This window comes from Carassius auratus, chromosome 9 (assembly GCF_003368295.1).
Source record: "Carassius auratus strain Wakin chromosome 9, ASM336829v1, whole genome shotgun sequence".
Lineage (NCBI taxonomy): Eukaryota > Metazoa > Chordata > Actinopteri > Cypriniformes > Cyprinidae > Carassius > Carassius auratus.
The window spans coordinates 30,673,019-30,733,966 of NC_039251.1; the positions used below are offsets into that span (position 1 = coordinate 30,673,019).

The 60,948-nt window shown below is 37.8% G+C and overlaps 3 protein-coding genes and 2 long non-coding RNA genes across 9 annotated transcripts; 3 read left to right on the top strand and 2 right to left on the bottom strand.

Annotated features, from left to right (window-relative positions):
* Nucleotides 1-2,793: 2,793 nt before the first annotated feature.
* On the top strand, nt 2,794-7,693 carry vgll3 (vestigial-like family member 3). Of its 3 annotated transcripts, none has more exons than XM_026272485.1 (4): nt 2,794-3,115; nt 4,208-4,538; nt 5,479-5,955; nt 7,129-7,693. In XM_026272485.1, the coding sequence occupies exons 1-4, from the start codon at nt 3,005-3,007 to the stop codon at nt 7,167-7,169; spliced, it is 960 nt and encodes a 319-aa protein (XP_026128270.1). In that variant the 5' UTR covers nt 2,794-3,004; the 3' UTR covers nt 7,170-7,693. The 3 variants fall into 3 exon arrangements, with proteins under 3 accessions (XP_026128270.1, XP_026128269.1, XP_026128268.1); XM_026272484.1 differs by having other exon boundaries at nt 4,211-4,538; nt 5,476-5,955; XM_026272483.1 differs by having other exon boundaries at nt 2,795-3,115; nt 5,476-5,955.
* Nucleotides 7,694-32,171: 24,478 nt separating this feature from the next.
* Nucleotides 32,172-36,966, top strand: LOC113109015 (uncharacterized). The gene is made up of 4 exons (XR_003292838.1): nt 32,172-32,331; nt 36,053-36,207; nt 36,326-36,401; nt 36,650-36,966. It is a non-coding gene; the product is annotated as an uncharacterized LOC113109015 (long non-coding RNA).
* Nucleotides 32,584-34,003, bottom strand: LOC113109016 (uncharacterized). The gene is made up of 2 exons (XR_003292839.1): nt 33,146-34,003; nt 32,584-32,732 (listed from the first exon to the last, which is right to left on the bottom strand). It is a non-coding gene; the product is annotated as an uncharacterized LOC113109016 (long non-coding RNA).
* A 502-nt stretch (nt 36,967-37,468) lies between the features above and the next one.
* On the bottom strand, nt 37,469-60,734 carry gtf2f2b (general transcription factor IIF, polypeptide 2b). Of its 3 annotated transcripts, none has more exons than XM_026272488.1 (8): nt 59,040-59,223; nt 58,297-58,370; nt 58,190-58,208; nt 57,884-58,025; nt 44,239-44,320; nt 44,063-44,162; nt 43,808-43,951; nt 37,469-38,482 (listed from the first exon to the last, which is right to left on the bottom strand). In XM_026272488.1, exons 1-8 carry the CDS (start codon nt 59,106-59,108, stop codon nt 38,348-38,350), a joined length of 765 nt encoding a protein of 254 aa, XP_026128273.1. In that variant the 5' UTR covers nt 59,109-59,223; the 3' UTR covers nt 37,469-38,347. The 3 variants fall into 3 exon arrangements, with proteins under 3 accessions (XP_026128273.1, XP_026128274.1, XP_026128275.1); XM_026272489.1 differs by lacking the exon at nt 59,040-59,223 and adding an exon at nt 58,469-58,523; XM_026272490.1 differs by lacking the exon at nt 59,040-59,223 and adding an exon at nt 60,668-60,734 and having other exon boundaries at nt 58,190-58,370.
* On the top strand, nt 49,870-51,686 carry kctd4 (potassium channel tetramerization domain containing 4). The gene has a single exon (XM_026272487.1). It carries the CDS (start codon nt 50,233-50,235, stop codon nt 51,007-51,009), a length of 777 nt encoding a protein of 258 aa, XP_026128272.1. The 5' UTR covers nt 49,870-50,232; the 3' UTR covers nt 51,010-51,686.
* Nucleotides 60,735-60,948: the final 214 nt, after the last annotated feature.

Genomic DNA, 60,948 nt, shown 5'->3' on the forward strand with positions numbered 1-60,948 from the left:
GCACAGTTTGTGTATTTTTAGCTTCAATCCTATACAAATGTGAAAATTATGATAAATATTGCAGGGGCACATGAGCAGTAGATGTTGGTTTTAAGTTCTGTGTAAAATCCTTTTTAAACCAATCCTATTTTACTGAGAAAAATATGTCTAAATCTGAAAAAAAAAAAAAGTATATTCCAAGTTGAGGTGGAAAATTATGTGCTCAATGATGTGGGGTATTTAGAAAATGAATTACATGTAAAAAAAAAACAAAAAAAAAAAAAACAATTCCAAGTTGAAATGTTAAAAAAAATCCTATTATATTAAATTATATTACAAACAGACTGTGAGAGTGTCAGGTGAAATTCAGATCAATGGGTGTCGATCTTATCTTTAGTGTCCAACAGATTTTAATAATGTGAGTTGATCTCCATCTTCAATTGTCAGTACAGTAACGCAACACTAACAAAGTTGCTGTGTTACTCTAATTTGCATTTAATTGAGGGTTAATGCCACTCAACCTCTGGACAGAAGTCTTGTCCGCAGGCAAATTCTCACATGCAAAGGTCTCGTCTGGAGTGATTGTATTTAGATTGCATAATGCATCAACCTGTATGTCTTTTGTGCCACACCTGTGACAACTTCCAGCAGTGCGGATTGTAAAGACCACTTGATCGTGGGAGCAATGATGAATACAGCTGAAACACTGCAGCATTCCCATTTCAGTTGAACAAATTTTTTATTTTTTTATTTTATTTTATTTCTCTCATTCATGCACACCAGACTTTTTATGTAGATCACTGTTTTTTCAGAGTGGATTTATAAAATGAAGTGTGCAACAACTGCCCCCTACAGTACTTATTGTTAGAGGTAAAAACCTCTTTCCATCAACCTGTAACCTTTGCTTCCATCTAGAATTAACAAATCATGAACTTTGTTATAATTTCTATTGACACTCTGTGGTGCCTTGGCACTGGAAGTGATATGAAAGCAAAAAAGGAACCCCCCCCCCCCCTCTTTTTTTTTAATGATCACACTTTATTTTATTGTACTTTAATTTCCGTTGTTCGCAAGTAAAATGACTCCACCACATGGGGGATTTATTAAAATGTGTGTCAGTGGAATTTGAGCCTTTGAAGCAATCCTTTGTTAGCTGTGAGGCAGAGAGAGAGAACTAATTCACTACTATAGCTCTTCTGTGTTTCCTGCTCAAACACTTATGAAAAAAGATTATGAACATGATAAGAATTATCATAAGAGTTATATTAGAGTATATATATAAAGTGGAATGTGAGATTCATGCAGTTAGGCCTGTAGGGTTAACTTGGATCGACAGGAGAAGTCTTCGTTGCTCTCTACTGAATGTATGTGTGTGTCTCTGTGTGTGTGTGTCCTGATGTGGCTGTAAGTCCCTACCCAGACTGTGCCCTAGATAAACTTAGTATCACAACACCACTGAATTATTCGCATCTCTTTCTGCATTCTGTCTAACCATCAGAGTGAATAAACCATTGTCATTACAAGTTCAGCCCTGTCTACACGAGCAGATGAGATCAAACAACAACTGGGAACAGAGCTAGGCAGGGCAAATTATTAATATAATGAACCATCTTGTATTTTCTAAATGGCTCCCCATCTCATTAGGTTGCTTTGTTACAATGAATAAGTTCTCTGCTGCTGCTCTCCTGTTCTGTAGTTGACTAGTCTTGATGCAAGGTTTTTATATTTATATATATATATATATATATATTGATTATTGGTACATATCATGATAATAAAATGTTGATAAAATGATCAAAATGTTGATCCATTACTTTATAATAGATCATGAATATAATCTATTCTTCTCTTGCTATGTTTGCAAATGGAAAATGGGTCATGGGTCATTCTAACTTTATCCACCTGCCCTTCATTTCCAACTTCTCTCTCTCTGTAATATGAAATATTCAGTTTATTAATAATAGAAATAAAGACCAGTGTTGTATATATCCTGTCTATTTTAAAGACTTGAGGTTTTGTCCTCATGTGTTAATCTGGTTCCCAAGTTTGTTACTAAATTAACAAACTCTAACTGTAAACAATTAATTATTGAAAAGTGGATATATGTAGATTTAAAAAAACTCTCAACTACTTTTCTAGCTTTTATCAGCATTTAATAAAAATGTAATAATTTAACATAAATTGTTATACATAATATTATTAATTTTACTTTTAAATAAAACACAATGCAGGTTATTAAAACAAAACAAAAAATGAATAAAGAAAGAAAAAGATGAATTCTTTGTCTGAGAGAATGTTTAAATGTCTAATGTTAAATCTGAAAGACAATCCCCCAGTAAATTGTGGTTTGGACGCTCAGTTGGTCTACAGCAGGTGGCAGCACGTGCCTAATGCAAACCTATCTAAAACATTGCTAATTATGAGGACAAGACGTAAAATCAAAACCACAATTATTACAATTTACCCTCAAGCGCTTAACATATTACCATTACCGACTAATATATACCACATTATCAAAGGCCATAAGTGAACATAAATTAAGTTTAGGAATGCAAAGCAATAATGAAAAACAAATGCGTAGCTAATGCCCATAACAACCTCAGCTAAGTATCTGTTAAGTATTATTTAAGAGTTAGCTTTGAGCGTTTACAAGATAATAACTCTTTATCCAGCGACTTGTCTTTTACTAGTGTGGTTTGTGAATATTTTTCTCAGTTTATTCAGCGAAGCCCTGGTTCCACCAATCAGATCGCAGCGCTCCAAACTTCCCACCAATCAGAGCAGCTGCTGTAACTTCCTCCAGCAGCTCGCGCCTGTCGCTCTGTTTTGATGCGCTGTCCGTCTGTAGGTGGTGAAGCCTCGATGGGGACACTTTTGTTTTTATGCTAATATTCTCTTTCACAAACCGCGGAGCTTTTGTCAACGCTCAGGTTTATATTGGGGGGGAATGATGACAACATGTATCTGTGGCTGAGGAAGCTGCCGTGTTCCTGAAGAACCTCTTTAGATCGTGTAATCCTCTGCCATGAGTTGTTTGGATGTTATGTATCATCAGAGTTATGGAGCTCATCACTACTTGCCCACGACATCAGCAGCAGCAGCGGCTTACAAAGCGGCATATTACCAGCAGCAGCAGGTATGTCACAACTCATGAAGAGTTAAAAAAAGTTCTGCTTCAGATATTTATATATGCGGGCAGGACGGTATAGTTCATTTATTTTAATGAGGATAGCAGAATAAAGTAAACTGTGACATATTACACCCAAACTTTCTTCATACAGTGGACTACCAGTAAATATATATATATATATATATATATATATATATATATATTGGGATAAAAATGTATTCACTTTGATCCAACCATGTTTTGCTTAAGTGTTATTTCTTTATATGCTAATGCAACATTTTACACCATAGACTGAACAAAATTAAGCATTGCTCGGCTAACATTTCTATCAAAGTTATCTGATATGATCAAGATGAATTTGTTTACCTCTGTCATACTTTATTGCCATTTTTAAGTTATAGCAAATAAACTGTGAAAATGTGAGAAATGTTGAAGGCATCTGAATAAAATATGGTTCGACTGTATATATATATATATATATATATATATATATATATATATATATATATATATATATATATATATACACATATATATTTAATAAAGCTGAAGTTGCAGTCAAGAAATATTTAGACCCTGTTCAAAAACATCTCAGAGTCAAGATTTAGTTCATGAAGCTTTTTATAAAAAATTTTAACATTTTAGGGTTACATTTTATTTTAAGCTGCCCCTGTTACAGTGTAATTATACATTTAAGTACTGAGCAATAATAATTAACTACTATTAACTTGTCTTAAGATTACTTGCATGTCATTTTTGCATCATTTATTGTTATTTTTATAATAGTAAGACTCTAACTATACTTACTATAATAGTAAGACTGTCTCCCGGCTGATTTATTATCTAAATACTACTGTTATGAAATAAAACCGCATGACATTCGATATAGAATTCCTCAAATTCCATGCAGTGAATTACAGCTGAATGTGTTTAAACAGTCTCTCGTACGAAAATCTTCACGGGCGTAAATCAGCGTGCCACTAATGTGCCAAGAGTGGGCACCGGGCCATCGATTCAGTCTATTTTTGTGGAAGACCAGGTGGTGAATGTGTGCTATTAACCCCTGAGCAGTTATTCTTCACTATCTGTGTCTTTCAGCAGAAGAAGTTCAGTGCCTACGGCAGGATGCAGGATTCAGAGGAGTTTCCCTCGGACTGTGGCCAGAGGAAGCAGTCTGGAGCGCTGAAGCCCCGTCCTGAGCCCGAGCGTCCACGAGAGGAGGAGCAGAGCGCTGGAGAAGAGGAGCGCTGCAAGGAGACGCAGCCCGCCGAGGCCAAGTACTTGAGTGCCAGGTGTGTGGTCTTCACCTATTTCCGTGGAGACATCGGGGATGTGGTGGACGAGCATTTCTCACGTGCACTGAGTCAGGCCAGCGCCTTCAGCAATGATGCCAAGACCGGCAGACTTCACTCCGGAGGACCATGGAGAGGTAGAAGACAGCGTTTCATGGGGATCTACAATATTTGTAATCCTAAAATCCAATAATAGTGCTTATAGATAAATGTAGTTATTCATTGAATTGAAACGAAGCATCGTTACGTTCAAAATCTGTGGGTCAAATTGACAATTTAATGAATCCAGTCACTCTAAATGTAAAAGTATATTTAACATTTTTGTGCATTTTATAAACAGTGGTGTAACTGTTTGTAAACATTTTAAGTTGAAAAATGTGCTTACCTGAAGCTCAAAGAGTGAGATCATCCCAAAGCAAAAATTATGGGTCTGATTCCCATCAAAACTGGGCACCAAAACATCACAGCAGTGTCAATTTCTTCAGATGAACGCATCTTCCAAATGCCTAAATGTAACTAGCCTTATAGGGAAGTTGGGAAACTATCATAACAAAATACATACCATTTTTATCTGCATTTAACCATGACATTTGCAGGTCAAACTGATCCAAAAACAAACTTCATAATCATAATAGAAATTTTGTATGCATGTTTCACCACACCTCAGGTCTTGGTCTTGGCCTCTGATTGGTCAATATAGCTTCACTGCTTATTTAAACACATCCTGTGTGTGATTTTTGTCAAAATCAGGACTTTATATTAAAAATGTATATAAAACTATATTAAAAAGTTTGTATTTTTACATTTTGAATAACTTTTTCTTGGTATGACAGGGGTGAATGTGATTTCACCAAGTGCAAAATGATCCTAGAACAACATTTCAATCAACCAATCAGAATTGAGGGAATTGAACTTCCCTCTGGTTTTAGGGATAACTTATGGGTAGGGATAGGGTTAGGTCTATATATTTGGGCAATAATGTTGATCCAGGATCATACGGTGACCGTATGCCAGGATTCTACAAAACTATTTAAATCAGATATCCTGATATTTAGGAACTTTGGTGTGTTTCAGAAGGAAACTCCCACTCTGAGGGTCATCCGTCGTCCCTGTGGGGTAGTGGCTACCCGTGTCAGACCTCCTCTCACCCGGACTTCCCCCTCGCCGCTGCCTTCCACCCTGCAGACGCTGGCCTCTGGAGCAGCCACAGCCTCGCGCAGACCGGCCTGCACCCTCCCTCTGCTCTCACTGACTCCTGGCACTACGGCCTGGGAGCACAGGGTGGAGCGGGATACCCTCACATGCACGAGATGTACCCTCACATGCACCCCCGTCACCCACCCCCACACTCCCACGCCCACCACGTGCTCCATCACGCCCACAGCCCCGCTCTGGACCCGCGCTTCAGCCCGCTTCTGCTGCCCGGTGTGAGAGCATCTTGCAGCCCGACGTCCTGCACAGATGCAATCAAAACTGAGCTGGAGCCGAGTAGCATCCCAGCACCAAGCTGGCCCGCTTCTTTCCATGGGTCAGTGGACATCTATCATGATACAGGTGAGACAACACTTCTACAGCATGGGGGCGTATGCAGTGTTATGGGTTGTTTAAATTATCATAGCATAGTCATTTTTGTTGGAAATAACAATGTGATTATTGGAAGATTTAGTGGATTAAATACTTTACAGTCATTGCATTCACTACCTTACGAAAGTTTTGGGTCAGTAAGACTAATATAAGTATTATGCTCAGCAAGGCTGCATTTATTTAATTAAAATTACAGTAAAATTGTGAAATATTATTAACATTTAAAATAACTGTTGTCTATTTAAATATATTTTAGAATGTAATTTATTCCTGTGATTTAAAGCTGAATTTTCAGCATCATTACTCCAGTCTTCAGTGTCACATGATCCTTCAGAAATCATCCTAATGTGCTGATTTGATCAGGATTATTTAATGAATATAAATACATTTATTTGAAAAAAGAATTTTTTTGTAACATTATAAATGTCATTACTGTCATTTAGAATAATTTAATGCAATTTTGATTAATTTAATGCATCATTTCATGAATAAAAGTATTAATTTCTGACCCTTAACTTTTAGTACATCTAACAAATGAGTAAGTCGAGCATCAGTGCAAAAACAGCTTCACATTATGAGTTAAAGACACAAAACACTCAAATGAAAATTCATATTAAAACTCAAACTGCCTATAATAATCCCTTTTATATCTAGTTCTTCCTTGTCTTGACTAGAAGAATGTCACACTTTTCACATTATTCTATAATTTGCTTTTACATCTAAATAATGTAAAGCCAGATTTATATGCCTTGATGCATGAAATATAACTACCATATCAGTTACAGGCTAATATATCTGGGGCAGTATTGGATATGTTAGACAATGTTGGTTACTTGTGCATATTGAATATTTGTGCATCATTTTCTCTATTTTTACATTTAGATTCCTTTTGCTGACACATGTATTTAAAATAGAGTTTAATAACACTTTATTGTAATCTTCAGAATTTAATGAACACCATTTTTTAAAATTCTGTACATTCTGTGATGCCTAAATTATTATATATATATATATATATGCTTTATAAATGACATATGACACATTTCTGTTTTCCTCCATGATAAACCATCATACCACACACCCCAAATGTTACGTTTCTGAGTAAAGCGAACATGTTTTAATGATTTATCTGCTTACCCTCAGCGCTCGATCAAGACAAAGCGAAGGCCAGTGTTTGGTTCTGAGACAGCGGAGATTCACTGGACTCCACGCCTGAGACTGGACTTTCTTGGGAACTATTCAGGGCAACATCGGTCTCTACCAGTGAGACGAGCACCAAAACAGCTTTGGGGAAAGCCATCCTGTCTGAGCTTGTGCCCGCTCATGGACAGAGATCCAGTTCTGGACGTTTCTGTAAAGAGCTGTGGACCCCAAATGAAGTTTAAGGCGTTTATCCCCCTCTTTCTTTACTCAAAAGAGGTTTTCTGGAGACGGTTGATGCTTTAGAACTGCGTTTATGTACTTACCACAGGTTCTGTTGAAAGAACTCATTGTATTCGTACAGCAGGTAGAAATGTGTGAGAAGATCTTGATTTACTTTAATATATTTGTCTTGTGTTTTCTGTCCATGTTAATAGATTATTTCTGATGTCAAATCACCTGCCTTTGAGCATCAAGTCATTAGTTTTACTGCTATACATAAACTGCTAAGTTTTATTGGCAATCAATCTGTTTTGTTTGGATGGATTTATTAAAATCATTTCAGTGATTACTGTCTCTTTAAATGGTGTCAGTCGTAGCGCTTCATAATTTCGCTTGTATTTCAAATCTGTTTACTTTGCCTCATCAATAAGGCATTTGAGAGGTCAGGGGCACCAAAACACTGCTTATGCTGCTCTTGACCAATTTTGGGAAGGAAATAAGGAGAACACAAAGTCCCAGAAGGGATAGTGTCATTCCGTTCACATGTAAGCTGCACAATCTGGGACGTGTCATAAATGGAGTTATATTGCAAAAATGTTTATGTGAATGCTCTTAAATGTCAAAAGTTGGTATGCGCTTCCTGTCTGGCGATCCGAGGCGACTTGAACAATTGTAGTTAAAACAGACTCCTCTCATCCACTGCAGATACGTCCTAATAGAGGTCCAGATAAACCCAAAGAATGTGGCGATCGGCCCCTCCGTGATTCTTTGACCCAAATCCACACCAAGAATGCAAAGAGCGCAGAATATGCAGTCTGGTGTGAAATCGAACATTATTTTGGAGAGCTGCAGCTTTACATATTTTTATGCAAGCGCAGTGCCAGATATTGCATGATATTCGTGGTAAAAGACAGCTGTTGGGCTGCTTGTCCTGTGGCAGTGTGAATGTGTGAGATCTGCAGCTGCTCCATACTGACGCACATTTACACACTACTCCAGGATAAATAACTCAAAGATTGAATGGACACTTGTGGTGTGTTTTTTTTACTGTATTTGCAGAATATAATATTAATAAATGAAAAGGCTACTGAAGTGCATGTTTAGAAAGTGGACTTTGAAGTAACATCGAAATTAGAAGCTTTCCTTCGAACTAGATTTGACTTATTTGTTTGTCATGGTTTTAAAGAAGTGCACTTATTTTGATGTGCTGACTAACATACTAAAGCACACGTTCTTGATTATAATTTTAGCTTTAGTGTGTTATTTGGTATTATATTTAAAGTGAAGATATTTTAAATGTACTATATAGCAAGCAACAAATGACATGTATTTAAATATGTGACAAGTTTCGGTAATATTTTAGTTGATGTAAATGCTTGTCAGTGCATTCAACAGTACACTTTAACTATATTTATCATTATCATAATTATGAAACAAATCAAAGTGTATTTATTTCAGAATTGCACATTTAATTTATCGTGTTACTTGCTGTTTCTAATTAATTGGAAAATGTACTAGCAATTTCTGAGTGAAAATTGCTTCATTTTTAATAAGTGTGTCCAAAAAAGCACCAGGTTTCAACAGCATTTAATAAAAACTATTATAAAATAATATTAATTAACATGTAATTAAGTGGCTTAAAACATTACATAAATTTTCCACTTAATAAGTACTCTTTATTATTAATATTATTATTATGGTTTTAAAGTTTTGTTAATCACAGTAAGGGAAAAATAACAGAATGATAATCAAAATACTGAAGATAAAAAAAAGAAAAATGCTTTATAAACCAGATTTCTACACACATTTTCACAGTTCTGGCAAGTTATCTGCTCATTGTTTTTGTTGAACCACTCACTTCATGTGACCTTGGAGCACAAAACCAGTCATAACGGTCACCTTTTTTGAAATTGAGATTTATATACATCATCTGAAAGCTGAATAAATGAGCTTTCCATTGGTGTATGGTTTGTAGGGACAGGGCAATATTTGGCCAATTTGAAAATCTGGAATCTGAGGGTGCAAAAAAAAAACATTCTAAATAATCTAAATATTGAGAAAATTGCCTTTAAAGTTGTCCAAATGAAGTTCTTAGCAATGCATATTACTAATCAAAAATTGAGATTTGGTATATTTCAAGTAAATATCTTCATGGAACATGATTTTTACTTAATATCCTAATGATTTTTGCCATATAAGAAAAATCGATAATTTAGCCCTATACAATGTATTGTTGGCTGTTGCTCCAAATATACCTGTGCTAATTACGACCACTTTATTTACTTTTCAAATAATATAATAATATTTAGGGTTGCCATGATTAAAAGATACATATAAACAAATAATTTACATGAAATTGGAAGGGAAATAGTTGGAATGGGTATTTATTTACTTTTACTTTTTGAATCTGTTTGTCATGAGCTATCAAAAACATCATAATCTATTTGAGCTAAAACTTGTAAAGTCTTCAGCACTTCTCAGATGGGCGTCTGTGCTCGGGACTAAGAGGTGAAGATGGCTCTTGCTCTCTCAGCGGTGTACGAGGAAGCGGAGTTTGCTCCACAGGCTCTGCCCCTCCTTCAGGAAACCAGTCCATTGGAGACAGCCCTCACATTAGCATGGGATGCACTTCTATGCTAATTCCTGGCACCCCTCCGAGATGCTACAGCCACTTCAAACCAGGCCACTGATACAGGACCAACAAAAACGGAGCTTCATTCAAATCTGAAAGTTTGCATTAGAAATAAAAAATAATGCCGTATCATAACAATTTGTGGTTTCCAAACCGATGTTAATATGTTAATGTGATGAACTTAGCACCTTTGTGAACTTGAAGAGAACTGCCTTCACATATCCACTAAAAATCACCAAAAATGAATTGAGTTAAAAGGAAATGCTGTTTGTTTGCTGGTCACATACTGTTTGATATTTTGTTGTCTAATGCACTGATTTGCATTTTAAGAGTGTCATGTCTGTGTGTCCGAATATGTTTTGGGGTCACTATATGTAATTGATATTTGTAGCAATGAATACAAAATAATTGACTGATTAAATACTTAGTACAAATTAATCTAAGAAACTCTTAAAAAGAGATTTTTTCTTCCATACTTGTAGGTTGTATGTCCAAGTGCTGGAGTAAGTCTATGAATTAATTCTTTTCTTTATAGTTCAGAATCTGCCAATCAGCTCAAATACTTCTTTTAAAGTCGCTGAAATGAAATGAATGGCTTGACTGTGTGTGAAACAAAAGCCCTGTGCGCAAAGACTGGAGGGTCACGCCAGTTCACCCCAGGAGTCTGAAAACGACCAGATAAAGCTCTCCAGTCACATTTTATTTTGATGCTTTTGCTGCATTAATTGATAGAACCGTAAAAATCCTATGCCTTCCTTTATTTAAAATACATTTATCTCACACTATAATTCAAATCCATTAACAATTTTATTGACAGAGCACTTAAGACTTGCTGATATAAAATTATAATTACAATTTATTTGCAATATTTCTTTATTCCACAATGCACGCTTCTTAATACTTTGCCTAAAATGTTTTTTAATGTCCGTTAATGAGGATGATCATTGAATAAAATCGGTCTTTAAATGCAATATGTAGAAAGTACAAAATGAGTTGTTCCAATTAAGCAGACGTTACGTAAGCTATATCAGTTTTGTATATAAGCACAATTACAATTAAGCATAAATATATAAATGTATTTGTAGTATACTTAGCACAAAATAAATGTTTTTCAGATACATTTTACTCATTTTTATTCACTAGGGTAGACAGAAAAAATAATTTAACATGAATTGGCACACTTGTGTTAAGAACATTCAAACATTTTGAGGAAATTAAATGGTCAAAGTGTCAAATCCGGAAAACAAATATTTTTTTTATACTTAATGCTAGATAAACACATGAAAAGCACAGTGTCAAATTCCCAAGTCTCAGTAAAAGAGGTTGAGCCTGCAGAGGGGCCTGACTTCTCGCCCCTGGAGTGCTGAGCTGTCAAAACAGGCACATTCCTGCGTAATTGAGCTGATGATTAGTCTAACAATCACCAACACAATGCCAGCTGCCAGGATGTGAAACTGCCTAAATACAGGCATCCCGGTTCGACCTGGCTCATTTGGCAGCGCTCTGTTTGTTCAGTGGGCTTGAGGACCATATGGCAATCATAGAGACCGCTTTTACCAAATATGATCTGATCTCTCACATCCACATGCCAGCAACTCTTTCAATTTGACAGATACATTTTCAATAATTTACTTTCCTCATGCAGGCCAGCAGATATAAAATGCTTCCCTCTGGCTCTGTTTGGATGTTAAGGGCAGGGTCCATTTCTCCAACCATCACGTCAACACCCTCCTAAGTTGAATTAAATGGAGCGTGGTGCTGGAATTAAACTGCTTATGTCCTCAGATTGGAGCTCTTGCTTGTTTTTAGTGCCACCTGACCATTCAGTACTTAAATGAGTGAAAACTGCTCAGTGGTGTAGAGCAAACTAAATGATTGGTGCTTTTGTGAATCTTTTTTTATTGGACTTGCATTTGCCATTTTAGAAGGATTTGTAAATGTTCATACTTCTGGGTCCCAAAAGAAGCTTGTAGTGATGCAATAGAAGCACCATTTTTGGTTCCACAAAGTACCAAACAGTGAACAGTTCTTCAAAGAACCCATTTTTACATTTTTGAAAAATCTACCTTTTTGACCAATGGAAAGTTTTCACATTCCAAATTCCAAATAGAATCATAGATGGCAATAAGAACCTTTATGTGTAATGCTTGCATATGTACAGTGGGGTCCAAAAGCCTACCTGTCCATGATTGTGATCCACCTATTCAAAAGCATGAAGAGTGTTTATATACAGTACATGTGGCATGCACTTGCAGAAAAATGCATATTTGCACAGCACTGTTAAATTAGTGGTGTGAACATGTGGACTGTAGAAACGTCGGCAGCTGGAGTGGCAGTAAATCAAAGTGAAACACAGACCTAATACAAGGGTTAAAGTCAACACTGATGACTGTTTAAAATCAGCCTTTAGGAATATCCCATCAACATTTCTGTTCAGTCCACCTGCAGAGCGCATGCCCACCCACAGTGTAATGAGAGTGAATACCTCGCACTTAATGACAATTTAGTTTCCTCCCCATTTCACACTGTGCAATAAAACGTAATGATGTTATCAAATATTTAACACCTGATATTGGCCGCATGTTATTTAATATGCAAAAATTATATGAAGGTGGTTCATCCATACTGTCAACATTTAAAATGTCAACAAAAGATTGTGTGTTGGAATGCATGAATTATATATTATACAGTGGAGTTAAAGAGTCACATTCTTGGATGCATATCTCATAATAGTGGTTTGGAGATTAATGAGATGATTTCAGCTGAAGTGATTTTACAGAACTCTATGAATGTGTCCTTATAACCTATAACCGAGTAACCTAGGCTTAAGTGTCACACTCAAGTGTAATATGGTCAGGAATAACCTCTTTTGGGCTTTGAACCTACAACTTTCCAGTTGCCTGCACCAGTCTTTAACTTTATGGCAACTTGAAAAATGATCTTCTAACTATAAGCAATTTTGCAACTACATGTCAACTAGCAGTCGTTGGAGTATTAGTAGACTTGACTGTTCTAAAGTGGACTATCAAAATAAAGTGTAACTGTAATTTCTCAGAAAATACGTTTACACACTTTTAATGACTTTTCACAGCCCTGTCGTAACCCTCAGTATTGGTAAAAGCATATTTAATTTCTGACAGGAATGAAAATGAGGCTGTGAGGATTAAAAGTACAGTCTGCCCAATCAGTTGTTCTGTTGTTTAACATACTGATAGTTCAGCTGATGAAACATCTTTCCAAAAGACCTTTAGTAGACAAAAAACTTCATGTCCTAATCAGTTTTGAAACTTTAATAATTTCTTGCAATCCATATGACATTCACAGTGCATGCCGTTGGAAAGACAGTAAGTCTCTCTCTCACACCCTGGTTTTCATCCAAATCATATTCAATACAGTGTTTATCCTGAAAAGGTTTATATACAAAAAAAAAGAGTAGTAGCCTACATTGTAAAAAAAAATATTGTGAATTTAACAGTAAAAGACTGTAAAAAACTCTACAGTAAAAACCTGTTGAAATGGTTAATGGTAATATATTCCCCTAAAATATACAGTTAAAAACTGTACTTTATATTATAACTGGATGACATGTAATTTTATGGTAGTATACCATCTTTGCAAGAGAAAAAGACACTGCATAATTTACAGTAAATAACCGTAATTTGACATTCCAAGAATTTCCCGCATTACAGTTCAAGTTTGATGTTTTTTTTTTTTTTTTAGGTTTTATCTTACAAGTTTTGTATATTGGACGTGTATGTTACACCTAATGTTGTTAAATTGCATTGTTTCAGTTTCATGTGTGTCACCATGATGGTGATTAGTGTTTGTTTCAATCACACTGTGCACCTTCTATACTGTATATGTTATTATTTAAAAGCTGCTTGTGATGAGCTTTGGTTCATCATGTGACTTTTGTACCGTAAATTTTACGGATTATGTTTTTAACACTGTAAACATATGTCCTTCGTTTATTTGTATATAATAAAACACAATGACACTATGCAAAATTATATCTCTTTAACTGTACATCGTCATAAATATATAATCAGTATATACATTAGTCTTACGGTTGATTGAGAGCTTGAGACTCATTAGAGTCATTTGTTTGGGATTTACTATATTAGTTGTTGCTTAATGATTTCAATTCACTAAAAATCAAAGGAATAATTAAAGAATCAGACCACACTGTCAGTTTTGCACTCTAGTAAACTCTCATTTGTTTCTGATATTTTTTCTCGATTCCCATTCATGACTGTACACTGTCGCTACATGATTGCCTGGACTGCTCTAAAACATTTTAATGAAATAGCCTGCAATAAGAGCAAACAGCCCCTTGAAATTATTTGTAAGCTGAATAAACTAATAGCAGGTAACCATCTTGTCCCCAGTCTAAAAAAGATCTCATTTAGGTCTAGAAATATTATACTCTCTAGGACACACAAAGACAGTTGAGAATATGGACAAAATTGAATCTAGTACAATAATCAGTCATATCGGATTGTATATGAAGACCAGTGAGAGTACATTCAAAAAACAAACTGGCTATGTTTAGTGAAATACACAGTAATTAAATCACAGACCTGGCAGCTGTGACCCAGCTTGAACACAAGAGGAACATAATGGAAAGAAGAGAATGAGGGAGTCTGAAGGAGGTATCAGGCAGAAGACAGGTTCTCTATCCCTCACATCCTGCATTCTCACCAGGACACAGATAAACATTACTCTCAATCCCTTCTTCTGGGACACTTCCTAACTTCAGTGCTGTGCTGGAAATACTATTGTTCAGAATTAATAACACATTGAGAACTCAGAATCATATTTTTCCACTTAGATCAACTTATACTTGTCCTGTAGCTCAATTGGTAGAGCATTTCGCAAGGTTGGGGGTTTGATTCCCTGGGAACACATGATAGGTAAAAATTGATAGCCTGAATGCACTGTAAGTCGTTTTGGATAAAAGTGTCTGCTAAATGCATAAGTTTAATTTAATTTATAATGTTAGTAGAGTTTCTCAGTGCCACAAAACGTCATTCTTTAGTTTCAACCATAACCATTTCCCACCTTTTCTCTAAAACTCAATTGACCAGTTCTTAATAAAACATGCTGTTTGCATGTTAAATTGTCAACGGCATGCTTCCAGAGCAATTTCTGCTCACAAAAAAGCTTCAGGTTTGTCAATAAATATAGCTGTACCAGCCTCATCCTTCAAAACACTGTAACATTTTCTACCGTACACTGTGTGGCATATTCACAAAACAGTCAGCTGAAATGTGTTTCTGTAGGTCAAACTTTGGAGAATGGTGCTGGTACAAGGTCACGGGTTCAATTCCCAGGAAATGCATGAGTTAATTAAAGCCATTGTACATTGTGTAAATGTGCAGCTCATACCATTAAGATTGGTGGTTTTATTGCAAAGATCAGTAGTTTAATTGCTTATTGCTTTCTTTCCAAAGAATATACAGAGGAGTAGGTGCTACACAGACCTGAAACGACACATATTTCACATATTTTGTCACTGTGTCTTCTAGGAATAATATAATCTATCCATCCCTATAGGCATTACTTTAGTGTAACTTTGTGTTCACATATATCCATGTGATTATTCCAAACCCTATCCATCTTATCCTTGTCGTAAGTGTGAATACTATGTTGGAAATCTGAGTAGGGCTCTGGAGTCCAAGACAAAGTCTCCTCCTGCAGAACTGTGTCTAAACCTCTCAGCTAACGAGCCAGTTCCTGCCATGAAGAGCCGGTCTGCAGGGCTGTGGTGTCTAATTTGGACACAGACACACAGTTGGAGTTATTCACCCAAATATCTGAGCTCTGGTCCCTGGCCAGATAGAAAAAGTCTGGACGTGGTCAGTGCTTATAAGCTTTAAGAGAGGGATTCCTCTTTCCTCCCCAGAGCTGAAGACCAAACATTTTCATTAGTGGTGCTAATCACTGAGACTCAAGGTCATCTGATGAGAGGAAGGGATTCATTAGGAGGCCTGCTCCCGTTCGCAGACTGCCACCTCTGTTTCTTTTGCTCATGTCTAAACTCCCTGTGGTCTGTTGACGGATGAATTGAGCAGGTGGAAGCCAGACTACAATGTAGCGGAGTTGATACTTCAACAGGTTTATTCTCTCATTCACTAAATCTCGACTCGATCCACAACTTGGACATTTTCAATCTTCTTTGTCTGTCTAAAATCTAACCATGTCCTCCTATCCCAAATGGGTTCAACTGTATGGATAATGCATTTCAAGTTAGTTATGGAATCAGATTGCTTTTTCAAGTATATAAAGTAATGCATTACTTTTACATTTACAGCAAAATATCTAAGTACATTTTTCAAAGAAGACATGCAAGTTTCTTGTTTTCCTGTGTATTCACATAAATTGGAAGAGAGGTGCAGAGGCAGAGTCACTTCCTTTAGCCTGTGGCTATTCATTTCAATTTTTGTGTTAAAGGGTCTTTACAGTTGCCAAAAATATAATTTTGGGGGGTTTTGTTGTTTAAAAAAAAATAAAGTAAGCAAAGCCCATGTGACAAGAATTAATGCAAAAGTAATATAATGCATTACTTTTCATAAAAAGTAACTAAGGAACGCAATTAGTTATTTTTTTATGAACACAATAATGTAATGGTTTTAAAAGTAACTTTCCCCAAAACAGCAAGCAAACAAAAACTCCCATGAAGCATTTTGTACAGTATGTATATGCATGTTTTGCAATAAACAACAATATACTGTTTATATATAAAATTAATTATTCTATTTTTAATTTGATTGTCATTTGCAGTGCTTCATGGTATTGTAGTTCATTCCCTCATTAAAGTCATTGGACACACAATCTTGTACCTTTGTAATATTGTCCAATTGTAAAAAAAAAAAAAAACATTTTTGCTTGAAATCAAAGTTTGTAATTTTTAAACAAAGTCCAATAGTAGAGTGAATCACAGGAACCTTTTTGCATGTGCCAATACGCATTGGATAGTTTTTAGATTTTTTTTTTGTATGTAGCCATCTGATAATACAGGCTTTTTAATCTGAAAGAGTGCCATGGTCATCCTTAAGTTTTCTTTCAAAGTTTGTAATGTTGTGATTGACCTCGTAGCCGGATGTTTGGCTCATGGCTCTTTAACAAAGGCTTTTTTTAAATCCCTATTGGAAATATTAATTAGACAAATACTTCCAGAACCAAGGTCACTCTTGCACTCTATAGAAATTGAGTTCCATGCTCCTTTACACAACATGGCTCATCAGGTAACACAGGGTTTGCTTTTCTATGGATGACATGTCCTCGATAAGCAAAACTGACTTCATTTTTTAAAAGAACAATTTTGCATGTGAGAATGATTTCGCATGGGAGAAGCACTACACAACTTTTCTGTAGTCCGTTTTCCATCTTAGCCAGAGGTACTTAACTGAGTTTGTAAGCAAAGCATGGGCCCTGTTAATGAAAGACAGCGCTCAGCCAAGGGCTAGAATAACAGAGCAGAGCATATGCATAGCTAAAATATTTCTCCACTTTAATAAGAGATTAGTAGGCACCCTCCACCTGTTTCTAGGGTTCAGGCGCTTGGCAACAGAGAGAGTGGGCTCAGCAAGAGAGTGCAGCCCCATACATCTGTTTGGCACGTTGTGCTTTTCAATCACAGTGCTGGGCCACAAGCTTCTCATGCTCACAATGAGATCACTGTGTTCTCCAGGGCCCAGACCGGCCCTCAACAACCACCGCAGCAAAGTAAACAAACTCAGGGGAATGTAAATTCACCACACTACCATGTATTTAAAATCTACTTACATGAGCCAATTACATTGTTGGCTAAAAAGGAAAAACAACTGTCACGGGCTGGTGAGATATGAATGATACTGTACTGTAGACAGTGGCCAGAATTAACCTGCCAATTGTGGGTGGAATTACAACATTTAGGCTACAGTCCAAAAACGGTTTATTCGTTTAAGATTCGAGTTCATGTTCTATGACAACAGGATTATTATTCATTTTTTCCCCTTGTATGTTTATGACAAACACCGGTCACTGTTTTGGGGCCCGTAATTTTAAACAATAGTACGGCGGCCGAGAAATTTAATTGTAGAAGCGTGTGCAAATAGATACAGATATCGGAAATGTTTAAGGGAGCTGCAAAGTGACTCACGCGGCAGGGACATGCTGATCAGTGTTTGCTCTGAAAAGTGAGATTTTTGTTTATGTTAGTGCTGTCAAATATTGATGGCGATTACTCGCATCTAAAATAAAATATTTTTTTTACATATATTTATTGTGCATATTTAAATAGACAAACATGCATGTATATATTTAAGAAAAATCTGTCTATATATTAAATACATTTTTATTTAAATTGAATTATATGAATATAAATATGTAAATATTTTCTAAATATATGCTGTATACAGTGTAGACAGTGGCCAAAATTAACCTGCCAATCGGGGATTGTAGAGTTATACATATATGCATAATAAATATACACAGAACACACACATATATTATGTAAACAATAAGAACATTTACTTGAACATCCTGATCATATGATTCCGATGACACATCAAACTGATGAAGATGTATTCTTAATTTGCATGTGTTTTCTGCATGTGCAGCTCTCTCAGCCATCGTACAATAGCACTGGTCTTAAAGCTGCGGTAGGTAACTTTTGACGCTCTAGCGGTTAATAAACAGAACTGCTTGCGTCTTGCGGAAGAACATCGTAGCCGGAACTATTTCTCTCTGTTTATGTCTATGACGAATCACAAAGGGACTTGATTTACTCCGCCGCGGTACCCCCGAAGAAATCTAAAATAGTCCGAATATAAACACTTATTATAGGTGCACCCTAGTGATTCAGGACAAGCCAAAAACACGGTTTGGAAAATGGATTCATGGTGTACTCACTTATTATATAAATTTTTCCGGGAGCGATGGAGTTTCTGCAAATGGCAATAGGATCACTGGGAGGAGCCATAGGAGCTTGATTTTTTTCACAGATTATCTGTCTCATATTCTACTGTCAGCACATAATGACAGGTTTAATAAATATGTAAAAAATATTTTTTTTACAAAAGTTCCCTACAGCACCTTTAATGTAAGGAGTTTTTTGTATATACTGCATGTCACAACATGGAGAAAAAAAATATGATGATGTTCAAGTCGTGACAGATGTTTTCTTTACCTGACATTTTGTATGTCTAAGATTTGCATCATGCATGTTACTTACATCTTACTTAAACCGAGTACCCTAATGATGCAGCTCCACCATCAACAGCAGACAAATAAATCCATTTATTCACATTTGGACTGATAATTGATGGTTTAGGGGAAGTCGAGGGCGTATGCCATAAAATAAAAGCCCATGTACAAGTAAAACATAAGACGGTACTTGACATGGGGGTTTAGGATAGACAGAAGTGCCAGACAGGCATCTGAAATCACTTAAGAGGTTGTGCCTGAGCAGCATTGAGGTATGCAGCAGCCAGAGGAATGCACTGACTTTGACTGCACTCTCTCACATAAACCAAACACATGCCATGACTCAACACAGGTAAGAAGGAAAAGTGCACCAGTCACAGCTCCACTGTAATGTGCAGGCCAGTCATTTGTCATAGGGCTGTAACATACAGCCCAGTCATTCATCACTAGCTTCCTTAAGACCTCCGAGGGAAAGAGGCTGAGATCATGGCCCAGGACATGCAGGATTAAGGTACAAGCAGCATGACAAATAAATTAAACCCAGCAGAACATATATCTCATTCAGATGGCAATGACATGAACTATCGGCATGAATGGCTTCACCTGTTGATGGACCGTTTTACTGTAATAAGTCAGCACTACTCACATTTCACTATGTTGAATATAAAACTAAGGCATTAGAGTACAGTCATTCAACCCGAACCCTTACAGTGACCAATTCCTAAATGTAACATAATGTGATGTATTCTTAGTACACCCCAAAATGTATTTAACAGTATTTACAGTGTACTTACCTAAGAAATTACAACGAATATGACTCATAGACAGTCATAGAGTTTATGATTGACAAGAAGGCAAGTGAATAATTTTTGGGTTAACTTTTCATTTAATAAAACATGATGGAGGAGATAGTGTCCGTGTCACTGCAGTGTTGGGGGTTGTTCCTTGTCATTGACTTGCTGGTTTCTGACGGCCCCCTGTAGATCCGAATCAGCCTAAATCTACAGACCGTCAATGTACTCCCACAGTGATCCCACACTCCACCCTATCCCTACAAACACGGCCATTGTCAACTAACTGAGTTAGAACAGACGCTAAGGTTCATGCAGGAAGTGATCCGTCAAAATCCTGTCTCTAATTAGGCTCATCAAACGGACTGGCCCTTAAAAATTCAGCTCTGCAATTGAATAATGTGCTGCCTGTACTAATCTTCATCTTTTCTGATATTTTACCTGTGAACCAGATTAACAAGCACATCATTTATTTGTATTCAGCCCCTTCATACATGATAGGACAACAGGAATTGGAACTGGTAGGTCCCATAAATGGGGTTAACAAAATTGTATTTGTCATTTTGTTGTCATATTGATAAGACAGTCTAGGGTGCTTCCTAGCTTTCGGACCTGAACACTGGGATATGCACCAGTTGTTAACAAATAGCTAAATGGGACAATAGAGATAAGAAAACTCATCAACTCACTAGTGTGTTTATTATCACTTGCAGACTACTCTAACTCAAACTTTCAATGAAATTATTTTTTAAATAAAGGTAAAAAGAATTGTCAGAAGCTTAAAGAGATAGTTCAACCAAAAATTTGAATTCTGTCATTAATTTGAATAACTGTCACCCTCATGTCATTCCAAATCTGTAAGACCTTCATTCATCTTCTGAACACAAAATTTGGATATTTTTGATGAAATCAGAGAGCTTTCCGATCCTCCACAGACAGCAACGCAACTCACACATTCAAGGCCCAGAAAGGTGATAAGGACATTGTTACTTTCTGTGCACAAAATTAAACAAGAATTTGGACTTTATTCAACAATTATTCTCTTCCGCATCAGTGTCCGGCGACATTCACGTGAGTACCATGACACAAGTGCTGCGCCTTGTTTACAAGCAGAGAAATACACATGCATGTGTCGGCAAACACTGACGTGGAAGAGAAGAACTGTTGAATAAAGGCGTTATTTTTATTTTCTTTGAACACACAAGATATTCTCGTAGCTTCATAAACTTGTTGTGTTGGAATGACATGGGGGGAGTAATTAAGGACAACGTTTTCTTTTTTGGGTGACTCTTTGGTCACACTTTATTTTAGGGTCCATTTCTCACTATTAACTAACCATTAACTATGACTTTTGCCTCAATTAATTCATTATTTGATGCTTATTAATAGTTTATAAGGTAGTTGTTAAGTTTAGGGTATTGGGTAGGATTATGGATGTCATGCATTATATGTACTTTATAAGCACTTATAAACAGCCAATATGTTAATAATAGACATGCTAATAAGCAACTACTTATTAGTGTGAATTGGACCCTATACTAAAGTGTTACCGACTCTTTTAATGGTGGATAACATGCTGAAGCAGTGCGACCATGGTGTAGTTCACTTACAGCCTAAATTTATAGCTTTTTAATTCTGGCAATCATATTTAGGCTTCAAAATGTAATAATTGACTTTATTTATGAGGATTATCAAGATGAAAAAATCATGTTAGAATTGTAAACTTTCATTGGTCACAGAGCTTGCCTTCTGCACTATTGCAAAAGCCAACTTCAGGACTCTATACAGAACAAGCAGTTTTGCTGAATGGATGGATCGTGTTATACAGTCTATTCAAGTTCCTGATTCAGGTTCGAAACCCCACCAGCCGTAGTCTTCCAAACTAACTGTGAGCTCCTGTAGCTCAGAGAGTGGAGCATCGCACTAAAAATGCCAAGATCATGGGTTTGGATTCAATGCTTTGTAAGTAACTACGTTAAGTATATATGTGTTTCCCAAAAGCAAGGCAAACAGTAGAAAACAATGGCACCAGTGGTGCTCTCTACAATCTACTTAGACTTACAATGTTTTGGGGAAATGCAGCCCTGGTGTAATGACCCTTGTTCTGCAAGTCTGTGGCCAATCGCACTGATATTTACTCACTTCATAACCCATCCTGCCACCTGCACCCATTAACACAGTCAGGAGAGCCAGGGGAGGGAAGACATGACAGGAAGGAGGCACCTCACATATGTCAAATGTCTTCATGTAGCCAGGCCCCTTAAACAAGTGTCAATCAGTTGCTCTAGGAGCCAAGAGGAAGTCGAGTGGGTGATGTGGGTGTGTGTAGAGCTGTGCCGGGGCTCCTGTCGCTCACACTAAGACAAGCCCAGCAGGGGATCTGATCCTAACCCTACCCCTACCCAGCAGGCTGGGCAAGCCTCACGGTAGGTAGGCCAAGCCCTAAACAAGCAAACCTGCCAGTACCCTGAGAGAGCAACCCTGTTGCTGTCGGTCCCCTAAACTGGATGGCAAAACAATAGCTGGGTGAATACAGGACAATGGAATTAGCTCCCAATTTGTATCACTTCCCCAAAGGATTGAGATGTCTTATCCTGTTAGGAGCTCCTCTCTGCTGAGCGACACATCCTTGCTTTGAAGCATGAGAGGGATAAGCAGGCTAAAGCCCTTGTTATCCCACTTTTTCCTCAAAGAGATTACAATCTTAGCTGCGGTGCGGCTTTTGGGTGGCGTGCGCACATCGACTGGAGCTTCCCACGCTTGACTGACACCGTGCCCCGGGAGGCGTCATCCCTTTAGGACACATCAGCCGTCGTGGCACTTTCAGAAAGCGCAATACTCCTCAGGTGCTGAGCGCTCTTTGCGACACCCAGGAACCGTCACTTTCCGGCAGCTGTTTCTTGCACGACAGCTGGAGGCAGGTGTAATAAAGAAGAGAGCCTGGCCCCACTCGAGGAGAGGGTGAATGGAGGGGAATGTGCATCAGGGGGCAGTATGAGTGGAATGTGTGAGTGATAAAGAGTCTTGGCGGGTTGGTTCTGTTCGGCTCATGCCACAATGGCGTCTTTGACAGCTGAGAGAACAGCGCTTTTGTGGGGCCCTGCCAGTGACACTACACATTGTTGTGAATGCTCCGCATAGCAGACATTCTCCATCATGCCTTCTTCTGTGCTCAAGGATTATCAAGAATCCCTTCTTCTTTCTCTCTCGCACTTCTTTTTGTGTGGCTGTACATTGTGTTGCCAGCTACTGTGGAGGCTGAAGGACTAGCAGAGAATGTCAGCTCCTGCTGATGACCTCATTCACACATCAACAGTACAGTAAAACACTGGCTAATGTGCCGCCGCTCCACATGATGTCCAACAAACTAAAGACCTATTAGAAAGTTGCATTTAATTAGCTCTAGAACATGTTAACATTTTTCAGCTCTAGAATTGCAAGTACTCAAGTACTCTTTTTCATTTCAACAGTGTTTCTTTTCACTATAATGACTCTTGATATCACTTACCGTTCTCATTATTATGGCCATTATACACATTCATTTTAAGTAAATGATGGGGACTCGCTAGCTACAAACAAACAAATAATCAAATTTCCTGTGCATGTATTACACAACAGTCATCCATGTTTATGAACGAAACTCATTACTGTTATTATTATTATTATTAAACTGTTTGAGTTGTTAGAATTCAACAACAACATATGATTTGTGTAGTATTACCTTAATAATTTAATAACCTATTAATATTCGGGAAAAAGTCATAATTTCTGTTAGGTTTAACAAAGCAAAGAAGCAATCTTTTCAAGTATTCTCAAGCCTCGGTTGATAATTACTGCTTGGGAACCACTGCTCGCATCTATGATCAGCAGCTGCTGAAAGGTTCAAACAGGATGAGTAACGTAAGAGAGGATCTACCAATCTATCAATATGAAGCAGAACCCTGGGAAGTAGAAAGCACTCATGTTCCTTTTTTATAATATCACTGGACATTTCTGATTAGACATAGATCCCCAGTGCAACCACAAGGGGCAAAGCTAATTGAGTTTCCATCTTATGTCTTTTGAGTGGATTTGATTAAGCACATATCCAGTGGTCTGGGGTAAACACACACACACACACACACACACACACACACACACACACACACGAGGAAAGATTTGAAATGGTTCCTGATAACCTTTTAAATAAATCATGTTGAGTAAGTACAATATGCTCTGTACATTTAAGTGTGTGCGCATGAATGTGGTGTTATTTAAATTGTAAATTGTAAAGTGGCATCTTTTGCATTTTGTATAGGTCATAATAATATTATTAATAATAATAATAATAAAAACACTACAAAATTTCAGTTTTTAAAAGTTTTACAGCCAACATATTTAGTTTTTTGTTTGTGGAAGCCCATACTACACTTAATCTAAATCTGAAAATTGGGCTATTTTGTTTTAAATAATTATAATGTATTCATCTGGAATGTTATCTGACTGCATATAATATTTGTAAATAAAATAACATATAAAAAATTAATTTCACTGTGCAGGACCATTTGAAATGATTGATATTAATCATAACAAATGCACTGACAAATTCTGTCATTCAAAAAAAATCACCAAAATTTTAGGAATAAAATGGTGAATGATATAAACTAACCCCTTTGTAAAAACCTTCAGAATATTGAATGGAATACAAATACGTTTGGTGTGTGTTCCTGCAACTGAAGTGCAGATTTCTGGTTCAGCGCATGAGAAAAAAACTCATGACATTTAAAGAAATGTAATTCACTACAGATGCAGATAGGTAAAGTGTCAAATAAATGTGCGTATTGCCCTTTTTCTCTCCACTTGTCTGAAAGAAGACAAGTTATAGAAGTCCAAAATGTGACCAGTGCCTAATAAAACAATGGTTTTGGTTGCAGTGTATTTCTTTAAAATATTATATATATATATATATACATATTTAAAAAATTCCTGCTTGTTTAAATACTTTGAAGAAATCCCCTGAATACAGTCTAAATGTAAGCTGGTAGTGAACAGACTCTGCCCTGTCTTTTGAGAGATGACATTATAGTCGTAATCTGAACCCTGTCCAAAAGGGCATATGAGGCTGGAATTGGGCCGGTTTCATGTCCTTTCACGATGCATCAGAAAACAAGGGATTTTATTAAGAGAAAACATCATTCTTTGCTATGTTCCTGGACTCCTCCCTTTCTCATGTTGCACAGCTCACTGCGAGCCTGTGTATGACACCCACATGTGTGCTTTCTCTCTCTCTAGTGCACAGCTACGAGGATGCTGAGGTTTCTGGTGTCATGTTCACAGCACTTCTGTTAATGTGCTTGGAGCAAACGTACCATATTCACTAAATTAGAAACTAATGAGGTTCTGCACATCAGAGAATCAAATACATAAAGTGGTGACAGTATCAACGGATAATTGACATGAAGCTCAGTACTCACATAAAGTGCTAACAAGTGTTTAAAAAAAAAGGCAATTAAGCTCAATCCTGGCAAACATACACCTCCAGCTGCAAGAGTACGACCCCTTTGCCAGCGCACTGATAGCGCATTGTTTGATCTTTTAGATTGCACAGCTGTATCCTGAATCTGCTCTTATTTAGTGTGTTTATGTCTCCTTCACACGAGTTCCCTGACATATGGCACAGATGTGACAGATAACGCACATCAAAGACTTTGTGTTATAATTCTGCACTGAAAGAGACATGCTCAAATATTCTTCCTTTTAAACTTGGTTCTCCAAACCACATTATTTCTGGGGGAAATTATAGAAAACTTTTATATTTTTGGATACTTTTAAAACACAGTTGTGCATTAAACATGTTGTTAACCTTTGTTCTAATGATGTTATGTTGTAATTGGTAATGGAAATGTACTAATTAAGTTACGAGAGCCTGTGCATTAAAGTAGAATTCCCTTTAACATTCAATGGTAGTTGCTTGGCTGGCACATGAGCTTTGAATTTTGCCATCTATGCTCATGTGCTCCCTGCTTTACAGTTTTTGCCAGCCAATCACTGAGCTGCCAGAAAATGACATCATTATAGCACTGAATCCCTAAAGGCACGGCAGTTAATTGTTTTCACCTGAACTCAAAACAAGGCCTCTAATTTTTACCGGTTTCAACTAAGCACTCCTGCACTAAGATGGTGATATAAAAAGACCAAATTCATACACCTTTTTATAAATGCACAATTTATACACCTTACTAATGGTGCATACTATATATATATATATAAGTAAACAAGTTAAATTGTATGTTAAGCTTCCCATACAAAACCATTAAAAAGAAAAAGTTTCAAGCGTAGTTTTATGTAATTTCTGGGACTTTGGCACCCCCTATGGTTAAGTAAGTAAATGCACTGTCATATATATATATATATATATATATATATATATATATATATATATATATATGCGCATAAGGAATGGCTTCATTTTCTGCACCAGTCACTTCTCAAGCCCTTCATTACAAACTATTCTAAGCAATGACCAAAAACAGTAGACCGGGGGAAATTTAAGTCTTTTTCATTCTTTTAATAGTGCTCTGAAAAATGTGGGCAATGGTAAACATGTAATATAATATAATTGCTTGAGAAAGGAAGACAAACATTTCAAAACACATTTAATAAAAATCCCCTGAATGGCTGATATGGAAAGCTGTTTTTTCCCGACGCTAATTTGAACTAATGATACTGTCGGTAAGAGGTTTTCTTAAGCACAGCGTGAAACACAAACCACAGTTTTATGATAACAGACAGCAATTTTCAATAAATAGTCACATTAAGTGACAACTGGTTTATGGTGTCAAGTAACTTAATAAAGAATGCACTTATAGACGTGTGTTTGTTGTCTGTTTAACAACACATTTATATGCAACTATTAAAATCAGAATTTACAGTAGGAACTATGTGTTTCATGACAGCCATTTAAACCATCTCAGATCATGAAATATTCTCCAATTGGTCACAGAAATGTACTTAAATGTATTGAATGTGCACTTGTAGCATATCAAAGAATATATGCTATATATATACTTTGCATCTCAAATATATGTAAAAAAAAACTGTACTTGCTTTTAATATAACTGTTGAAATAAAACAACACTTCAGCGTATTTAAAGAAAGCAGACGCTTGTGTACACTTTGCAATAATGTCAAAATATAAGATTTACTTTCACGCACACCTCATTATGTTTTAATCATCTGGACTCATGCAAAAAAAAAAAAAGTACACTTAATTTGATGTGTTGACTAAAGTAAAATACTTGATTATAATTTTTACTGTGGTGTTTTATTTGATTAAAAGTTTTAAAGTTAATATATTTTAAATAAGCTAAATTGCAACTCATCATTACAAATGTGTAATTAAAAATATATTTAAACACAGGAAATATACATTTCAGTAAGAAGTACTTTAAAATTTATTTTAGTGTTTCAAGGACAATGAAAGCCATTATGAAATTACATAAAGATGTACTTAAGTACCACTTCTGTGGGTCAAACTAACACTTTAAAGTTCAAATAAATGCATTTAATGCCAATTTAAAGTATAATAGATTTTCATTTAAGTTCATTAAGTGCTCTTTTTAAAAGAATGCTGAAGGTTACTTATTTTTTCACAAGTGACAGCTTTCACAGTGTCATTTCAGGAACAAAGCGTGTGTTACCATCTGACACCCACAAGTTTATTTCTCCTCTACATCAGGCTCAGTGCTGGATTTCATTTGCCAGATTGCAGTGCTGTTTTTAATGCCCAATACAAACAGCCAGCAGCATATGATCACCTTGGCATCACATGTGCTAATGATCCACTCCTCTCCCATCCTCCAGTAACCAAATGGCCCTTCCCAAAGATAAGAGCATGCACGCTCCATTAAACCTTAGGGCTGCCCTGGGAGTTTCTGGAATAGTTTCAAGACGACTTTGTTAAATTTATAACCCCCTGCAATGGGAATAAAATAATGAAAGGAATTAACTCTTATTGTCCTCCTGGGATTTGGCTTGTAAGGCAGAGTGTCTGTTTCTGCATGGGTGACTTTTTATTTGCTGTAAGACATGTAAGGCAGTTTACAGAGCGATGGGAAATGGTCTTTAAAGAGGTGCTCTGAAGAAGACCAGAGATAAAGTGAGGTACTTTGCTGCTGCCTACAGGGATACTACACGATAGTATTATTTTAATCCTCATTTCTTTCTTCTGTGGAACAAAATAGCAGTTATCTAGAAAAATGTCCAAGCTGCTGGTTTCCACTTTGGGATTCCACTATGTATTTATTTACAAACAATGAAATTCGGTGGGGAGCAATGTTTCAGGGACTCTTTGTGCTCCAATTATGTTTTTATTATATGGAATTAAAAAAACTAATGTTTTATTTTGTTTTGTTTCCCAGACAACAGTTGGCACAATATGATGGAGCGTGAATGGAGTGAACTGTCCCTTTAATATTCCAGTAAAGGAATAGGAGTGAGGCTCAGGACTGTGTTTCCATCAGTGCCGATACTTTGCCAAGGGGCATGGCGAAGCACTGGCCCTAAAACAAGAGCATCAGCAGCAGTGTCCTCCCTTCAGCAGAAAAAGGAGCTGCCTTCAAATGATGGACTTAAGTGTTTAGGTTCATAAAATTGGATATTGCTCAACTGTGATAAAGCCTATTCTTAGAACTGTTTTCCTGTATTGCATTCTCCTCATGACTGTGTAGATGAGGAAGGAGGAGAAGATGAGGATCAGCAGTACCTGCCTCCCGTCTGTCTGGGTGTCCCTGAGAACCCTGCTATCCGGCCAGTCGTCTCCAAACACAGCACTGGCCCTGAGCCGGCCACACATTCCACAACCTCCAGACAGCTACAACTTTATTTTCAGGCAAAACGGCATCAGTGCTCTCACATCACATTCCCAAAAAAGGCACTGCGGCCCCAGACTACCCTGATTCTCTATATGACTTCACCATTGAGGAATTAAAACAATGTGAGTTATGTCAAAACCCATAGAGGAACATACTAATGATATGATGCTTATAGATAAAGTTGGGTCCAAAAGTATACAGCCACTATTTCATATATATATATATATATATATATATATATATATATATATATATATATATATATATATATATATATATATATATATATATATATATATATATATATGAAACCTGAGATGAAGCCTGTTGACTGAAGAAAACTAAAAGAAAATTATTTTCTGATCAGTTCCAGGCAGATTTATGTGAATCTTCACAAGTTCATAGTTGTCTACTGTGCAAATAATAAACTCAAAAATCAAATCCCATCAATTTCAAAGTCGAATACTTCTGCCTTTCTAAAGGCACTTTATAATTTTGTGATTAAAATCACATTTTCTGAAAGTCCATTACAGCTTAAGGGTATAAACTACACATTAAAATATTCATATTCCAATTAAATACAGTAAAATTACTGTCATAAATATAACCTGACAGCATGCATGAACGGCAATAAATGGTCAAAGTAAATCTTTGAAACCTTTAATATTTAAAAACTTTCATTTCCCGAAAACTGCGCGAGTGTGCCCACTGCCCTCTCTGGGGAAGATCTTATTCTGTCTGATGAACATTTGAGTTTGAAGCAGGATATCGACTGGTTTGCATGCACCATCAGAGTTATAGGAAAGGGTTAAAGGTCTCATGCAATGACTTTCCCTTTCCTCCAGATAAAAAGCAGAAAGAAACTAATTTTGATAAATCACTCACAGAGTCTCGTCCCCAGTTTGAAGACTTTAATTGCACTGGGCGTTTATGACCCAGCGCTGCTCATCTGCATATATGCAGCATATCTCTGAGGACACACAAACCAACTCTGATTGAGGGACAGTAATTCTCAGCCCACAGTGTAAGCATTTTATTGTAATTGAGTCACTGAGTCTTGTATCAAGGGGCGACAGATAATTGGACAGTCAGCTGAACATGGCAAGTTGTTGGTAATTTGAGAATTTGATTGCTCTTTCTTGTTATCTCTCAAGTGGACGTGCAGTGAAGTGCCACGAAACAACACACACCTATCGGTAGCTGTTACAGTATCACCGATCACTGCTGCAGGACATAGCAAATCGATTATGAACAAAACCAGTCATAAGGGTCGTGTTTTTTAAAAGCTGGATAAATAAGCCTGCGATTGATGCATGGTTTGTTATGATAGGACAATATTTGGCTGAGATACAACTATTTGAAAATATGTAGTCTGAGGGTGCAAAAAAATCAAAAGTTGTCCAAATTAATTCTTAGCAATGCATATTACTAATCAAAAATGAAGTTTTGGTATATTTATGGTATGAAATGTACTAAATATCTTCATGGAACATTATCTTTACTTATTATCCTAATGATTTTTGGCATAAAAGAAAAATGTATAATTTTGACCCATACAACTACAAATATCCTACCTGTGCTGCTTAAGATTGGTTTTGTGCTACAGGGTCACATATTAGCCTATAATAGTCAAAATTACTATGCTAGCCTTCCTTTTCTGAAAATCTCATTTAAAAGTAATGGACAATTTAAGAAATGTTTTAAATTGCGTTAGTTCCAGAAGTAAACTCTTTTATACAAGTGTTTTCTCTCTCTCTCTCTCTCTCTCTCTCTCTGACAGTAATGCACTACTGCCCTCATCTGGATATCACTGTGTTTGTGCAGCAGCGCATTGTTGTTTTACCATGCATTACAAAAGAGAAAAAGTGTGATGTTTTTCATACAAATAGATTCCGTTTACTTTATCTGTATCCCGAGGGGAAATAATAATCGGTTGCAAGTAGCTTAATTTTGCCCAGACACTAATTAGACCAAAAGGAGCACCATTAATCATCTGTCTGAGCTCAAATAGCCCCCTAAGCACAGTCTCCAGCATTAGATTAGATTGTGTTTACCCTGGTTTATAAACCGTTTCAGTATTACGGGGGTTTTGATGATCAGCATTAATGAAATTACTAGGAGGATGAGGGTCTGTCTATAGGTTTATTTTAGGAGAGTTTTCATTGAGTTATTGCCATGTTAATGGTCGTATGGCTTGTTGAACAGCGCCACCTGCTGATACTAAGAGTAGCCTACAGGCAGGACTACTAAATAGCGAAAACTAAACGCCTACATTTATCAAAAGCAAGATGTGTTTAAAACATGCCAGGTGTATTAGCCGACCACTGGCAGTTATATAGCCAACTGCTTTGAGAAAAAGAGTAGAGACACTGGGCATGAATGGTCTTTCTGCATGGCATTTGAATGAATTTAAATAAAAGAATGTGTGGTTTAAAAAATAATAATAATAAAATAAAACATGCAATGACGATCCACTAAATGTGTCAGAAATTTATCAATATTAATGCACCTTTATAATATTAATACATTTTTTTAGTCCTTTCAAGCAATTAATTGCATCCAAAATAAATGTTTTTGTTTACATAATATATATAAATATCATAATATAATATAAATAATATATATAAATATATATATGTGTGTGTGTGTGTATTTATCATGTGTATATACACACATACATTAGCTATATATTTTAAAAATAATTGCATGTTTATACATTTATATTCTTATACTTTATATTATATATAAATATATTTAATATATAAACATAACGTTCTTCTTAAATATATACTTGCATGTGTTTGTATTTATATATACATAATAAATCTACACAGTATACACATATATATTATGAAAACAACAACTTTTATTTTGGATGAGTTAATCGTTTGACAGCACTTGTTTTTTCAAGTTAGGGAAAATGCTAAATGAATGAATACTGGGCTTGACAAAATTATTGTACAAATTTGGTTTATTGTTCTAATATCTTAAAGTTTTCATGTTGCATTCATCTGACTTGGGAACAGTATTTATTCCTTTTCTAACACATCTGACTGCAATTCCTCCTAAAGCCTTTAAATCAGATTCGGTCAACTCGACACAGAGCTCAGTTCATCTCTGGTGAGCTGTTTTCGAGTAGCTCTCAGCTTTATTGTAACGTGCAAAAATTTTGGCAAGCCGGTATTCAGTTCGTGAAACACATTAAGTAGGCAGCTGAATTCGCTCACAGCAACTTTAATTTACTATTAATTGTTTGATTTTGTTGTTATTTTGTCATGTCTTTAGTACAAAGCGTCATCAGTGTCCTGTAGAGGGCGCACAATTCCAGTCGATGGGCGGAGAGAAGCGAGTGACGCATTTCCTGTCTGTTTTAAAATCCAGCCCCTTTCTCGGAGAAATTACAAATTTCTTTTACTGTCTATGGAAGAAGCGGAGGCAGTCGACACTCACATGATGTGAGTCACATCAAAGACAGAGTTAACTGCATAGACATCATTAACCTACCAAGAATGCATATCAGGTAATGTCCCAGCTAACAAAAAAAGGTCCCCAGGACGTCCCCTAAATGGCCTCTGCGAACGTCCCCCGGACGTCAGCGTGTAGGGTCCGCTTGACGTCGAGCGGACGTTCGCGAAGACGTCCCGCGGACGTTCAAGGGGACGTTCACAGGACGTGCAGCGGACATTCGGGACGTTTAGGGGACTTTCACTTTAAATCCCCTGAATGTCATTTTATTGTACTTTTAAGCTAATCAAAGACAACAGACACGCTGTATGAAGCAAAATAGATTTATTTTAATTGAACAATGGTAAAGTTGCAGGGCTTTCGTGTGTGATTGTGTGTGTGTGTTTTTTGGCGTGTCCGCGTCTCTGGTTGTCAGCTGTGGTTAGTCGATGGCATTTCTTCCCATTGTCTTTTAACCTAAAACAACAAAATGAACACATTCAGTAGTGTTATGACTTTATATATCTAGGACTGTCGTTTTATCCATTGACAAACGATTTGTAAAGACTGTTGACAGTTTGGATTTAGACCAAGCGGTCCGAAATGTAGCGGACATGCCTTTTTGCCGCATATAGGCGTCTCAGTGTGTATTTTTACCATATGGAAATTAAATATTTAAGTTTAATATCTGCCAGTATTATATACGTTTAATCATTTCAGCTTTACAAGCTAACGTTAGCTTAGAAAGTGTTCACATAGCCTAACCTCAGCAGCTGCGTGGGCCAACTTCAGCAAAGGTTTAAAAAGGTAAACTTGATCAAATGTAAGCATTAGGAGATAAACAGTAGTTAAGGTATCTATAATGTCTAATAATATAAAAGAATAAATACCTTTTTTGACCAAACAAAAGCGAAAACTCAAAGCCGTGTCTGAGGAAATCACCAGATGACCGTTAACTGTCATTAGCGGCTGAGCGTTGCCATGGATACATGCCGCGTGCCCTAAAGTGACGTCATTCGGTCATGTGCTCATTTGATCGACAGCTGCTTGGATCCTATCTCCAGTGTGGCTATATTACTTTTTTATTAGAGCTCCATGTAGTGTAGCAGTCTTAAATGCAATAACTAAAATAATTTATTTCCTAAATAACTTTTCTTGTCGTCTTACCAACAGTTTATATATACAATACAAGTTTATTTATATAGCACAAATAAACAGTTTAATACGTAAATGAAAATAATTTATTAATTTGTCTTACCTGTGTTATTTTTCACTTTTTTTTCTTCATGTTCTCCTTGGCATTCACTCTATAACATTCTAGTAGAGCTCCTGGGATGCAAACATATTTTCTTCATTCATGCATAAACCGAATTGTAGCTCTGTTCAATTATATTATTGAAAGTTTATATCATCATCAATCAGCAAATCAAAACATTTTTTTTTTTTTTTTTTTTGCAATCTGTTATCATTACAGTTTTGTTTTAGGCAAAAATACCCTTTAAAATCCAATATGAGTTGATTTTGTCAACTCTGTTTGTCTGAGTTGCAAGGTGTCAGGTCCAGTGTTGGGAAGGTTACTTTGGAAATGTTATAGGTTACAGATTACAAATTAAATTATTTAAAATGTAATATGTAGTGTCACTGTTTCAAGTGACTTTAAGTAATGTAGCTGATTACATTTGATTACTTTTCTAAATTTCTATTGTTTTCAAATGTTGATTATTTTGAATCATTTAAAGCAGGCAGGGTTAATGTTACAGTGGTACTCAACACTGATTACTCTCAGATTTTAGAATCCTTCTTCACTTGAATTAAGACTATAATTTAATTGTAAAGTACAACCACCTCAAAATAGGACTTTAGCAGCTCTTTTTACTTTGCAATATTTTTTAGGTTAAATACAGATTTAAAATCATAAGATATAGTTTAATAGCTATGATACTGTTTTTGAAATCAAATCTTTGCATAGCTATGACAGGAAACATTGGCATCTAACAATGCTTTGGAAAAAAAGGCAGTTAATCTAAAAATAAAATTAAATAAATAAATAATTTACATAAACCAAAATAGGAAATAAAACAGTTATGGAATAAGCATGTGTCATATTCTGTGTCTTCAACTCCAGAAACATTGGTGTCTCATATTTTAAATATGTATGTGTGAAAATATTCAAATGTAACTCCCTTTGTAATCATTAACAATATCATAATTAACTGTGATTTAATTACATTTTACATTACATTAACAAATTGCTACATTTATTTTGCAATAGTTACATGTAACTAGTTACTGCCCAGCACTGGTCAGGTCTGATGATAAAAGATAAAGGACTGCATTTTTCAAGTGTTGGAATGGAAATGGCAGATGAGGGACGAAACAGGGACGTTCAAACTGTCTCAGACGAATGTCCTCCGAACGTCCGCCAGCGGACCAAATCCGGACGTCCTCCGAACGTCAAAAGGGGACCAAATCCGGACGTCCTCAGAACGTCCGCTGAACGTCCGCCAGCGAACGTCAAACGCGGACCAAATCCGGACGTCCTCCGAACGTCCGCCGAACGTCCGCCAGCGAACGTCAAAAGCGGACCAAATCCGGACGTCCCCCGAACGTCCGCCGAACGTCCGCCAGCGAACGTTATAAATCGGACGTACTGCGGACCTAAGCGGACGTTCGGAACGTCCGGGGGACGTCCCCTGTTTGCTGGGGTGTCCTTTAACAAGAGTCTTAAATGCTGTTCTGCAGGCTGTTGGCAGGTTTGGCGCTCCATACGGTGTGTTTGCCTGCTAAACACGTGCTCTCCACCGGGTCTTGAAGATTGTGGAGAATGATAAACAACTTGATAATATGTTTATTGTATAATATAGTATCGGAACTCGGACAAATATTAGGCTATTTATATCCCACTGATGCATTTCACCTTAAGCTGAAGTTCAATAAATACGTGCTACATAGATTGGTCAGCATGCATTTTATCATCAAAGTGTTTACCTGGGCCAAGGGAGAGCTTTTCTAGATCATATTGTGGTGCCAAGTAAAAAAAAAAAAAAATTATAATGCATTAAACCCCATTATTTGAATAGAAAGTTCAAGAAAACAGTTTATTTAAAATATGAATATTTTATGACAAATTGTATTAAGTCACTTTTGATCACTTTACATTTTTAATTAAATTTTATGTCTGTATAATTCATATAACTATTATATAATAAGTCTTATGAACTTTACTTGCATTCTAATTGTAGTTTTGTCATCTGAAAACAACTTAACCGGTTTAAATCATCTATGAATTTTGTTTAATGCATCATCAAATAACTTAATTGATCCTTACAAAAAAGTGTGACTTCACTGACCCTTATATGAAAGCCTGTTACAGCCAATGAATAAACACCCCCCCCCCCCAAATCTCAACTTGTTTTTGCTCCAAATTCTGACTTCTCTCAGAATTGTGAGACAAAATTACAAATCCGACTTTCTTTTCTCAGAATTGTGAGTTTATATCTTCCAGTTTTGACTTTATAACTCTCATTTGCGAGTTAAGCCAGAATTATGAGGCGTGTACTCTTAACAGATCAGTCTTGTTTTCTTTTATTCCACCTCAGAATTCAACTTTATGCCTCACAATTGCAAGTTTATATCCCACAATTCTGAGAAGTCTGAATTGCGAGTAAGTTGCAATAACTTATATTGTGGCAGAGACATGCTACCATACTTCCATTATTATTTTTTATAAAAGATTATTGGGAATGACAGACTATGGTAGTGAAATGACTAATAGACACTCCCCTCTTTCTCACTAGACGTGTACGGTCTGCAGGACACAGGATACGGGCCGCTTGCTCTCACTGGGGTCCGTGTGTCAGCTGAGAGCAGAGGGACGGTGCCCAATAAATCAAAATACATTTAACATGCAGGAGGCAGCTGTTACCTGTCCATCAGCTGCATTAGCATACCAGTGAGTGCTCACTATGTCAAGAGCCCTTCTGCCTCATGAATATGTATTATAGCTGATAATATGCCTGTATGGTTTATATGATGGTAAACAAGCTTAATCCTGTTTTTCCCCCTCTTAGGTTTGCAGCATAAAGCCAATATGAAAGGAAACTTTAAATGGCATCCAAACAAAATAAGACTTTGAACAATTGTAAGGTACAACACTTCAAATGGTCTTAAATGCACCTTAAGTGCAAATGGTTTAGCAACATAGACTGAAGTGGATGTCAAGACGTTAACACAGTAAAGATGTGCAATGATGACTTGAAATCGCTGAGGTCACGACCAGTGAAACTACATAATAGCATGTATTACCTGAGCACATATCTGTGCTGGTTTGTGTGCTTGAAGGCCTTAGGGCTCTATTTTTGACTCCTTTTTTTCTCTTGCCATTGTTTCCACAGGCAAAACTATAAATCCAGATGGCATGCTGGATCAACCCGAGCCGATGAAAAATAACAGTGGAGGGCCGAAAAGGCTGGGAAAAAAATAAATGTATGAAGGTGGTGATAGAATAAGAATTTCACACCTACAGTACCTACCACACATGGCTTTCACACATCAGATAGGGCTTGGAGAGAAAGCCCATATGAACACAAATCTAGATGTACCATTTTAGTATACGTGACATTAGCTAATGTTATTGTCTTATGTTTTTCACTGTAATATCTGTATCTTCCGGTTTCATATTAAACCCTGAACAATGCATCCAAACAAAGAATACTGCATTTGAGTTTTTTTCTTGTTTAATGCTTGCTTAATGTAATGAAAAAATAAATTAGCCTATATTTTAATAACTACAGCTCATTATTTTTATGTTTGTAGGAAAATTTATTTATGACCTTAACAGGAGCATAAATTAAGTTTGGGGTAACTTTCTTTAAAAATAAAAATACTTTTATACGTTAAGACTTTACATCAAAAGTGACAGTAAATACTTAACACTTTTGTTATTATTTTCCAATTCTAGTAAATGGTTTTTCAGAACTTTATATTCCGCAAATTCCTGAGGGGGGGGAATCTGGTTCATTTTACATTTCAAAAATGCAAATGAACCAGTTTTTAACTCTGATAATAATAAATATTTCTTCGGCAGATCAGCGTATTAACATGATTTCTGAAGGATCACGTGACCGTGAAGACTGGAGTAATGATGCTGAAAATTCAGCATTTCATCACAGGAATAAATTCAATTTAAAATGTGCTCTTGAACAGTTATAAATGCATTTAATAATTTTATTTTTTTTAACTTAATATTATGTATTGGCGTGGTGAAAAACAAATATTCATAACTGCAGAGGAAACATCGCAGCAGATATGGTGCCCGGCGCCCATCCAGAACAAAAATCATATTTTGTTCTTAACAAATTAAGTTTCTTATATCACCACAACAACCCCTAAATAATAATGATTATAACAATAATTAATCAAATCTCCATAACTTTTCTAGTCACTCAAAGTGCTTTACATTGTCAGTACTATCTCCTCATCCACCACCAGTATTTATACAAATTTCTACAAATAAAAATGTTTATACATTATGCAGGTATTTATTGTGTTGCCTTCATGCTAATTTAAACTGAAAAACAAACTTGGATGAAGAGTAAACAATGTAGTGAACAATCCAGAAATCCTTGTTGGTCCTAAAATATGCCTCATCTTGCAATGCAAATGTAGTTTTGATTTAGTGTGACCCACATGTGATCTTGAGCAATTTCCTCTTGCATGTGATTATTTCTGCCCAGCAGGACCGATGTGTTTATATGCACTAACTGTTACTGACGAGAGTTATGAAACTATTAAACTAATGGAAAGTCCAAAGGCTGACTGCGTTTTCATTAATGTTATTAATGTGCTTCTGTAGCCATAAACACAAGAGCTCTTAACTCGGAAGACTGTAAGAGTCATATGCAAATTACAGTATTCATTTCATAATGCTTTTAGAAAAATGCTTCGTTATGTAACCCAAGAAAAAAAAAGTTGATTTCTTTTATACTGACATTCGTTCCACCTGGGAGTGAACGAGGTCCAAAACAAATCTGGCACAAAAACAAACAACAGTTATGTGAAAGCAAAACCAAGCCAGGCTTATGTAAACCGAATTACTCCATTTTTTCCTCCTCATCCTCCTGTCCTTCCTCATAGTGGCGATACTCCGGCTTCAGCTCCCAGGTGCTCTTATGAGGCCCTCGGGAATTATACACCCCGATCTCCCGAAGAATCTCCTTCAGGTAGATCTAGAGGAAGAGCAGATATGGATCATACATCATCCAACTCTTAACAACTTTCTGAAAAGTGCTAAATACTTTATTTAGCCTCGCTTAGTGTAATCTATCCACTAAATGGCAAGACCACCGTGGGAAGTAACAATTATCGTTCTCCGTTCTTTTTATCTTCTTTTCAGTTATGACTCATGCAACTTCAATCACATTTATATTTCTCCAATCCTTCAGGGAGACCGAGGCAGCAATCAAGTGGCAATTATTCATAGGATCATCAAGAGCTCACTTAACCATGATAATACAATCAACACCAATAACATGCAGAATATTTGTGATTTCTTGTAACACAGTTTAATTTATCTCTTGTATAACTTCTATAAAAAATAAAAAAACAGATTTAATCAAAATTGCCATTAACCGAGCAAACATGATGAACCCTTGCGAAAAAGTGCACTTGAAGGTTTTTCTTTTTCCAAATTGCAACCTCATCATTCAAATGTGTTGTTAAATACATATTTACATACATGGCAATGTTTCAAATACATTCTAGTTTAACATAATTGCATGGCAATAGACCATATGTGACCCTGGACAACAAAACCAGTCTTAAGTGTCCATTTTTCAAAATTGAGATTCATACATCATCTAAAAGATTAATAAATAAGCTTTCCACTAATTGATGGTTTGTTAGGATCGGATAATATTTGGCCAAGATACAACTATTTGAAAATCGCCTTTAAAGTTATTTCTTAATGCATATTACTAATCCAAAAAATAAGTTTTGATATATTTACGGTAGGAAATTTACTAAAGATCTTCATGGAACATGATCTTTGCTTAATATCCTAATGATTTTTGGCATAAAAGCAAAATGTATCATTTTGAACCAGTGTTTTTTTTTTTGGCTATAGCTAATTTAAAGGGGGGGTGAAATGCTATTTCATGCATACTGAGTTTTTTACACTGTTAAAGAGTTGGATTCCCATGCTAAACATGGACAAAGCTTCAAAAATTAAGTTGTACGTTTGAAGGAGTATTTCTGTTCCAAAAATACACCTTCCGGTTTGTCACAAGTTTCGGAAAGTTTTTTTCGAGCATGGCTCTGTGTGACGTTAGATGGAGCGGAATTTCCTCATATGTGTCTTAAGGGCGCGTCTGCCGGAAGAGCGCGCGCTCCCGTATAACAGAGCAGAGACATTCACTGATCAGAGAGCGTCATGAAATGTCACAAAAGGAGTGTGTTTTTGGTTGCCAGGGCAAGACAACCCTGCACAGATTACCAAAAAAAAACAGCATTAAGGGACCAGTGGATGGAGTTTATTTTTACAGAGCATCAACGGAGTTGTGCAAGTGTTTGTGTTTGTTCCCTGCATTTCTAAAATGCTTGTTTTACAAACAAGGCCCAGTTTGACGCCGGATTTGCACATCGTTTATTTCTTAAGGATGATGCAATCCCAACGAAAAAGGGTCACGATCGTGTGTTGGAACCGCATGCGGTGAGTAAAACTGCTTCAAATATCTCTGTGTTGTTAACTTAGCTATCGGCGCGTAAGCACATCAAGTAAACAACATGCAATGTTGTCATCAAACTGCACTTTCCACATGTACAGCTTAAAAAATAAATAAAATAAAATAAAAAAAAGACGACATAAAGTGGAACTTAGTCATTTTCCAAAACGCTAAGCAAATATATACAGTTTCAGTACATACCACACAGAGACGTCGTTGCTGATGCAGCTCTTTCTGGATCATAAATATACGCTGAATCTGACTGTTAGCCATGGTTTGTTTTGGTTGGTTTTGTCCTCACGGTATTGTCACAGCTTCGCTCTCAACGCAAAGCCTACTGGCGCTCGTGATTCTTTAGCTCCGCCCACATGTCACGCCTCCAGCCGGTCGTGTTTTTCCGGGAAAAATTGGTACAGACTATCTTTCTCTTATGAATATAATAAAACTAAATACTTTTTGGAGATATGAAGGATACAGTACTACTCTATAGGTACTCAAGATTAACAGGATATTGAGTGAAAACGAGCATTTCACCCCCCCCCCCTTTAAACAAACTATATTACACATTCATTTATTTACAAATAACATTCACACTTTATTTGAAGTTCTAGCCATTAACAAACCATTAACCATGACTTCAAACTCCTAATTTTAGGAGGTAGCTGTTAAAGAGGTCATATGATGCAATTTAAATTTTTCCTTTCTCTTTGGAGTGTTCATGAATAGAGAAGTTGCAAAGACCAAAGATTCTATAAATATTCTTTATAAAACTTCGATTCGTCCACGCCCTCCTAAAACGCCTAGTTTAATCACAAAGGTACCGGGTTACTCCGCCGCGGTACCCCCGAAGCAATCTGAAATAGTCCGAATATAAACACTTATTATAGGTGTACCCTAGTGATTCAGGACAAGCTAAAAACATGTTTTTTTTACCGTGTACCGGTAGCGGTAAGAGAAACAACCAATCAGAGCTGCGGTCCGCAACTTTTTTTTGTGTTCCAAGTATACAACATGTATATAATAAGAGAGTACACCATGAATACATTTTCCAAACTGTTTTTAGCCTGAATCACTAGGGTGCTCCTATAATAAGTGTTTATATTCTGACTATTTTAGATTGCTTCGGGGGTACCGCGGCGAAGTAACCCAGTACCTTTGTGATTCTTCATAGACATAAACAGAGAGAAGTAGTTCCGGCTACGATGTTCTTCCGCTAGACGCAAGCAGTTCTGTTTATTAACCGCTAGAGCGTCAAAAGTTCCCTACCGCAGCTTTAATACAAAACCTGCGGTACAAAATACACTCATTTATTTAGTTAAATGAGTGCTGTCTGTCACTCACTGTCTTTAATCAGTTCTGTGTATGACTGTATGCTCATTCTTTATAGAGTAGCAACAATGTCGTTTGTAAAGTACAGTCTTAGGCACATTAGTATTTTCACCCCAAAAAGGGTTATTTATATCTTTTGCTGTAGTGTGTCAGTAGGAAATATCAGTTTACATTTCCAAACATTCATTTTGCCATTAATTTAAATAATAATCTAATGAGATTGTTGAATGCACAAGCATTCTGACAACGACTGCCTAAGACTAAGAGGGTTTTTACACTGGGCTCGTTTGCTGCGGTCCGAGTGTGATTGTTCCCTGCGCCGCCCGCAGCGTTGGTCTGCTTTCACACACAATAGTTTTGTCAAACCCAGGTGCGTTTGCAGTCACCTTACGTCATCGCAAACGCACATGGAAAACGCCTGGGGAACAAAACGCGACTGAGCATAGCTGTAATTTTTTTGGATATTTTGGTGCTATTATGCACAGTATAATAATACAATTTGTATGATTTAATTTTTATTAATTTAATTTTTGACTTTTAGGAGTGTGTGGAATCAACCTCGGCTCTCTCGTGTGTTGAGGAAACAATGATATCGACAGTGTTACGCATGCGCAGGATACTTTACTTCCTGAACAAGTGCGCACCCGAGTCCATGTTGCTTGCACATTCACACTAACCCGCACCACAGTTCGGTAGCAACCGAGCTCAGACCACCTTCTCCAGAGCCCCTTTCACACTGCACGTCGGACCCGCAATATTTCCGGAACATTGCCGGGTCGCCTTCTGTGTGAAAGCAAACACGTCCCGGAATTGATTACCGAATTGAACCCGGGTCGGGGACCTAGTAACATTGGGAGGTTCGACCCGGGACGAGCGCTATGTGAACAAAAGCCAGATCTAATTCCGTATCAAAGTGATGAAGCAGGTTATCGCACGACTCTTTTACCGGCTGTTTTGAAGGAAGATCAACATTTGCGACGAAAACATATGTGCATTACATGTCACGCGCTGATGTCATGTGTCGTTACGGGATCTTCAAGCGTTGTGTGTGAAAGCACGCACATATACCGGGTCATCACTGGCAGTGTGAAAGTGCCAAATCTAGCGAACAAGGAACCAATTGCAGGAACACTTTACCCCTGTATTTGCCGGAATGGCAGTGTGAAAGGGGCTCAGGTAGTCACGGGTTCGGTACCCCAAGGCGCACCAGGGTCCGATGACAGCGTTCACATTAGCAATTTTTCATGCGAACCGTGCGCCGTCCCGCACTAAACTGCCTGCCAGTGTGAAAGCCCCCTAAGACTTTTGCACAGTAGTGTACGTATAAAGTGCGTAAAATTGGATTAAGTATATTTAAATAAGTATTATTAAAATATGTGTACATATGTGTTAAGGGCTCGATTGTCACTGGAGGAAACAGCTGTGGTGTGATGAGCAGTGAACGGAGAGAAAACTTTACAGTAGATGAGAAACCGACTGCTCCTTCGTGACCTTTTGTAAACTGTGTTTATGACAAAGAACTGCACAGATACAGATATTCTAACAATATCGATAAACAGACACCTTGTGTCCTCTGGCTCTGTTTGAGCTCACGCTGCTCTGCCGCGGTCTGCAGATTGAAGAGCATGCTGAAAGACGCAGAGGAGACCGGTTTCATATGAAATTTAAGGGGACTGACTGTGGCAATCGCAAATTTGAGTACAGTTTATGAAGCCCTGCTAAAAAAGCCTAGCGACGCCCATGCTTCGTGTGTACATTTTGGAGAACCAGGACAAATATTTCAACCGATCGCTCAGGCATTTAAGAGGCACCGAAATCTGTTCTCTGTTTCGGTTCGGTGCATACCGGTTCCATGGGTACCGGTGCCATATTGGTACAGGGTTTCGGTACCCAACCCTATCCAAAAGAGGACACAACTAGAAATCAGTGGTTAAGTTGCATTTCCAACACTATTCCTGAACAGTTCAACCCAAATATTCAGATGTGTACAGAACATTTTCATTGCAGTAACATTTCCATCACAAGCGTCCAAGGCAACCGGCCAATCACAACGCACTGGATAGCTGGCCAATCAGAGCACACCTCGCTTTTCAGAACAAAGAGCTTTGTAAAAATCGATGTGTTTCAGAAGGCGGAGCATAGAGAAGAAACAATAATGTACAGTGTGTGGAAAATAATGTGTATTTTGAACCTTAAACTGCATAAACATTACACCAAATACACAAAATAATATTCGTTTTAGCAGCATCATATGACCCCTTTAAGTTTAGGATTAGGGATCTAGAATATGGTCATGAGAAATATATGCTTTATAAGCACTAATAAACAGCCAACATATCAATAATGTGCACGCTAATAAGCAACCAGTTAATAGTGAGAACTGGTCTTTATACCAGAGTACTCTTTTTAAAAGTGTACTTTTTTCATGAGGGGATGCACAAGCTCTATAAATATAATGGCACAGTGTTTTCACGTTCAACTGCCTTGAGCTGGACAACTTACCACCGGTTGCTTTGTGATGTCCACCAGGTCTCTGATGTTATAGTACTGGTGTTTCTCAAAGGCAGAGAAGAGCATTTCCAGAACCTTCTGTTTGTCAGCTCTTGCACGTTTGCCTTCCTCTTTCTTTTTCTTCTCATACTCCACCTGAACAGAAGCATAAGCAAACCAGAGCATTCATTCATTTGCTCACATTATTATATTCCTCTCTCTCTCACACACACACACACACACACACACACACACACACAAACTTACATTATGGCTGTGGTTGGACACAGGTTTGTAATTTGTTGTGACAGCTTTCTCAAGCTTCTGGGATAAACGAAGAGGTTTGGTGGATTCTTCGATCTGGAGCCTGTGAATAAAACCGATCTCTTGAAGGTCAGATCTAATGCCTTTGATTGGAGAATTGTGATCAAGCTTCGACTTACTTCTTTAGTTTCATGTAGCTCTCAGTGACTGCAGGTCTACACTCGGCTCGCTGCACAACCATGCCTTCAAGAGCCAGCTTGTCTTAAAAACAAAAGACATTCTACTATACATTTCTGAGATGGGACAGTTCACCCAAATATTGAGTGGTCATTATTTACACACCAGGTGAGTTATAGTCGTTCATTCATTGGTGAATTATTCCCTTTTTAAAGCAATAGTTTAACCTTAAATTAAAAATTGAACCTTAAATGTACTCACCTTCAGGCAATCCAAGATGTAGATGGATTTGTTTCTTCATCAAAACAGATTTGGAGAAATGAAGCATTATATCACTTGCCACCAATGGATGCTCTGCAGCGAATGGGTGCCATTAGAAGAAGAGTCCAAACAGCTGATAAAAACATCACAATAATCCACACCACTCCAGTTCATCAGATAACATCTTGAGAAGCAAAAAGCTGTCGGTTTGTAATAAATCCATAATCAGATTTTTAACTTTAAACAGTTGCTTCCGGCTAAAATACGAGTCCTCTATCCATAATATTGCTTTCTCCAATAAAAACAGTCTTGTCTGAATCAGGATCGAAATATGCACAGATCAAAACAGTTCCGAATAGTTTCAAACAAATATACCTGTGGATTTTGATGTGAGAGGAAACCAGAGGAGGGAATTTTTCGATGGAATAAGCATTATCATGGATTATGTACAAACAGAACCCACTTAAAATTAAAACGTCTTGATGGATTTGCTCATTAAAATACACAGCTTTTGGCTTCACGTGACATTAATTGATATTCTGGATTAATGTGTTTTACTTGATGATCATGATGTTTATCAGCTGTTTGGACTCTCATTCTGACGGCACCCATTCACTAAAGAGCATCCATTGGCGAGCCAGTGATGAAACCTTATCTGGAGAATAAACCAACTCATCTACATCTTGGAGTACATTTTCAGCAAATGTACATTTTAGGTGAACTATTCATTTAACATTGCACAGCCATGTTCAAACACCATGTCTCATGCATTACACACTCACACAAAGTAGAAGCAAACCTAATTAAAAATATCTGAGTTTTGCAAGCAACTAATGGCTTCGCATTGTACTAAAACGTTAACATACTTCAACAGCAAGCACTCTAATAAAGCGTTGGCACGAAACCCCTCTTACAAGGTGACAATTGAAACACTGTGATTCAACCAGGTGGTTTTTATGGCACTATTCTGAAGTGTTTGACTTTTGTATGGTCTGCCAGCCACGAGTGATGATTTTAATCAAACCCCAATGAGCCTCGCTCCTGCAGAACGCCATTGTGCTGCGCTGCTCTCGTTCGATGGCGCGCCGCGAAGTCGGCCTAATGGTTTAGCTTGCTTCTATTGATTGTATTAATTGTACCGCGGTGCCTGTAATACCTTGTGGTTGTTGTCTCAGAGGCCTTTTAAAAGGGCAGAAATATTTCAGTCACAAAATCCATCACAGCATCACTAATGCGTACAGTTATTGGCAATTATTGCCAGATGAGTGGTTGAGCACTTGTTGGAGTAACTCCATAAAAACGCCCACTTGTGTTTCACAACTTCAACAAAGCATCCATTTTCCGCGCAATTACCCGGAGGCTATGAAGAGGGGTCAGGGCAAACCGAGACCTCCAGGTTCGCATCTCCTCTGCACAGTCCCTCCCCGAGAGTCACGTGACTCGCGCATCTTACGAGGCCGGTAACGTTACATAAGTATTTCCACACAGGATTCAGATTTAAATCAGCCGGAGATGCATTAATGCTGGCTCTGAATGGAGTAGGACTGTGTTTGGGGGTGGCACGAGTTGCTCAAACCGATGGTGGGCAGCAGATCCGATGCTGAGATGATAGCGAGGTTACGGGGGTCGGCCTTCCGCCTCCTCACAAGATCCCACCAGTTTGACTTCCTCAGAGACGAGAGCAATAACATCCCCGGCCCTCAGCAGGACACAGCCTCTCTACCTCCACACACTCACACACACTCACACACACACCCACCTGCAGGCAGAGCTTCAATCCCCACAGTCTCTTCATCGGCAGAGAAACAAACCGTTTCAGCGCCTCGAGGTCTCTTAAACTCAGCGCTCACTCACCTCGGCGCCTGCTGATTTTGATCATCTCCAAGAGCGTCTAGTATTGCACACTGAATTTTACGAGACCGCTGCATTTAATTTATGCTTTTCAATTAAGATTTTTCATTAGCTGGCAGAGTATCAACCTCTCGTTCCTTTCAGCACTGAAATTTGTGAAATTTGCCAGAGCACAACAGTTGTCGCCTAATCTTTTTAAAAAGGACTCTGAGGGAGTAGACAGAGATATTTCTGGGACGAGATAGAACAGTAAAATAATAATAAGACTCTTAATCATATGCCTCAGAGGCTTTTTAAATCACGTCTGTGGCACAATTTCTCTCCGCTCTTACTCTGCCGGCTTCATTTCCACATTTGTTTTGAAATACAAATACTGTGCACTTGGTAATTTATTGTCTGCAAACACTACGCAAATATAGAAAATGTACTGCCAGTTTCACAAACAATAGCATGTTCGGCAGCCCCAAGTGCATTTAGACACTTAGTTGCATTTAAAAATGCATGAATGCATTGCATTAGTTCTAAAAGCTTCTCAGCTGGTCTTGCGGTGATTCTCAGGGCTAATATCATTCAGAAGTGCACATTCTTTCTGTGAGGGTTAGATGATTTGAAGCAAGTGCTCTTATGGGTGCAGGGCATTACTCGCTCATATGTGGCCATTTGAACAGCCATAGGTACCTGCCGCTTTATTCGGAATCAGAATGTTTCCATGACAACTACATAAAAGCTAAATTCATACTTAAGGAAATTCAGCTGCTAAGAAAACAAAGACAGATTTTTTTAAATTAAATTAAATTTTCACAGTGGTTCAATTCCAAGGTAACAACATATCAAACAACAACTCGGGAGGACTAGATTATAAACGATGAAATTAGTCATTCATCCATTGCTGAAGAGATTCATTTGCTCACTTTCTTTCGGTGAATCAAGTCACGTCTCTGTTCTGCGTTTTCCTTCAAGGGTGCAAAAAAAATACAGTTCGCTAAGTAGTGGACATACTTTATGACAAAGTAACCTCAGGATAGTTTATCATATCATATTTTGAACATGCGACCATTTGAAAACCAGTTTCACGCAATATTTTAGCTTCAGTTTGAACAGTATTATATATATTGTTTTCAAACTAAAGCTAAAAATATGCAAAAAAAAAAAAAATCCATATACCATGTGGTATTTTAATGAAAAAGTGTGTTTGAGCTATCATCTTTTAAAATAATTGCCATCCGGTTTGCTATTCTGTTTTGTAATGCATAACCTAATTGTCCAAATAGTTTTTTTGGCCATTTTAGTTGTATGAATATGCATAACTGATTATGAATCTGGCCACAAAGCACAGCATTTGCTCCACTTTGTCTCGGTTCATTGTTTCTGCATTTGTCAAGCCTTACATTATTCTGCACAGTTAAACTAATATCTCCCATCCATGTGCTCTGTTCCACATTTGTCTGCTTGAGCATCTGCCACTGATGGACTAAAATCAATTTGGGCCTCTTCAAATTGAACAAACAAGTGCACTAATTAAAACAAAAGATAGATGAGAAAAAGCAGGTCAGCCACCCACAATTTTCTCTGGCATAGTTAAACCCTGTTTGCCATTCAAATGCATATGAATAAACCCAGTAATCACACGATGATTAAACCATGACTGAGCAATCGCCTATAAGAACTATAATCAGTCATATATGACCATAATAAACTGTCACTGCATCGGTAATCAGATGGCTATGTGCATGGGCGGCAAGGTTAAAAAAAAGGCATGAGGAAAGTGGCACAGTGTTGCACAGACGTACCGTTTGACATCACAAATCCAAGACAATACAGGCAAAAAACGATGTTTTACAATTGTGAGACTTATTCTGCTGATTATTGAAAGCATATCTTCTCAGACTAGTGGAGAGAAAACATCCAAAATACACATTTAAATGTGTATTTTATTACACTTTCTATCTATCTATTTGCATCTGTAGATTACAAATAGAACAAATCATTTCTTTAAAAGCTCCACTTCAGTAGCACCAAATTTTAGTTTTATTCCTATCTACTGTATAATCAGGTTTATAATCAGTTTTTTCATATATATATATATATATATATATATATATATATAGTTTTCTGGCTGTTGACAGTATTTTGTGGAGCGATAAAGAGAAACACTGAAAGCCCCTTTGTAAAATAAATAAGCAACATTTTCAAACACCTTTGACTAAAAGGTCAACAAAATTAAGCAATTTTTATCCCCTCTCTTTACCCAACATTCAGATTTCGGTCCTCAAATATAATCCAATTATCAAATATTTAATTAGATAAAGCCTCATTTGCAGATTCAAACATAACATTTCAGAAAAACTGTAATACAAAATGTTTTGCAATTCTTAATACAAATCAATCAACTTGTGAGTAATGGTTATTTCCATTAATTTTTTATGTCGTTTTTTTTTTCATCTGCTGTCTTGCTGTAAATAATTTAATATAATCTTGTACTGTTTTTCACACAAAAAAAAGGCTTGTGTGACATTAACTAATCCATAGATCTAGTAACAACCCACAGACTGTGCCATTGTTCAAAACTCATCCACAGCAAGTAAAACTCAAGTGATTTAATAAATCAAAATACCAGCATGGTATGTATAACAGAAGCAAGAAAATTTGCTAAATTTGCTTCCAAAATGTAAATGATGTGAATTTTTTAAATATTTCTACTGTGAAAAAGTGATAAGTATATGTGAAAATATCCAATTTAATCCATCTGTTGAATATGTAAAGCCAAATCATCCCCAGCACACAGACAGTGGATTAGCCTCCACCCCGTCTCAGCTGCTAACAATGTACATGTAACAATAATTGTCTCAGAAGGGTCCATCTCCTCTGTCCTGGGGCTCCCACAGAGGCGCTGTTTTTCGAGAATGACGGACAGGCTGTCATCTGTTAGTGACATCACTGAGAAAAATGTCACAGCGATTCTGCTGCTGTTTAAGGGCATGTCTTCTTTGTGAAAGACTACGACTCAGGCTCTTGAATACCGACAGCCCAAGTTTAACTAGGATTATATTAAGAATATCGATTCAGAGTTCTGGTCCCTGGGTGGTTTATATTATGAAACATCACCGCATGTCTTGGTTGCATGTACAACACCCTTAAAGACGGCTTGGTGCCAATTATGGGCTCAGTCCCCACGACTTCAAGTGAAGACGTAGGCTTACTTATCAAAGGCTCCCCCGATATCTGGGTCATGGCGAGTACCTCAAAGCCTCTCAAAGAAAAGGAGAAGGCTTTAATGTATTCATCCCTTTTGATATGAATACTAACAAATAATTTACATAACTACACCTACACTACTCGATACGGCTCTCGTTTGGCGATAAAGCCGCCAGTTGTCGGCACATCACACAGACAGCTTTCCAAAGCAACAACTTAACATGATAGACGCCAAAGCATTAACATCTGGCTCTCATTGGAGGGAGTTCATTATGTGGGATCCCTGTGATTGGGACCTCTCGGTGAGTTCACGTGCCGCCACCCAACCGAGGAGTCCTTTCATCAGAGGGCAGCGACGCTAATTGCCGAGCAAGAGAGGCGCTGAAGTGGAAAGGTGATTATATGCAGCTTCTAGATCGAAGGGCAGCTAGCAAAACGCTCGCTCCCTCCAAGCCCACACCACTGACGCAGTAGAGCCCACCCTTAACACCCCTCCTCCCACTGTGAGTGCCTGCGCGCATGCATATATGTGTGCGTTTGCGTGGCTGTGAAAGGCTCAGACACTGTTGGCAGTGCACACTGCTCCCGCGCTTCATGCCAGCACCACTCAGCTGCGCTCCTGTTTGTCCACCCGCCCGCTCACGCGCGCGCTCCCCACACGCTCCGCCAGGCTGGGTGTGAGGCACGGCATGGAATGGAATCTCAGAAGGATGGAGAGTGAACTGAGACAGATCAATCCGGACTTGCTGCAGCCCAGCAAGAGCTTCAAGAAACCTTCCTCCGGCACCATCACCATCAACGTGGGGGGCTACCTGTATGCCGCGCAGCGCCATACCCTGGCCAAGCATCCCGGCTCTCTGCTGGAAGAGATGGTGACCGGGAAGAAGCCCGTGGTGCATGTGGACTCCATGGGCAACACCTTCATCGACCGCGATGGGCCGATCTTCCGGCACATTTTGAACTTCTTGCGAATGGGCGAGCTGGTGCTGCCCGACGACTTCAAGGAAGCCGAGCTGCTCCGACGCGAGGCCGACTTCTACCGGCTGAGCGAGCTGGCCCAAGCCCTGCAGGACTGGGAGCAGCAGCAGGCCACGCAGCACGAGCCCGCCTTCCTGGAGGTGACAGACAGCCACGAGCGCTCGCAGGGTCTGAGGGTCTACTGCAGCGACAGCACCTTCATCGAGAAGGTGAAGAACCGCCTGGTGCAGATCTCCAAGAGCCGCTTGGACGGCTTTCCGGAAGAGTTCGAGGTGTCGTCCAACATCATCCAGTTCCGGCATTTCATCAAGTCGGAGCAGGGCTCTCGGCTTGTGCTGAAGCAGGACAGCACGTTTTTGTGTACACTGGAGTGTCTGAAGCTGGAGGCGGTGATGCTCGCTCTCAAAGGAGGCTATCGCCTGCTCACCAGCCTAGACAGCAGCCGTGGATCAGTGGTTCAGTGCGAGGCTCTGCATTTTGTCAAGTGACCCGAGCAGAACTGTCACCACATGACCTGCTGTAAAACCATCCTGCATCAACAAACACCAGCGTCCTCAACCGAAAACCTGTTCTGGAGTACTCCACGCTAACCGCTTCTATGTGACACACTCCGACAGACAGCCTTGAGAAACGAGAGAGAGAGAGAGAGATGATGTGTACTGTGCTGTGGGGTTATGTTTGGTGCGTGTTTGTAATCGTCTTCTGTTTGAAGAGCAACAGTTTGTAGTGTAGATGGTGATGATAATGAATCTGATTTGCAGAGTACTGTGGAATCTAAAGCCTAAGTGCAGTGATCATTACATTTGTGAGCAAGTTTTGTGATTTGTGGTAATGTGAACATGTAGTAAACAACAGGTAGTAATTTGGAGTCTGTGAATGTTTTGCACAATAAAGCCACATCATTTATTCAGAACACTGTTGAAATGTTCATCAATGAGACTGTGGATCATCTTCGGTGATGATATACACTGACAATCACTGCATATGGTTTTGTCTGTGAACTGTGGAATGTACGGTGGCTTGTATTAATATAGCTACTTTTATTTTTTTCTTATTTGCTGTGGAGTCGGCTTGTAAGAGAGATACTCTGTCCTAAATTGTAAGTTCGCAATATTATGCAGCAAAATGTGACCTAAAATTAAATTTCCTCCAGCATTGATCCAAATTCGTATGGGTTTGATCATTTTTAGAGCATGTGGCATAAATACATCCACCACAGATATTCTAGCATGTGTCCACTGATTCATAAACATCTGATGTATCACCAGAAAACTAGGCTTGCTCACTTAGCTCAGTAACAAACCAACAAAATCTAGTCAACTTCACCCTTCAACTTCTTGTCAATCTACTGTGGGCAAATATCAAGTTCAAAATAGATGTGAATTTTGCAACAAAACATTCAGAGCGCAAAGTTATTCTTAAAGAAAAACAGCTCTGCTCGACGGTTGCAGTCTAAGTCAGCCGTTTCAAAGAAAGGCAATGGCAGACATATGGTTACACTCACTTTGGATTAGCCGACATCTCCACACACTAATATCCATCTGTTTCCATCAAATCTGTCATGCACTCTCGTGCAATCTCCCACTAAAATGAGTCTAAAGCACATTTCTGACATGGGGAACAAATGAAACGCCTTCCATCTCCACAGTCTGTCGTGCGGACATCAAAACAGGGCTCTTTTTAATTGCAGATATCAGTCATTCATATTTGATGAGACACGGCAGGGCTTATTAGCCGTTGTCAACGGCTGATGTGTTTCTAAACCGCGGCCAGCAGGGGACTGGAGACCTGCGGGAGGGTGCTGGGAAGCAGGAGCATTTATTTCACATGGAAGAAATCCATTAACAGCTGAAATATTCATGGATTAGTCTCACATCCAAATGTTGCCAGGAAAATGAGACTCCTACATAACAAAAAAAAAAAAAAAAGGAAGCCAAAGATTCTCTTCATGTGCTCTTCATGACTAATGGCTCCCTCTCAATTTGATCAAAATGAATGGTCAGGCAAATATGTGACTTCAAGGACTCGTATGCCCTTAAGAGACTAATTTCTCAGCCGCAAGGAGAGAAAACCGGAGTGAGAACGAAGAATAAAATTCCTGCTAATGTACTTTTCAAAAAGTGTAAGTATGAACAGGGGCACACCGCCATGTTAGAACTACATAAAATGGGCAACAGTCAAGGCCATCTGTAACAGAAGAGCACTAATGCAACAAATCAAAGTTTCATAATCAGTTGGAAGAAGAAAAATACAAGAAACAAAGCCTGCATATATTTTCATACTAACTTCTGATATTCAGCAAGCATTTATTAAACCAAACCAAACATTCTGGACAAATAAATGTGGTAAAATGATCATTATTCAAATGATTGGCTAATGTCATTGCATAGAAACAGTAGCAACGCCCCCTCGCTATTGAATGCTTTTTGACAACATGATCGGTTCCTCTTCATCTTTCAACAATCGTTTCTTTTGTGAACTCTCCATGACACTGTGCCTCGTTTACAAAACAAAATGCTCTGATAAATCCCCTGATTAATCCGGGGTGCCATTAACAATAAACTATCCATTTGCTCGTTATGCTGAGAACCTTCTGAACAAGCCATTTAAACCAAACACGTCAAAGTGAATGTTCTTTTCCTCTGCTGACGACAGACTCAAGCTTTAAGACTCTGTCAGAAAGAGAATGCACTTCTGTATACGGTATCCAGTGTAGTGGCAGTGATGGTAGTTCATATTTGCTTTTAACACAACGCAACACTGTAGCGTGATCAAGCATCAGCCATTAAAGTACACATGAAATATATATTTTGCATGTGACTATATTTGTTAGCACACATTGCTTTTTTTTTTTGTATTGAACAATTCATCCGTGCAAGTCAATACACACACACAAAAAATTTGTTTGCCTTAGTTATCTTTAATACAAATCTGAGAATGCTCCTCCCCTCTAACACGACGGACCTTCTGTGATGACGTCAGACTGACCGAAGACATGAGCCGAAGCACACCCCTCCAACTGTCCCCGTTCCCCTTGATAGCACATGGAGGGAAAAACAAACAAACCACGCCCTCTGCTTTCCTCATTCAATATTCCGTTTCTCACGGAAGTACGTCAAAATACGGAAGTAAAATCGGTCGTAAACTTCCGGTTCACGAGGACTTTAAGCGGCTGAACAACAGTGGGAGTTGACCATTTGTCAATTTCTTGCTCTGGAGGCGGTGTTTATGCAAATGTCTGTGCCCAGGTGACGTCACCTTGCACCTCAGATCCACAACAAACTGTTTTTTGACCTTAATGAAATAAATGCTTAATTTTTTATAATGGGGAAGCTATGAAAATTCCAGGATGTTTTAATGGAACAAAGACCTCTCATATGCCAAAATATCAAGGCAAAATTTTATTTCTCATGTCATGACCCCTTTAAAATAAAACATCCGTCACACATCTGAATGCACTAAACATGCTTACAGCACATTTACATTCCTGCAAAGAACGACCTTCTAAGCCCCCAACATCCAGCCTTGATTACCACAGTCACATGACTCTAATGTGAGCAGAATCGTGGCATCTCTATTTCAAGTCGCTGATGGAAATGTGCGTAAAGAATGTGCCTTTCACAAGAGTTATAAGTGCCCAAGTCTGACTTTAACCTGGCAACAGGCTTTAAGCGGCCATGTCAATCAAGTCAAGCTGCCTCCTCAACCTATCGTTGTGAAGAACTTAACAAGTAAGAAAAAAAGTGTTCGCCCCTGACAGCTCATCAAAGTCTCAGCAGCTCCTCCACAGCTGCCGGCACCTGGTCCATACGCTGCTGCTGTTCACTGACACACTGATCACTCACATAAGAACACGCAAAAATTTTCTCTCGAAATGATAATGTGATAACCTACACCCGAGTGTGTGCAATCATGAAGCCAAGGACACATGTGTCCGGTTCTGAATCACATGCATTACACCTAGGGTCACCAGGTCCTTAAAACACAGATGTGCAGTTCAAAGCAATCACTAAGGACACACTCCCTCATTGCAGAGGTTTTCTTTTGGCTTTTATGACAGAGAATTCAAAGCCCTGGTCTTTCTGCTCCCTGCCTGCACAATGATGCGTGACCTCCATCCCTCAAACAGCCCTCTATGTCCTCTTCCAACACTAAAAAAGAAACTAATACCAAAGAAGAGTGTTTATGCTTTGGATTAGCCAATAGAGAGCTTTTCATACCCTGAACCATTTCAATTCATAACTTACTGAGAAAAGGACACTGTTACCCTTCCACCCCCAGAAAAAGCTTTTTAGTGAAACAAGTAGAGGCTCTATTCATGGCCAACTTCTGTGGCCAACCTGTTGCTTAGCAACCACTTAATCAATACCTGGGGCTTGTGAGTGCTAAGCAGACAACGGGAAAAAAAAATTCATAAGTGAACAAAAGCGCACAACACAATGATTGCAATTCCACACTTAGCCTTGTGCGATTTCCAGTAAGGCTGCAATTATTATGCTGCGAATATAAACTGCACTGTACAGTTGAATCTTCAATCTGTATTAAAAATCTTTCATTTGCAATGGTGAAGAGAACGACCCTTTGATGACAGCAAATAAACAAAATGCTGCACGGCATGATAAAGTACCAGCTAAATAATAATAAAACAAAACTGTACAATTGATCAATAAATATTAATCCATTTATAATGCGTTTTAAAATGTAATTATTCTTGTGATGCATCATTACTCCAGTCTTCAGTGTCACATGATCTTTCAGAAATCATTCAACTCAAATTTCATCAGCTGCTCTAAACTATTAGGAAACAATGTTTCAGGAGCTCAGGACACATGCTTATTTGATAACCATTTTATTTTCTATTTGGGCATGTGTAAATGCTTTAAGATTAACAGTTTGCTCCAAAGCATTGTTAGAAGCCAGTTTTTCCGGTTTTGATGTCAAAAACAGTATCTTAGCAATTCAACTATATCTTATGATTTTAAATCTGTGTTTAAACTCAGAATGGAAAAGCGGAGCTAAAGTCTGATTTTGTGGAAGCTGGACTTTAAAATTAAATCATATTATCTTAATTCAAGGGATTTGGGATTTTGAAAGTCTAAAAAATGATCAATGTTGAGTGCTACTGTAAGGTTAACACTGCCTGCTTTAAACGTTTTAAAATGATTAACATTAGACATTTAGAAAAGTGGCAGTGCCGATAGCCTTGTGGCCATACAGCACCACTACAGGTGCGTCCTGAGCCCCCTCTTGCTCTCCCATGTCACTTCCTGTCATTACTCAACTGACTTATCAAAATAAAAGCAAAAATGCAAAAAAAAGTAATCAAAATGTAATTAAATGTAATCAGTTACATTACTTTAATAAAGTAATTGAAATAGTTACACTTCCAATTAACCGTTATAAATAGGGTCACCTGTAATCCATAATCTATAACATTTACAATGTAACCTTCCTAATTCTGGTGCTGGCATCAATACCTAGAGAACAAGAAGACAGTACAACACAAGTATATACAATAACCCCAGGTCCACAATTCCTGAAATCTGTGTTTTATAAAATACAAATATTTTAAAATGATCCATTAAAGGGGTCATATGATGCGCTTTCAATTTTTCCTTTCTCTTTGGAGTCTTACAAGCTCGATGTGAAAATATTTGCATAATGCTGCCATAATGTTCACGCAAAGAAAGAAGCCAGGGTTTCAGTAACCACAGTTATTATTGAAGTAGTATTGAAGCAGTCATGTCAGGGAGATGCTGTGTGTTTATAGGAGAAAGCAAAATCACTTTATTTAACCTTCAGAAAGTAGATGCATTTAGGAGTCTTTAAGATTACTTACAACAGAACAGCAATGCATTTAATGGACGATCGTTTCGTGAAACTAGGAGAGGAGGTCATTCTGACTTTGCTACGACAATCTCAGAATCAGAATGAGCTTTATTGCCAAGTATGATAACACATACGAGGGATTTGTTTTCAAGACAGAAGCTCCGCAGTGCAACAGAAGGACAGCAACAGAACAAAAAAAAAAGAAAAAAAACATAATAAAGGATAATAAAACACAAATCTGCCACTTCTGTATCAGCTACTGTAAGTATGTTTTGTTATTAGTTTAAGAATTTACTATGGCCCCATTAACACTGCATGGTTCAAGTGACCCAAATCTTCTCTCATGTGGCACAGATCGGATATGACCGGTGAACGTGTAAGCAGGAGAAAAAAACACATGGATTCCGATGTTCTCAGATCGGATTCAGGCCTCATTCATATTTGGTAATAAATCTGATATGAATCGGATACGTGCATTTGCGTGTGCCATGTAAGCAGACAAATCGGATATTCCCCAGTAAATGGGAGTCGTACGTCATTAAAAAAAAGCGACGTCAACTCAGATGGACACCACCAACTGAGATCACATCACATGACTTATTATAGACGCGATGGAGGATGAAGGATACACACAGTGGAGCAATGCCGAGGTTTCATGTCTTTTAAGTCTTTGGGGCGAAGAGACAGTGCATGAAAAAATGCAGGGTTGTTACAGAAATAAAGGGCTCTCCTTTTTTTCTCCGCCGTACGAGACCAATGTTTTGCTGATTTTTTTTTGTTGACTTTTCAAAATCTTGTGGAAAGCAAAACACTGTATAATTTTATTTACATCTGCATCCATTGTATTTCGTGCGGTTTCACTTCGTCTTCCGGGTCAGAACGTCTACGTTTGGTAGTTTCAGCAGTGTATAGTGTAAATGCAAAAATCGGATTCGGACACTTTTAAAAGACGATGTAAGCAGGTCATCAAAAAAATCGGATATAGTCAGAAAATCAGATTTGGGCATCAAGACCTGCAGTGTAAATGCAGCCTATTGAATGTTCAAATGCAGAGTTTTGCATGTTGTGTGTGTGTGTGTGAGAGAGCGAGAGAGAGAGAGAGAGAGAGAGAGAGAGAGAGAAAGAAAGAGGACTCTGTCACAAGACACAGACATTATTAACTGTCTTTACATCTATTTTGAAAGATGAAGCTCGTGATTATGAAAAGGGGCATTACATTTCTGACGAGTGCTTGCGGTGTTCGGCCAATCACAATGCACTGGGTCTGTTGGCCAATCAGAGACTGCGCTTGTCAGAAGGAGGGACATTAAAGCATGTCAACATATTCTGTTAAACCAAATACACAAAATAATTATCTTTAAAAAAAGCATCATATGACCCCTTTAACAAAGCAGTTTTTAGCTTTTGGGACCAACACTAGATGGAATGATTAATTGTTGATGAGCCAAGCAGGCACAGTTACTGCTGTTCATGTTGACACCGTTCCTCAAACCTGTTGCTGTTCCCAGTGTCAGAGAGCAGGGTTACACTCACCTGAGGTCTCTGTGAAGACAGCGAGGCTCTGGCCGCCCACCGTCTGTATGGTGAAGGGATGCTCTCTCGGGGAGCGCACGGACGAAACCTTCTCCCCAGAGCAATGCACCACGGTCAGCTCCTCGTTCAGACTGAAAGACACCTGAGGAAACCATCAATCAGCCTCTACACAAGCAACAGTACATCACACGTTCCCTCTCCACAGCCCAGGGTCAGATCATAGTAATTATGCTAATCAGCACTGACATCTTAATAAAAGATGAGGAGCAAATAGTGCATGTCTTTAAAAACATCAATAAAACTTACCGCCGTCTTCCCTTGAGCTCTAGAAGAGAGATTAAAAAGCATGAGTGGAAAGATTTCATACACAGCCTAGATGTCGATTTTGAATGAGCTTTCAAATTAGATCATACTTCCCAATTTTAAGCTTGCCTACTTCTCCTCGGCCAGATGCTTTTGCCCACTGCTGAGAAAGATATTTGGGGACCTAAAAAGAAGTGAATAAGATTACATTTACTTATTGGCTTCCTAAAAAAAAAAGTACATATTCTCATATTTGTCAGAGTTGAATTTCAATAACTCAACTGTATGTTTACATTTTCTGAAGCAAATAGGAGTATAAATGTGATGATACATATTGTGTGAGGTTGCCATGGCAGTGGTGTGCAGTTGCTAAGGTGGTTCTTAGAATGTTTCTATGGTTTTCTGGGTTGTTGCTAGCTAGTTACTTACTAGTCTTAGCCAAGTTTCTTTTTTTTCATCAATGTTTTTACAATTAGCTTTCAAATTTTTTTTTTATGTTTCTTTTTTTGACTGAATTGCATGAACTTTAACTGCTGCATGTGCATGTTTCCTTTTAATCTTGCAGTTTACATCTTATACTAGCTACTAAGCTCGGTAATGGGGAAGGTTTTAACAACAACAGATCATGGGATACATTGCAGATTTCCAATTAACTTGGGTACTGTTGAAGCACTTAATAATAATAATAATAATAATTGAAACGAAAAAAAGAGATATCACAATACAAACAACGCGCCGTTGAAACTCCCTCCATCATTCACATCAACTGTACAGAGATAGTTTAGCGCCATAGTTTAACTCTCCAGAGTTTGTTCAAAGGTTCAGCACCAAAGCTGACTGATAAACCACCGACCTTCACCAGCCAGACTCCCGTGTTTTGTTTGGCTCTGGTTAAATCGACGTCTTGGCCTTTGTCTGACATGACTGGAGGGTTTTGTGTAAAGAACACAAACAGCTTTTACTGAACTACAGTGAATATGCGCTTGGTTACTGAAAGGCAAATCGTACTTTATGTAGTCAACAGGAACAATTTAGCTCATGATGAACCTGCTGGTCATCGGAGAGGCTTTTATATCTATTTACCCCCATCTAGTGCCCATGTGATGAAATTACATTTACTTTGCACTGCAAATATGAAGACTATATATATATATATATATATATATATATATATATATATATATATATATATATATATATATTTATTTATTTATTTTTTTTTTTACCAGCCAAAGTTCATAAACTGTTCAATTAAATACATTATATGTGCTACTGTATGTGTGGCATACAGAATATAGGCCTGTAAGTTTAATATATTATAACCTATCATAAGGGTGCAAAGCTGATATAAATAGCCTTTATAACATCCTTAAAATTGAAATTTATTAAAACACATTTTGACTCATTTATCTCGGTTTGTGTTTTCCAAGCAAGCAATATGCTATGGGCCTACGTTTTAATGATAACCACAAACGCAAAAAAAAAAAAAAAAATCAACATTCACTTTCTGATATTCATCTTCATTGACAAAGGCTATACCTAAACTACATCCTTAATTCCGCAGAAATAACTTTCCCGAATGGCTAAACCCAAGCTGTTATGATTTCAACTATGAACCGTGAAAGAAAATCTCACGAAGCCGCCACTAGATGAAGCTGTTTGACCCTCTTCTGTTTCCATGCTCCTCAAAACTAGGGCCTGTTTCCAAAGGCCCGAGATCAGCACATTAAAATGAATCTAGCATTTATAAGACCATTCAAATTGCTGGTGATTACCTCATATCACTTCAATCTATCAACAACACCAAAAAAATTATTTATACTAATATTAGGTAGGTAAAATATAAATAAACTGTTGAAAATCTTAAAGCCCCATCCAGAGTTATACAATTATTTCACCCAATGGTCAAAGAGGCTCTAAAATGTATCTGGTTTCACATTTGACTCAGATGATTTACACAAAGTACATCTTCCATAGACCAAAATGTTTTCCTTTCACCACATGTTCATATTTCACGTGCATTCAAACCTTTTCTGAGCAAGTAGCTTTGTGAAGATTATTCTCATAATATTACAGAGTGCTGAAATGAAGGGAGCGCCGTCCTTGCTGTCGCTGTCAAGGACATCATATCATGAGGTAGAGGATTCTGGAGGAAACTGTGTTCCTTTAGTCATAGTCGAGTTAGCAGATGACATTTTAACATCATTACAAGTGAGGTGGTAAATGAAACAATGTGAATAAAGGATACAAAGAAAAAATGTTTGAATATCCTGCCTTGTTACCCAGCAGGCCTCACAAGAGAGGAATTGATCGAGTTTTTTTTTATGTTTCTTAATCACTGCCTTGTCTATTCACGTGTCTTATAAATAAACCGGCTCAAGTTAGTATACTTGTAAAACCTGCTTTAGCTTGTGCACATTTATCAGTAACTTTCCACGCAGTTAAGAAGTTACACAGATGATCATTTTCATAATTGCTCACCTTGCTTCCACACTTCTTTTAGACACATCTTCCTGGGCCTCAAACAAGTGAATAGCGAATTATGTCAGTGGTCTCATGTGTGTATAGGATGCTTTCCCTTTAAAGTCCTTGAAGAAATATGAGAAACTACTTTTAAACAGTTGCAGTTCCTCACAGAGACAAGAAGGAAGTCCAGGTCAAACACTTATGATGAATTTGCAGAAGAGAGATGGATGCGCTTACCGTGATGCTTTATTTAATGCTGTAAAGCGTTCCTCTTAACCTCATAATGCAGTAGTTTG

What these genes read in the sequence shown, in the direction of transcription:
- vgll3 (XM_026272483.1), top strand. Translation starts at nt 3,005, where the DNA reads ATGAGTTGTTTGGATGTTATGTATCATCAGAGTTATGGAGCTCATCAC. An exon ending in CTCCGGAGGACCATGGAGAG is followed by an intron (nt 4,539 to 5,475) that starts GTAGAAGACAGC and finishes GGTGTGTTTCAG; the next exon opens with AAGGAAACTCCCACTCTGAG. An exon ending in GGACATCTATCATGATACAG is followed by an intron (nt 5,956 to 7,128) that starts GTGAGACAACAC and finishes GCTTACCCTCAG; the next exon opens with CGCTCGATCAAGACAAAGCG.
- kctd4 (XM_026272487.1), top strand. Translation starts at nt 50,233, where the DNA reads ATGGAATGGAATCTCAGAAGGATGGAGAGTGAACTGAGACAGATCAAT.
- gtf2f2b (XM_026272488.1), bottom strand. Translation starts at nt 59,108, where the DNA reads ATGTCAGACAAAGGCCAAGACGTCGATTTAACCAGAGCCAAACAAAAC. An exon ending in CGGGAGTCTGGCTGGTGAAG is followed by an intron (nt 58,371 to 59,039) that starts GTCGGTGGTTTA and finishes ACTTCTTTTTAG; the next exon opens with GTCCCCAAATATCTTTCTCA. An exon ending in TGTCTTCACAGAGACCTCAG is followed by an intron (nt 44,321 to 57,883) that starts GTGAGTGTAACC and finishes TTTGTTTTTAAG; the next exon opens with ACAAGCTGGCTCTTGAAGGC.